This window comes from Triticum urartu, chromosome 5A, assembly GCF_056163025.1.
Source record: "Triticum urartu cultivar PI428250 chromosome 5A, HENAU_Tu73, whole genome shotgun sequence".
In the NCBI taxonomy this organism is placed as follows: domain Eukaryota; kingdom Viridiplantae; phylum Streptophyta; class Magnoliopsida; order Poales; family Poaceae; genus Triticum; species Triticum urartu.
In genome coordinates, this window is record NC_141877.1 from 112,614,303 (window position 1) to 112,686,391 (window position 72,089).

The following is a 72,089-nucleotide window of genomic DNA, read 5'->3' on the forward strand; positions in this document are numbered from 1 at the left end:
CCCGGACCAGATGACTGGCTTTAATCCAGGGCCATGGAACCCTCATCGCAGTCTCTCTGTATGGTGTGTGCTAGACAGGGTTGACAACTTACTGAACCGTACCCTACCTACAGCAGGGACAAGTGGCAGCACGAAACAAGTATGGGGGTTACTGGAACAAGATTCGATCTACGTCCGACTCAGGAGGCTTAAATATTTCCTGCATGATTAGCTCAGGGATAATATTTCACATCCATCAGACACAACCACCACTCATCATACCTCCCCCTGCTCCGCCGGTCATAACCGTCTCAACGAGGGGCAAGCTCGTGTCTACCCAAGACAGCGACTTTCCTGGATCCTTCCCGGTAGGCATGAGAGGCATATGAGGGTGATTGCTATCACAAGTATGTCCATTTCCAACAGCAAAAATTTCCATCTTTGCACTCAAAGCGTATGATCATATCGTCACAAACACATAACGGATACTCCATGTCATGGTGGTGTTGTAACTGTATCAAACAACACACGATAATATTATGCCTGAGTTCAGAAATGCTTGCCTTCAAGGTGTGGAGAGGTGAGGTGCCCTCCAAAACTTTTGAAAGTTATATCTCCCTTCCAAATTCCTATTTTCAAAAATATTCAAATAACACATACTTCAAAAACAGTACAAAAAGTTGTCCTAATTATTTTTGAAATAAATCTTAAAATAAACTAGGTGAATTTTGAGAGAGGTAGGAAAAAGAATCAATTCATTTGGAGTTTTATTTAAAAAGATATAGCCAGTCAAAGTTTTGGTCAAATTCTGTTTTTTAAAATAAAACAGAAAATAAAACGTTTCAAAAAGGAATACGCTTTCATAGCAGGGGAGACGTACTGGGGGGTTTGCACTTCCACTTAAAACACGTGGAGGCGGGGCTGGGTCACTGATAGTGGGTCCAGGGGGCCCACTGGTCAGGTTTGACCAGTCCTCTCTCCCTCCTCTTCCTCTGCCCATACGAAGGCGAGGCTCCGGCGATCAACACCGGCGAACGGCGGCTCCCCGCGTGTTCCAGAGGGTCGGGATGGATCCGCAAGACCGGGGCGGTCCTCCCAGTGGTCGTTGGGTCGGCGGGGGTGGAGGGAGTCGCCGGCAGTGAGCTTCGCGGCGGAGGAGGCTTCAGGAGCAATGGGGTTTTGGGGCTACGGTGGTTCCCGATCGCATATGAGAGGCTGGGCAGCTCCGCTAGGTTGAGGGGAGTCGAGTGGTGTCACTGGATGGGTGGGGGAGGGCCTACTCGCGACGAATTGGACCGGAGCATGGCGGCGGCCGAACCCGTCGGAGGTGAGGAAGATGACCTCCTTCCATCGTTCTCTGGCTATGGGGGGTACTTGGAGGATGGTATGAGGCTGCCTGAGGGCTTAGACGAGCTCGGGGGCCTCCTTTTATAGTGCAACGAGGACGGTTCCGACGGTGGCCGCGAATAAGATCGTCAGTGACCGCCGTTCTGTTGCTGCAGGCGACGTGGCGACGACGAGCGCTAGCGGACGGCCTTGCGGATGAGGTCGGGCTGTTCCACGAGCGAGCTGGCGCGCTGGTGTGGTTCGGGCGGCGCCGTCCATGGTAGAGCCCTGCTGCGGCCGTCGGCGGCTAGCGTCGGTGGCGCTGTGGGGCGCCAGGAGGAGGGGTCCAGGAGGCTCTGCGGTGAGGGAGAGGTCGGGGCGCTGGCTGCGAGTAGGGAGTGGCCAGAGCGGGCGCGGGGAGGCAGCCGTGCGACGCCGTGGCTCGATGCGCGCGCGTGCAAAACGTGCGCTCTGGGCGCGCCCAGAGCACGCACGCTACATGCTCGGCAATATGCCAAGGCATGCTAGGGGGCTCCAATCCACAAGAGGGTTAGCAGGGTGGGGATATAGGTTAGGGCAAATCCATGGGACATGCTGGTCTGGTCAGGGGATCAAGTTCACAAGGTAAACTTAAAATCATGCCAAATCTGGTCATGCATGCAAGGTACTTGACAGAATGCCAATGGCATCTAGGTAACTCTTGGGGTGGCTACAATCTCCAGATCAGTGTCTCTTTGGATGAATAAGAGGATCAAGTTCAAGTTTGTGAGAAAACTGATTCTGGACAGAAAGAAAAAGGCACTAATGCATGCACTAAAAATCCTCCAATGAGTCCACTCTCTTGGACTTAAGGGTTTTGCAAGATGGGCTATAAGTAGGAAAAAGCTCAAGGACACTAGGGCAACATATATTAGGGTTGCAGTACAAATTACCAAGCTGGACCAGAATGGAAATGAGGTTGATTCACTCAATTTTTTCAAAGAACACAGAAAGGTTTTTGCATAAAGTTGCATAATATACTCCTATGAACATTCCATAATTTCGGTGGAAGTTTTAAAGAAATATTTAAAGGGGTTGTAGTGCAAAAGTGTCCACTGGACCAGATTTGAAAACTTGGTGTGGAGCTCAAAAGATTAAAAGAATGAAATATATTTTTGCATATAAGTGATTTAAAAACATCACATGACAACTCCAAATTTTGGTGAAAATTTTAAATAAATTTATCAAGTGGTTGTAGTTTAAAAAAGAGCTCCAAAACTAATGAAATATCATTTTAGGAATAAAGCTCAGAGAGAAATGATTATGCAAATAAGTTCCACTAATAATAGACATGTTTTTTTTGAAAGGGCAAACAAGTCCAATAATATATTTGGAAAGTTTTTACTTGGGGTAAAGACTCCATAATAACAAAGAAAAGAATGGCTTTGAAATCAAGGGAAAAATTCAGAAAATGAAAGTTTAAATTTCCTGGCAAAATTTTAATCAATGAAACAAGGTCAAAATTTTGGGGTGTCAGAGCCTCTGTATTTCGCGAAAAAATGTTACCGCCGCTGACAGCTCGGACCCACCAGCTATATCTTCGCACGCAAGGAAGTGCCTCCTTATTACGCACAAAAAGTTGAATACTCCCCCTGTTAGCTGGGACCCAGTATAGTGGCAGGCTGACTTGTGGGCCTACTAAGTTGACGGGGACGGAGGGCTTTGTCAACTTAGTCAATATGCACGATTCTAGCTCCAGTGACCGTACGATGTCCATCCAATGGCCGTAGTGCTTCTTCAACCTCTGGTCTTCTTGCTCCAGCCGCCCAAACCAACGCCGGTCGTACCTTGTGCTCCTGCCTCCCGTGGCCGGCTGCGATGCGGCGGGGGCCTCACCGCCCCCTACTACTCCCACAGCTGGCCAGGCCATCCATCTAATCACCCACACCCCCTGTTATTCTGTGGCGACGGCAGCCTCACACCGCAGCGAACCAGTGAACCCTCGTACTCCTCTATGCATGGGCATCCACTGCCACGTCTTCCCCGGCTCCGCGTCGTCCCCTTCCTAGGCCTCGCCGTCGTCCACCGCCATGGTGCTCTCGGCGCGGCGTGGTCAACGTGGTCAAGGAACAGCTTCCATCAGACGTGAACTATACGTGGATAGGCTGACAGCTGGGTCCACGGCCGCAGCAAGGAAGTGCCTCCTTATTACATGCAAAATAATTATTCCTCCACCTGGCAGGGGGACCCACCGGACGGGCCACCGTATTTCGCGAAAAATTTGTTTCACCCTGACTGCCGGGACCCACCAACTACATCTTCGCACGCAAGGAAGTGCGTTCGGGCAAAAAAAACGACTCGCCCCCTGACTGCTGGGACGCACCAGCTACATCTTCGCAGGCAAGGAAGTGCCTGACAGTCAGGACCCACCTGGTCGAAGCGTACGTAGCGTTGTCATTCTGGTCGCGAACGTGTATGTACATACTGGTCGATGTAGAGGCGCGCACGTGTCGTAGTAGAGGCGCGCACGTAGCATTTACACGTACATACAGGGGCCAGGGTGCAAGAAAGAAAATACGGCCACGTATGTGTACATACGGGCGGGGTCTCAAACGCCTACTCGCGCATACGTACAGCCAGGGCTCGTGTACATGGCTGGGTCGGAATGGAGAAACAACGTCGTTGTCGTGTTCATGGGGATGCAACGGAATTCGTCATGTTCATGGGGAGGCAACGGAATGCGTCATTTTCATGGGGAGGTAATGGAACGCGTCGTGTTCATCGGGAGGGCTTGGACGGAACATGCGATGGAAACGAGGCCTGGCGTACCGCAGAATGGAGGAAACGGCCTTGTGTTAGACCGACCATGTTCGAAACGGGATCTTGTTCATCGGGAGGGGTCTGGCATACCGCAAAACGGAGGAAACAGACCTTCTACGGTCGAAACAGGGGTCCTGTTGATCGGGAGGGGTGTGGTGTACCGTAAAACGGATGAAACGGACTTGTGTTCGAGCGCTACGGTCGAAACGTGGGTCCTGTTCATCGGGAGGGGTGTGGCGTACCGCAAAATGGGACTCCACGAGATACTGTTCATCTCCACCGTCGACCTCCTCCAGCCTCCACGGGCTCCTGTTCATCCAGCCTCCACATGCTCTTGTTCATCCAGCCTCCACCGCGCGCTACTCCACCAGCTACTGTTCAACCACCCCTCCACCGTCTACTGTTCATCCAGCCCTCCACACCACGGGGTCCTGTTCAACCACCCCTCCACGGGCACCCCTCCACCGTCTACTGTTCAAACAGCCCTCCACATGACGGGGTCCTGTTCAACCACCCCTCCACCGTCTACTGTTCATCCAGTCCTCCACACCATGGGGTCCTGTTCATCCACCCCTCCACGGGCACCCCTCCACCGTCTACTGTTTATCCAGCCCTCCACCACACCACGGGGTCCTATTCATCCAGAGGCAACGCCACCGCTCACTGTTCATCCAAACCCCCCCGCAACGCTCACTGTTCATCCCATTGATCGGCTTTAGTTAGCAGCAGTAGCAAAGGAATCGCTCGATCGGGTTCAGTTAACAGCCATCGACCGATCGCTCGGGTTCAGTAATGCGTAGCCTGCAGTGCAATTGCTCGGGTTCAGTTAGAGCCCAACGCCTCGCTCGGGTTCAGTTAGAGCCAACGCCTCGCACACACACGCGTACGTGTACGAGAGAAACGCGCATCGCTCGGCCCCCGACCTCCCACCGTAATCGGGAACTCCCCGAAATTTTCCTCACCCTCGCTTCTACCACGGTTTCTTCCGTCATGGACGGCCCAAAGAATGTCATGCAGTTGCGTCTCCGGCCCGCCCAGGACGAAAAGCCCATTTTCTATCATGATTTTTTGTCATAGAAGTAGGAGCCCACCACATCTATGATGATACCGGGTTTTGTCACAATTATCATCATAGAAGTGTCATATGTATGACAGATTGTTTTTCGTTCGGCCCAAAATGTCACGGATGTGTCTTTTTTTTGTAGTGTGGCGTGTGATGAGACCCACAGGCGATGGTACGGGTGGCGACTTGGCGCATATCTGGTTGTTGCCTGCTAAAGAGCAGGTGGACGAGCAGCCAACGGACATGGTTGCTGCGAACAGAGCTTCTAATGCCACGCAGAGTAAGTAGAGAAGAGGAGAAGCGAACGTTGGATATGTCAGTTTCATTACTTGCAGAGTAGCATAGCACAATATATAGTCATAGTCTAGGTTTGGATTCGAACCAGCTACAGGAGCACGTCTCTTTTTTTCTAAAACTCGGCAGCGTCTCTTTACTGGTACACTAGCTTGTTCTATACGCCTTCTCAAGTCTTTGATTCCTCCAGCTGACATCTAGGACCCACCGGAAGGGCCTCTATATTTCACGAAAAAACGTGCCCCCCGCTGATAGATCAGACCCACCAGCGATCTTCGCACGCAAGGAAGTGCCTCCTTATTACGCACAAAAAAATGAATACTCCCCCTGCCAGCTGGAACCCAGCATAGTGGGAGCCTGACTTGTGGGCCTACCAAGTTGACGGGGACGGAGGGCTTTGTCAACTTAGTTAATATGAACGATTCTAGCTCCAGTTACCGTACGATGTTCATCCAACGGCCGTAGTGCTTCTTCAACCTCTAGTCTTCTTGCTCCAGCCGCCCACACTAGCGCTGGTCTTGCCTCGTGCTCCTACCTCCCGTGGTCGGCTATGATGCCGTGAAGGCCTCACCGCTCCCTACTACTCCCACTTCTGGCCAGGCCATCCCTCTACTCACCCACACCCCTTGTTAATTTGCAGCGACGGAAGCCTCACACCGCAGACAAACCAGTGAACCCTCGTACTCCTCTCCGTGTTGGCATCCACTGCCGCATCTTCCCTGGCTCCGTGCCGTCCCCTTCCTAGGCTTCGCCATCATCCACCGCCTTGGTGCTCTCGACGCGGCGTGGTCAATGTGGTCAACGACCGACTTCCATCAGAAGAGTACTGTACATGGAGAGGCTGACAGCTGGGTCCACGACCACAGCCTAGTTTTTGTGATTTGCCAAGTAAGTTGCTTTGTCAGGCCTTTTAGGCTACAAATTTTTCAAGACGAGGAGAGATTCATTCGGCTGGCCGAGAAAATGGCCTATCAGTAATGAGAAATGGGCTGTACATTTTTAGAACACATCAAACCGGCAATTAGTTTCAAATTTCTTTTTTTCATTTCGAGATTTTAAATTGCATTAATTCTTATGCATGGGCAATTTTTTGGATTTTATATTGATATACATTTATTTTTAAAATCAGTTTGAATGTGACTCGAAATTTCGGGATTAAAAACAGTTCGGACCGCCACGAAATATGCAAAATTTCGTATAATTTTTTAACCGTGGCCACAATATGGACTGTAATACTAAAAAAAGAGTATGCTCCAAAAAACCTTAAGAATTAGCAAATGGGTTGTATGCTGTTTTCCACAGATTTGAGGCTTTCCTAAAAAAAGGTTGATGCACAAGAAGTTTCTGTTGGATGTCCATCCAACGGCCGTCATGCTTCTTCAATCTCTGCTCTTCCTGCTCCAGCCGCTCAAACAAGCGCCGGCGGGACTGCCTGCTCCCTCCTCCCTACGGCTGGCTGTGCTGCCGCGCAAGCCTCACTGCCCCACCGTACTCCCATCGCTGTCCTAGCCATCCCTCTACTCACCCACACCTGCTGTTATTCTCCGGCTACGGCAGACGAACCAGTAAACCCTCGTACAGTCGTACTCCCCTCCGCATGGGAAACAACTGCCGAGTCTTCCGTGGCTCTGGGTCATTCCCTTCCTAGGCCTCGCCGTCGTCCACCGCCCTAGTGCTCTCGGCACGGCCTGGTCAATGTGGCCAGCGACCGACATGCATCTAAAGTGGACTGTAAGTGAAGAGGCTGACAACTGGGTCCACGGCTGCACGCAAGGAAATGCCTCCTTATTACGCGCAAAATAATGATTCCTCCACCTTACATCTGGGACCCACCGAAAGGGTGTAACACCCCGGATGTAATTTACCTTATATGTATCCAAACTCTTGCCATTTTCGGCGCTAAGTTATTTTATTTTCCTCGGGTTCGGGTTTTTGTCTCCGTATGTTGTTGCCTTGTCATGCATCTCATATCATGTCAGCATGTGCATTGCATTTGCATACGTGTTCGTCTCATGCATCCGAGCATTTTCCCCGTTGTCCGTTTTGCATTCCGGCGCTCCTATCTCCTCCGGTGGTCCTTTCTACCTCTTTTCGTGTGTGGGGGTTAAACATTTCCAGATTAGACCGAGACTTGACATGCGGCCTTGGTTTACTACCGGTAGACCGCCTGTCAAATTTCGTGCCATTTGGACTTCGTTTGATACTCCAACGGTTAACCGAGGGACCGAGAAGGCCTCGTTTGTGTTGCAGCCCAACACCCTTCCAATCTGGCGCAAAACCTACCAAAGATCTTTCCATCATCTAGAGCATTCGATCACGATCGCGTGGTCGAAAACCGCACCTCATTCTGAGCTCCCTAGCTCCCTCTATGCCAATAAATAGACCCCCTCACAAAAATCACGGGTCTTCTTCCCCGAAGCCCTAGTTTTCCACCTCGCGCGCCGCCGGACATGTCCGGAGCCGCGCCGGACAAATCCCCGCCGCCAACCACCGCCTGAGACCTGTCGCCGCTGCCCTCGCTGACCGCGTGGCCCGCTGAGCCCACGCCCGGCCCCCGCGGCCCATCGCCTCCCGCCGCCCGCCTTCGCCTCGCGCCGCCGACTGCTTCGTCTCAGGCCGCCGTGAGCCCGTGCCGGTGACCTCTCCGAGACGCCGAGCTTCGGCGACCATGCCGCCCCGTCGCGCCCGGCCGCCAGCCGCCTCGCCTCGCCGTCATCTGCCGCGGCCGAGCCCCGCCTCCGCCGTTCCACCTCTTTGCCGGTGGACATCCGACCACCTCCCCATCCGGCCACTTCTTCCTCGCCCACCGCCGCCGTCTACAGGGATCCCGGTGAATCTCCGGCGAGATCTGCCGCTGTCTCGGGAAACGCGCCTGATCCGATCAAGAGATTGATGGTTGACCTAATCTTGCCCTTTCACCACTATTTTTTTGCAATATTCATCATGTCGTAACTTTGCATCTATAGCTTCGATTTGTGCGTGTAGCATATCAAAATGTTCGTCTCAAAGAGTACATCATTTCATCTCATTTTATCATTTTCATTTGAGCTCATTTTGATGCCCGAAATGCTGTTGGAAGAGAGCTATGTGATAAACTTGGCAGATCTGTTTCATCAAATAGATATTTGTCATTTTTGCCATGATTAATGTGTGCATGATATGCTCCTGAGCTCTACATGAGTTTTGTTATATGCCATGCCACCTTTACATAGGTGCTTACCATGTATTTTTGTGACATGTGTGGTGACTAGCACAAGCTTGCAAAGTAGTGTACTCAGTCCTTGTCCTGATTTTGTCATTATGCCATATGTTCATGTTGTTTCCTAGTGATCGGTGCCTCTTTTGAGGATGATCAGTAAGGATGATTTGTTAACATTGTGTTGCTCTATCCATCCATGTCTTTGTTTGCATTTATGGAGCACCCTAGCTTGAGTCAATCGAGCTCTACTTTTGCTATTTCGTGATTCCTGGTAGATTGTTGACTTGTTAGCGATTTTGCCGAGGATGTTGTTTTTGATCCGTGCATGCTATGTTGTTGTTCTTGCCATGTCTAGCTTCTATGGTATTTATTCTTGATGGGTGTATTCTTAGTTTGTCATGCCATGCTTCGTAGTGAGTGCATCGAACTCGTGAACATGCCTACTCGTTAACGGATTTGCATGCTCCAGTTTTTTAATAAGTCTGTAATCTGATTATGTTTTTGCCATGTTCACATGGTTGCGATTGTATTTTCTGATCCCTTTTGGCTCAAGGTCACTAAGGGACTTTTGTTAAGTGCTTTTATTAGCTTTTTGCCATGCCTTGCTTTGCCATGTTAAGTTCTTGTAGAATGTAGTTTTTATGCTCTAAAGTGTTCTACCTGATGTTAAATTCCAGACCTGTTACCATTTGCATTTTGCCATGCTTGTTTGAACCTGTTAATGGATGAATTGGCCGTAGCTCAGTGTTCATCTTTTGTCAAGCATCATGAGTGGATCCCTAGCATGTATTTGTTTGTCATGTTTGAATGCTGTAGCATAATTATCTTGATGCTTTTAGATGGCTACTTGCTGATTATCGCAGACCGGTGCCATATTTGTTTTGCTTGCCATTTCCAAACTGTGCATCCGATTCCGGTGATCTTTATATCGATTTCAACCGAAATCACCTCACTTTTTCAGTGGAACTCTTGGATTTCCATGTTGAGTCCAGGTTCAATCATTCCTTGTCAAATCTTGCATATGCATCACATATTGCATCCCGCATAGCATACCATGTTTGCATCATGTTGTTCGAGCATTGCACGTGGTTGATTGTGTTCCTTTTGCTTGTATGTCTTGTTTGGGTAGAGCCGGGAGACGAGTTCGCTAACGAGGAGCCTGTTGAGTTTGCTTACGAGGATCAATTCAACTCTGACAACTTTGCAGGCAAGATGATCATACCCTCGAAATCACTTCTATCTTTGCTTGCTAGATGCTCGCTCTTTTGCTATGCCTATGCTCCGATGCCTACAACTTGCTTATCATGCCTCCCAAATTGCCATGTCAAACCTCTAACCCACCATGTCCTAGCAAACCGTTGATTGGCTATGTTACCGCTTTGCTCAGCCCCTCTTATAGCGTTGCTAGTTGTAGGTGAAGATTGGAGATCGTTCCTTGTTGGAACATTGTTTATTGTTGGGATATCACCATATTATCTTGTTATCTTAATGCACCTATATACTTGGTAAAGGGTGGAAGGCTCGGCCTTTTTCCTAGTGTTCTGTTACACTCTTGCCGCCCTAGTTTCCGTCATATCGGTGTTATGTTCCCGGATTTTGCATTCCTTACGCGGTTGGGTTATAATGGGAACCCCTTGACAGTTCGCCTTGAATAAAACTCCTCCAGCAATGCCCAACCTTGGTTTTACCATTTGCCACCTAGCCTCTTTTTCCCTTGGGTTTCCGGAGCCCAAGGGTCATCTTATTTAAACCCCCCCGTGCCAGTGCTCCTCTGAGTGTTGGTCCAAACAGAGCCACTTGCAGCGCCACCTCAGGGAAACTTGAGGGTTGGTTTCAGTTGTACGTAGTGTTCATCTAAGTGTGCCCTAAGAACGAGATATGTGCAGCTCCTATCGGGATTTGTCGGCACATTCGGACGGTGTTGCTGGACATGTTTTACCATTGTCGAGGATGTCTTGTAAAACCGGGATGCCGAGTCTGATCGGAATGTCTCGGGAGAAGGAATATCCTTCATTGACCGTGAGAGATTGTGATGGGCTAAGTTGGGACTCCCCTGCAGGGATTTGAACTTTCGAAAGCCGTGCCTGCGGTTATGGGCAGATGGGAATTTGTTAATGTCCGGTTGTAGATAACATGAAACTTAACTTAATCAAAATGAATTCAACCGCGTGTGTAACCGTGATGGTCTCTTCTCGGCGGAGTCCAGGAAGTGAACACGGTGTTGGAGTATTGCTTGACGTAGGTTGTTCTAGGATCACTTCTTGATCATAGTTCTTTGTTCGTGCTTTGCCTTCTCTTCTCACTCTCTTTTGCCAACAGGATAGCCACCATATATGCTAGTCGCTTGCTGCAGCTCCACATATTACCTTGCCTTACCTATAAGCTTAAATAGTCTTGATCGCGAGGGTGCGAGATTGCTGAGTCCCCGTGACTCATAGTTTACTTCCAAAACCAGATGCAGGGTCCGATGATACCGTTCCAGATGATGCGCGTGAGCTCACGTGGGAGTTCAATGAAGACTCTCGCCGTTACTATGTGTCTTTCCCAGATGATCAGTAGTGGTGCCCAGTTGGGGCGATTGGGGACCGTGTCGCATGTTGGGGTTGATCTTTTATTTTGGTATCGTAGTCGGACCATGAGTGTATTGGATGATTGTAATGTTATTCATGTATTTGTGTGACGTGGTGAGTGTAAGCCAACTTTGTATCCTTTCCCCTTTTATATATTTACATGGGTTGTTGTGAAGATTACCTTACTTGCGACATTGCTTTCAATGCGGTTATGCCTCTAAGTCGTGCTTCTACACGTAGGAGATATAGACGCATCGAGGGCGTTACAAGTTGTTAATCAGAGCCTTCCCCGACCTTAGGAGCCCCCCTGCTTGATCGAATCATTGGCGTTGTTGAGTCTAGAAAAATGTTTTGAGTCATTTAGGAATTATATATCGGAGAGTTTAGGAATTGTTTTTACTCCCCAGTCCCTTCATCGCTCTGGTAAGGCATCCTGACATAGAGTTTTGACTCTTCTCTTCTCAAATTTCACTAAAAAAATTTTTAGGATCACGCAGGTATCTTGGAATCGTTCCGATCGATTTGTGACGAGAACATTGTTCTTGGTGCCTCCTGTCATTTAGGGGATGTGGCAGTGTCCCGGGGAGTTGAGCTCCGAGGTGTTGTCGTCACAATTTTATCGTTGAGATTCTGGAATACCTGAGTTTCGCCGACATTGAAAATCTCTTTTATGCAGTTGTTGGTGAGATAACCTCGACGCCACCCAGTACTGGGGTGGGAGTTCGGGAGTATTGCCATAACTCGTATAACAGATGCTTTTCGAAGGTTGAGGTAGATGATTTCCGAAGTTTTTCTCGGTTATGTTTTGAAGGATGGATACAGCTAGATGTAGGAATTGCTAGATTTGGGTGAGATATTATGCTTCCCCTGTATTCCCAACACCTGATTGCATAACCGGAAAGGTTCGGGAGTTTCATAGGTGGGAATTCTTGTAGTTCTAGTTCTTCTTCCGCGGGAATTTGGTTTTGGATTGGGTAATCCTCACCAAGTATTCGTTCTTGTTCCGTACCTTGTTTTTATTCTTCTTCCTCAATTCTAAGTGGCTTCTCAATTTATGGATATGTGACCATTTCAATTGGAATGCATTCATTCATTTTGTTCGGATGTGAAGACTATATGTTGCAATTTCAACCCGTTTGATTCAGCTTCAATATTTGTCTGTCAATGTGCTAATGGATGTCGACCTCTTCAGGATGGCTCCTCCAACGCGCACGACTCCGAATCCTGATCCACCGCCACCACCTCCACCTCCGGAGGCATGGCAAGCTGTGATGGCCGCTACCAATGCAAGCACGCAGCTGATCATGCAACTTCTTCAAGAGAGCAACCAAGGGAGCCAGGGCCAGGGCAACAATCAGAATCACTTTGCTACACTCAACCAGTTCCTTGCTAACCAGCCAAAGACCTTCAGCAATTGTGTTGAGGTAACAGACACTGATGATTGGCTCGTGGACATATGCAAACATTTCGAGTGCAGTAACGTCAGGCCCGAGGACTTTTTCAAGTTCGCCTCCTTCCAACTCAAAGACCAAGCTGCAGAGTGGTTTCAGCAGTACAAAGATTCCAGAGGAGGTCGTGTGATTACCTGGGATGAATTCCGTCAAGACATCAAAGCTCATCATATTCCTCAGAGCGTGGTTGAAAGCAAGTGTGAGGAATTCCGCAACCTGAAGCAAGGCTCTATGTATGTTTACGAGTACAACAAGATGTTTCAGAATCTCGCCCGTTTTGCTAAGCAAGACGTCCCTGACGAGAAGAGCATGATATACCAGTTCAGGGGTGGTCTCAAAGAAGAAATCCTGCTAGCTCTCGTTCTCTTTGAGCCCAAGAGGTACGATGAGTTTTACAACATGGCAATGAAGCAAGATACTGCTCAACTGAAGTGCGATGCTTCCAAGAAGCGAGTCAGAGATGCTACTCCTTCTTCCTCAACTCAAGTGGCTAAGCAGCAGAAGTATTGGCTTCCTCCTCCTCCATTCCGTCAGCCTTATCAGCAGAAGAGCAAAGGTGGCAGTGGATCTTCCCACCCACCCAACCCTGGCTTTCAGAACAAGACTTTGTCTCAAGCTCCAAGATCGAGTGCTCCGTATCACCGTCCGCTTTCAGAGGTCACGTGCAACAAGTGCCAACAGAAGGGTCACTATGCCAACAAATGCTTCAATCAGAGGCGTCTCCCTCCTCCTCCTTCTCCTGTGAGATCGGCAAGTACAGCTGTGGTCAAGCATAACCCCAAGCACGCCAAGGTTAACTTGTTGAACGCAGCTCAGGGAGAGGACTCACCAGATGTCATCATGGGTAACCTTCCTGTTAACGATGTTCCTGCAAAAGTTCTTTTTGACACTGGTGCATCGCTTTCTTTCATTTCAAGACCATTTGTTGCAAAGCATGATTTTGTGACCGAAAGGATTCCTTTCCCATTGAAGATTGTGTCCTCGGGCAAGCAAATGACTTCTAACAATTGCGTCCCGGATGTCTCTATCACGTTGGGTGACTACAAGTTTCTGTCCTCTCCAGTGGTTCTTGGTAACTCGGATATTGATCTTATTCTCGGAATGGATTGGCTTTCTAAGCACAAGGCTCAGCTTGATTGTGCTGCCAGGAAGATTCAATTGACTCATTCGTCTGAAGATGTAATTGTCTTTGCCGCTCGTGATGATACCATCCGTCTATTTTCTCTCAATGAGAAGGGTGAACTGGATGCCATCTCTCAAATTCCAGTCGTTTGTGAATATCAAGACGTCTTTCCAGAAGAGCTTCCAGGAATGCCTCCGCACCGGCCAGTTGAATTCGTCATCAATCTTGAGACTGGCATGGAACCTTTTTGCAAACGTCCTTACAAGCTTGGACCTGAAGAGTTGAAGGAGCTGAAGAAGCAACTTGATATTCAAGAGCGAATGGGTCTCATCCGACCTAGTTCTTCTCCGTGGTGTTGTGGAGTTCTTTTTGTGAAGAAGAAGGATGGAACGGACCGACTTTGTGTTGACTACCGTCCATTGAACAAGAAGACTATAAAGAATAAGTACCCACTTCCCAACATCAATGAGCTGTTCGAACAACTCACTCAAGTATTCTCCAAGCTTGATCTACGTATGGGCTCTCACCAGATTCGAATTCGTGAGCAAGATATCCCCAAGACGGCGTTCAGAACAAGCTATGGTTAATATGAATACACTGTCATGTCTTTTGGCCTCGTCAACGCTCTCGCATGATGAACTTCATCTTCAGCCCCTACACAAATGTCTTTGTCTTGGTCTACCTCGATGACATTTTGGTCTTTTCGAAGAACAAGGAAGATCATGCCAAGCACTTGCGTTTGGTGCTCGATAAGCTCAGAGAACATCAGTTCTACGCCAAGTTCTCAAAGTGCGAGTTTTGGCTTGATGAGGTTCTCTACCTTGGGCATATCATCTCTGCCAAGGCATAGCGGTGAATCCTGAGAAGGTGTCTGCAATTGTGAATTGGGAACCACCTCAGAACATGAAGCAACTCCGCAGCTTCCTTGGTCTCGCAAGCTATTGTCAAAGGTTCGTTGGGAACTTTTCAAAGATCGTGAAGCCGCTTTCCAACCTTCTCCAGAAGCACGTCAAGTACGTTTGGTCTCCGGAATGTGACATCGCTTTCAACACTTTGAAAGAGAAATTAGTCACTGCTCCAATTCTGACTCCTCCTGATGAATCCAAACCATTCAAGGTCTTCTGTGATGCCTCTCTTCAAGGTCTTGGTGCAGTGTTGATGCAAGAGAAAAAAGTTGTGGCTTATACCTCTCGCCAGTTGAAGCCCAACGAGAAGAACTACCCCACTCATGACCTCGAGTTGGCGGCAGTTGTGCATGCTCTTTTGACTTGGAGACATCTCTTATTGGGAAGAAAAGTGGACATCTTCACTGACCACAAGAGTCTCAAGTACATCTTCACTCAGCCTAATCTCAACCTCAGGCAGACTCGTTGGGTCAAAATGATTCAAGAGTATAATCCGAGCATCGAATATACTCCAGGCAAGGCCAATGTGATTGCTGACGCATTGAGCAGGAAGGCTTACTGCAACAGTTTGATTCTCAAGCCCTACCAACCCGAGCTTTGTGAAGCTTTCCGTAAACTCAATTTGCAAGTTGTTCCTCAAGGTTTCCTCGCCAACCTTCAAGTCTCTCCTACTTTGGAAGATCAGATTCGCGAGGCTCAACTTCTTGATGCTATAGTGAAGAAGATGAAGATTTGGATTGCCAAGAGTCAACCCAAGTACAAGTGCTATCGCCTTGATGACAAGGATACTCTCTTCTTCGAGGATCGCATTGTTGTGCCTAAAGGTGACCTTCGTAAAGTCATTATGAACGAGGCTCACAATTCACTCCTCTCCATCCACCCTGGGAGTACGAAGATGTACCAGGACCTCAAGCGGGCTTATTGGTGGACTCGAATGAAGCGCGAGATTGCTCAGTTCGTGAATGAATGTGATGTCTGCAGAAGAGTGAAGGCAGAACACCAACGACCAGCTGGTCTCCTCCAACCTCTTGCCATTCCAGAATGGAAGTTTGACCACATTGAGATGGACTTCTTGATGGGATTTCCAAAGTCCAAGCGTGGCAATGATGCTATATTCATTGTCACCGACAAACTCACTAAAGTGGCTCATTTCCTGCCTATCAAAGAGTCTATCACTGCAGCTCAATTGGCAGAGCTTTATACCTCTCGGATTGTCTCTCTGCACGACATTCCATAGTTGATCTCTTCAGACCATGGCAGCATCTTTACCTCCAAGTTTTGGGATTCTTTTCAGAAGGCCATGGGCACCAACATCTGTTTTAGCACAACTTTTCATCCTCAAACTAGCGGTCAAGTCGAGCGTGTCAATCAGATTCTCGAAGATATGCTCAGGGCTTGCATTATCTCCTTCGGTATGAAGTGGGAAGATTGTCTTCCATATGCCGAGTTCTCCTACAACAACAGTTTTCAAGCAAGTTCGGGCAAAGCCCCATTTGAAATTCTCTATGGCAGGAAGTGTCGTACTCCTCTTAACTGGTCGGAGACCGGTGAACACCAACTTCTTGGAAATGACTTGATCACAGAGGCAGAGGAAATGTGCAAAGTCATTCGTGATAACCTCAAAGCAGCGCAATCACGCCAGAAGAGCTACTATGATAGTAAGCATCTTGATTTAGCTTTCGAGATCGGAGACCATGTTTACCTCCGCGTCTCTCCAATGGAAGGTACTCGTCGCTTCGGTATCAAAGGGAAGCTTGCCCCTAGATACGTGGGTCCTTTCAAGATCGTCAGCAAGAGAGGCGATCTCGCCTATCAACTCGAGCTTCCTTCAAACTTTTCAAATGTGCACGACGTGTTCCATGTCTCTCAGCTCCGCAAGTGCTTCAAGACCCCTGACCGCACCGTCAACTTCGAAGACATTGATCTCCAAGAAGACCTCTCTTATCGTGAGCACCCAGTTGCTATTCTTGAAGAGACTGAACGCAAGACTCGCAATAAGTCAATCAAATTCCTCAAAGTCAAGTGGTCACACCATTCGGACCGTGAAGCCACCTGGAAACGCGAGGATCACCTCCGTTATGAGTACCCGGCGTTTTTCCAGTCCTAGATCTCGGGACGAGATCCTTTCGTAGTGGTGGGGTGTTGTAACACCCCGGATGTAATTTACCTTATATGTATCCCAACTCTTGCCGTTTCCGACGCTAAGTTATTTTATTTTCCTCGGGTTCGGGTTTTTGTATCCGTGTGTTGTTGCCTTGTCATGCATCTCATATCATGTCAGCATGTGCATTGCATTTGCATATGTGTTTGTCTCATGCATCCGAGCATTTTCCCCGTTGTCCGTTTTGCATTCCGATGCTCCTATCTCCTCCGATGGTCCTTTCTACCTCTTTTCGTGTGTGGGGGTTAAACATTTCCTGATTGGACCGAGACTTGACATGCGGCCTTGGTTTACTACCGGTAGACTGCCTGTCAAGTTTCGTGCCATTTGGACTTCGTTTGATACTCCAACGGTTAACCGAGGGACCGAGAAGGCCTCGTTTGTGTTGCAGCCCAACACCCTTCCAATCTGGCCCAAAACCCACCAAAGACATTTCCATCATCTAGAGCGTTCGATACGATCGCATGGTCGAAAACCGCACCTCATTCTGAGCTCCCTAGCTCCCTCTATGCCTATAAATAGATCCCCTCCCAAAAATCACGGGTCTTCTTCCCCGAAACCCTAGTTTTCCACCTCGCGTGCCGCCGGACATGTCCGGAGCCACGCCGGACAAATCCCCGCCACCAACCGCCGCCTGACACCTGTCGCCGCCGTCCCCGCTGACCGCGCGGCCCGCTGAGCCCACGCCCGGCCCCCGTAGCCCATCGCCTCCCGCCGCCTGCCTTCGCCTCGCGCCGCCGCCTGCTTCGTCTCAGGCCGCCGCGAGCCCGCACCGGCGACCTCTCCGAGACGCCGAGCTCCGGCAACCTCGCCGCCCCATCGCGCCCGGCCGTCGGCTGCCTCGCCTCACCGTCATCCGCCGCGGCCGAGACCCGCCTCCGCCGTTCCTCCTCGTCGTCGGTGGACGTCCGGCCACCTCCCCGTCCAGCCACTTCTTCCTCGCCCGCCGCCGCCGTCTACAGGGATCTCGGCGAGATCCGCCGCCATCTCGGGAAACGCGCTCGATCCGATCTGGAGATTGACGGTTGACCTAATCTTGCCCTTTCACCACTATTTTTTTGCAATATTCATCATGTCGTAACTTTGCATCCATAGCTCCGATTTGCGCGTGTAGCATATCAAAATGTTCGTCTCAAAGAGTAAATCATTTCATCTCATTGCATAATTTTCATTTGAGCTAATCTTGATGCCCGAAATGATGTTGGAAGAGAGCTATGTGATAAACATGGCAGATCTGTTTCATCAAATCGATATTTGTCATTTTTGCCATGATTAATGTGTGCATGATATGCTGCTGCGCTCTACATGAGTTTTGTTATATGCAATGCCATCTTTACAGAGGTGCTTACCATGTATTTTTGTGATATATGTGGTGACTAGCACAAGCTTGCAAAGTAGCGTACTCGGTAATGCTGATTTCAGGGACTTAGAATTTCACCAAGTCCTTGTCCTGATTTTGTCATTATGCCATATGTTCATGTTGTTTCCTAGTGATCTGTGCCTCTTTTGGGGATGATCAGTAAGGATGATTTGTTAACATTGTGTTGCTCTATCCATCCATGTGTTTGTTTACATTTATGGGGCACCCTAGCTTGAGTCAATCGAGCTCTGCTTTTGCTATTTCGTGATTCCTGGTAGATTGTTGACTTGTTGGCGATTTTGCGAGGATGTTGTTTTTGATCCGTGCATGCTATGTTGTTGTTCTTGCCATGTCTAGATTCTATGATATTTATTCTTGATGGGTGTATGCTTAGTTTGTCATGCCATGCTCCGTAGTGAGTGCATCGAGCTCGTGAACATGCCTACTCGTTAACAGATTTGCATGCTCCAGTTTTTCAATAAGTCTGTAATCTGATTATGTTTTTGCCATGTTCACATGGTTGCAATTGTATTTTCTAATCCCTTTTGTCTCAAGGTCACTAAGGGACTTTTGTTAAGTGATTTGAGTAGCTTCTTTCCATGCCTTGCTTTGCCATGTTAAGTTCCTGTAGAATGTAGTTTTTATGCTCTAAAGTGTGCTACCTGATGTTAAATCCTAGACTTGTGTTAATTTCACTAAGTCTGAAACCTGTTACCATTTGCATTTTTGCCATGCTTGTTTGAACCTGTTAATGGATGAATTGGCCATATCTGAGTGTTCATCTTTTGTCAAGCATCATGAGTGGATCCGTGCCATGTATTTGTTTGTCATGTTTGAACGCTGTAGCATAATTATCTTGATGCTTTCAGATGGCTACTTGCTGATTATCGCAGACCGGTGCCATATTTGTTTTGCTTGCCATTTCCAAACCGTGCATCCGATTCCGGTGATCTTTATATCGATTTCAACCAAAATCACCTCATCTTTCCAGTGGAACTCCTGGATTTCCAAGTTGAGGCCAGGTTCAATCATTCCCTATCAAATCTTGCATATGCATCACATATCGCATCCCGCATAGCATACCATGTTTGCATCATGTTGTTCGAGCATTGCACATGGTTGATTGTGTTCCTTTTGCTTGTTTGTCTTGTTTGGGTAGAGCCGGGAGACGAGTTCGCTAACGAGGAGCCCGTTGAGTTTGCTTACGAGGATCAAGTCAACTCTGACAACTTTGCAGGCAAGATGATCATACCCTCGAAATCACTTCTATCTTTGCTTGCTAGATGCTCGCTCTTTTGCTATGCCTATGCTGCGATGCCTACCACTTGCTTATCATGCCTCCCAAATTGCCATGTCAAACCTCTAACCCACCATGTCCTAGCAAACTGTTGATTGGCTATGTTACCGCTTTGCTCAGCCCCTCTTATAGCGTTGCTAGTTGCAGGTGAAGATTGGAGATCGTTCCTTATTGGAACATTGTTTATTGTTGGGATATCACCATATTATCTTGTTATCTTAATGCACCTATATACTTGGTAAAGGGTGGAAGGCTCGGCTTTTTGCCTAGTGTTTTGTTCCACTCTTGCCGCCCTAGTTTCCGTCATATCGGTGTTATATTCCCGGATTTTGCGTTCCTCACGCGGTTGGGTTATAATGGGAACCCCTTGATAGTTCGCCTTGAATAAAACTCCTCCAGCAATGCCCAACCTTGGTTTTACCATTTTCCATGGCCTCTTTTTCTCTTGGGTTTCCGGAGCCCAAGGGTCATCTTATTTAAACCCCCCTGGGCCAGTGCTCCTCTGAGTGTTGGTCCAAATAGAGCCACTTGCAGCGCCACCTTGGGGAAACTTGAGGGTTGGTTTTAGTTGTACGTAGTGTTCATCTAAGTGTGCCCTAAGAACGAGATATCTGCAGCTCCTATCGGGATTTGTCGGCACATTCGGGTGGTGTTGTTGGACTTGTTTTACCATTGTCGAGGATGTCTTGTAAAACCGGGATGCCGAGTCTGATCGGAATGTCTCAGGATAAGGAACATCCTTCATTGACCATGAGAGATTGTGATGGGCTAAGTTGGGACTCCCCTGCAGGGATTTGAACTTTTGAAAGCCATGCCCGCGGTTATGGGCAGATGGGAATTTGTTAATGTCCGGTTGTAGATAACATGAAATTAACTTAATTAAAATGAATTCAACCGCATGTGTAACCGTGATGGTCTCTTCTCGGCGGAGTCCGGGAAGTGAACACGGTGTTGGAGTAATGGTTGACATAGGTTGTTCTAGGATCACTTCTTGATCATAGTTCTTCGTTCGTGCTTTGCCTTTTCTTCTCGCTCTCTTTTGCGAACAGGATAGCCACCATATATGCTAGTCGCTTGCTGCAGCTCCACATATTACCTTGCCTTACCTATAAGCTTAAATAGTCTTGATCGCGAGGGTGCGAGATTGCTGAGTCCCCGTGACTCACAGTTTACTTCCAAAACCAGATGCAGGGACCAATGATATCGTTCCAGATGATGCGCGTGAGCTCACGTGGGAGTTCGATGAAGACTCTCGCCGTTACTATGTGTCTTTCCCAGATGATCAGTAGTGGTGCCTAGTTGGGGCGATCGGGGACCGTGTCGCATGTTGGGGTTGATCTTTTATTTTGGTACCGTAGTCGGACCATGAGTGTATTGGATGATTGTAATGTTATTCATGTATTTGTGTGACGTGGCGAGTGTAAGCCAACTATGTATCCTTTCCCCTTTTATATATTTACGTGGGTTGTTGTGAAGATTACCTTATGCCTCTAAGTTGTGCTTCGACACGTAGGAGATATAGCCGCATCGAGTGCATTACAAAAGGCCTCTATATTTCATGAAAAAAATGTTACCGCCACTGACAGCTCGGACCCACCAGCTATATCTTAGCACGCAAGGAAGTGCCTCCTTATTATGCACAAAAAATGAATACCCCTGCTAGCTGGGACCTAGTATAGTGGGAGACTGACTTGTGGGCCTACTAAGTTGATGGGGATGGAGGGCTTTGTCAACTTAGTCAATATGCACGATTCTAGCTCCAGTGACCGTACGATGTCCATCCAACGGCCGTAGTGCTTCTTCAACCTCTGGTCTTCTTGTTCTAGCTGCCCAAACCAACGCCAGTCATGCCTCGTGCTCCTGCCTCCGTGGCCTGCTGCGATGCCGCGGAGGCCTCACCGCCTCCTACTACTCCCACCACTGGCCAGGCCATCCCTCTACTCACCCACACCCCTTGTTATTCTGCGGCGATGGCAGCCTCACACCGCAGCGAACCAGTGAACCCTCATACTCCTCCATGCGTGGGCATCCACTGCCGCATCTTCCTCGGCTCCGTGTCGTCCCCTTCCTAGGCTTCGCCATCGTCCACCGCCCTGGTGCTCTCGGTGGCGTGGTCAACATTGTCAAGGAACGACTTCCATCGGACATGGACTATATGTGGAGAGGCTGATAGTTGGGTCCACGGCCGCAGCAAGGAAGTGCCTCCTTATTACGCGGAAAATAATGATTCCTCCACTTGACAACCAGGACCCACCGGACGGGCAACCGTATTTTGCGTAAAAAATGTTTCCCCCTGACTGCTGGGACCTACCAGCAACATCTTCGCACGCAAGGAAGTGCGTCCAGGCAAAAAAAAAACGATTCGCCCCCCTGACTACTAGGACCCACCAGCTACAACTTCGCACGCAAGGAAGTGCCTGACAGTTGGGACCCACCTGGTTGAAGCGTACGTAGCATTGTCATTCTGGTCGCCAACATGTACGTACATACTGGTCGATGTAGAGGCGCGCACGCGTCGTAGTAGAGGCGCGCACGTAGCATGTACACGTACGTACAGTGGCCAGTGTGCAAGAAAGAAAATACGGCCACGTATGTACATACGGGCGGGGTCTCGAATGCCTACTCGCGCATACGTACGGCCAGGGCTCGTGTACATGGCTGGGTCAGAACGGAGAAACTGCGTCGTTGTTGTGTTCATGGGGAGCCAACCGGTTGGGGCGCAACGGAATGCGTCGTCATGTTCATCGGGAGGGCTTGGACGGAACAGCCGATGGAAACGAGGCCTGGCGTATCGCACAACAGAGGAAATGGCCTTGTGTTCGACCGGCCATGTTCGAAACGGGATCCTGTTCATCGGGAGGGGTCTGGCGTACCACAAAACGGAGGAAATGGACTTGTGTTGGACCTCATATGGTCGAAACAGGGTCCTTTTGATCGGGAGGGGTGTGGCATACCGCAAAATGGAGGAAACGGACTTTTGTTTGAGCGCTACGGTCGAAACGGGGGACCTGTTCATCAGGAGGGGTGTGGCGTACCGCAAAACGGGACTCCACGGGATACTGTTCATCTCCACCGTCGACCCCCTCCAGCCTCCACAGGCTCCTGTTCATCCATCGTCGACCTCCTCTAGCTTCCACCCCCGACTGTTCATCCATGGGCTGTGATGACCCACAAGTATAGGGGATCTATCGTAGTCCTTTCGATAAGTAAGAGTGTCGAACCCAACGAGGAGCAGAAGGAAATGATAAGCGGTTTTCAGCAAGATATTCTCTGCAAGCACTGAAATTATAGGTGACAAGTAGTTTTTTGATAAGATAATTTGTAACGAGCAACAATTAACAAAAGTAAATAAAGTGCCGCGAGGTGGCCCAATCATTTTTGTAGCAAAGGACAAGCCTGGACAAATTCCTATATAGAGCAAAGCGCTCCCGAGGACACATGGGAATTATCGTCAAGCTAGTTTTCATCACGTTCATATGATTCACGTTCGGTACTTTGATAATTTGGTATGTGGGTGGACCGGTGCTTAGGTACTGTCCTTTCTTGGAAAAGCATCCCACTTATGTTTAACCTCTATTGCAAGCATCCGCAACTACAACAAAAGTATTAAGGTAAACCTAACCATAGCATGAAACATATGGATCCAAATCAGCCCCTTACGAAGCAACGCATAAACTAGGGTTTAAGCTTCTGTCACTCTAGCAACCCATCATCTACCTATTACTTCCCAACGCCTTCCTCTAGGCCCAAATAATGGTGAAGTGTCATGTAGTCGACGTTCACATAACACCACTAGAGGAGAGACAACATACATCTCATCAAAATATCGAACGAATACCAAATTCACATGACTACTAATAGCAAGACTTCTCCCATATCCTCAGGAACAAATGTAACTACTCACAAAGCATATTCATGTTCATAATCAGAGGAGTATTAATATGCATATAGGATCTGAACATATGATCTTCCACCAAATAAACTAACTAGCATCAACTACAAGGAGTAATCAACACTACTAGCAACCTACAGGTACCAATCCCAGACATAGAGACAAGAATTGGATACAAGAGATGAACTAGGGTTTGAGAGGAGATGGTGCTGGTGAAGATGTTGATGGAGATTGACCCCCTCCCGATGAGAGGATTGTTGGTGATGACGATGGTGATGATTTCGCCCTCCCGGAGGGAAGTTTCCTCGGCAGAACAGCTCCGCTGGAGCCCTAGATTGATTCCGCCAAGTTTCCGCCTCGTGGCGGCGGAGTCTCGTCCCGAAAGCTGGCTTATGGTTTTTTTCCTCAACGAAGGACTCCATATAGCAGAAGATGGCAATCGGAGGGCCACCAGGGGGCCCACGAGGCAGGGGGCGCGCCCCCACCCTCGTGGTCTGGGTGTGGCCCACCTCCGGAACTTCTTGCGCTCAGTATTTTTTATATATTCTGAAAATGACTTCAATGAAGTTTCAGGACTTTTGGAGCTGTGCAGAATAGGTCGCTAATATTTGCTCCTTTTCCGGCCCAGAATCCTAGCTCCCGGCATTCTCCCTCTTTATGTAAACCTTGTAAAATAAGAGAGAATAGGCATAAGTATTGTGACATAATGTGTAATAGCAACCCATAATGCAATAAATATCGATATAAAAGCATGATGCAAAATGGACGTATCAACTCCCCAAGCTTAGACCTCGCTTGTCCTCAAGCGAAAGCCGAAATCAAAAAATATGTCCACATGTTTAAAGATAGAGGTGTCGATAAAAATAAAATACGGACATGAGGGCATCATGATCATTCTTAGAACAAGAACTTATATAATTCTTGTCATATGATCTCTTATGCTAGAGTAAGAATTCAATCAAAATTTCAAGTATAAATCATAAACTTCATTGAAAACTAACAAACTATAATCTTAGTCATTGGAGCAATTGCAATTTATCATAACATAGGAAAGAGTCAACTTTTCAGCAAGTCCACATACTCAACTATGATATAGTCTTTCACAATTGCTAACACTCACGCAATACATATGGGTATGAAGTTTTAATCAGACACAGAGAAAGATAGGGGCTTATAGTTTTGCCTCCAAACGTTTTACCTCAAGGGTAATGTCAACAATAATAGTTCATGAAAACTCACATCCAATTAGCCATATATACCACAATATTTCCAACATGTTGTGCTTGCCAAAAGATAAAATGTAAAAAGGAAGGGTGAGGAACACCAAGACTCGTATGTAAGGTAGGAGATAAAAGTAAAATATAGGCCCTTCGCAGAGGGAAGCAGAGGTTGTCATGCGCTTTTATGGTTGGATGCACAAAATCTTAATGCGAAAGAACGTCACTTTATATTGCCACTTGTGATATGGACCTTTATTATGCAGTCCACCGCTTTTATTTCTTCCATATCACACGATCGTATAAAGCTTATTTTCTCCCACACTAATAAGTCATACATATTTAGAGAGCAATTTTTATTTCTTGCACCAATGACAACTTACTTGGAGGATCTTACTCAATCCATAGGTAGGTATCGTGGACTCTCATGGCAAAACTGGTTTAAGGGTGTTTGGAAGCACAAGTAGTAACTCTACTTGGTGCAATGAATTTGGCTAGCATGAGGGGGAAAGGCAAGCTCAATCATGTTGTATGATCCATGACAATATAATTTATTTCAGATGTAAGAAAACATAACCCATTACGTTGTCTTCCTTGTCCAACGTCAACTATTTAGCATGTCATATTTTAATGAGTGCTCACAATTATAAAACATGTCCAAGATAGTTTATTTATATGTGAAGACCTCTCTTTCTTTGTTACTTCCTATTAATTGCAACGGTGACCAAAACTATGTTTGTCAACTCTCAACAACTTTTATTCATCATACTTTTTATATGTGAGCTCATTACTCTCCATAAGGTCTATATGATCTCTTTTATTTCCTTTTTATTCTTTCTCTTTTCTTTTATTCACTCAAGATCATGGCAAAATAATCAAGCCCTTGACTCAACACTAATCTTTATTATATATAGTTTACGGACTCGATTACATAGAAGGATCATAAAGCAAAACTCACAACTAGATCATACTAAAACTTTATTCTACTATATCAAGATATTACCAAAAGGATCGAACTAAGAGAAACGGTAAAGATAAAAGTGATGGTGATACGATACCGGGGCACTCCCCCAAGTTTGGCAGTTGCCAAGGGGAGTGCCCATACCCATGTGATTATGTCTCCTTATTTGTTGGTGAAGAGGGTGTTCGTTTTGTTGATGGCGTAGGTGAGGGGCTCCCGGATTAGGGGGTCTCCGGACAGCCGGATTATATCCTTTGACCGGACTGTTGGACTATGAAGATACAAGATTGAAGACTTCGTCCCGTGTCCGGATGGGACTCTCCTTGGCGTGGAAGGCAAGCTTGGCAATACGGATATGTAGATGTCCTCCCTTGTAACCGACTTTGTGTAACCCTAGCCCCCTCCGGTGTCTATATAAACCGGAGGGTTTAGTCCGTAGGACAACATACAATCATACCATAGGCTAGCTTCTAGGGTTTAGCCTCTACGATCTCGTGGTAGATCAACTCTTGGAATACTCATATCATCAAGATCAATCAAGCAGGACGTAGGGTATTACCTCCATCGAGAGGGCCCGTACCTGGGTAAACATCGTGTCCCCTGCCTCCTGTTACCATCCGCCTTAGACGCACAGTTCAGGACCCCCTACCCGAGATCCGCCGGTTTTGACACCGACATTGGTGCTTTCATTGAGAGTTCCACTGTGTCGTCATCATAAGGAGGGATGGCTCGTCTCATTGTCAACGACAACATCACCTCTGGGGGAGCCCTGTCTGTAGGCCAAACTCTCCGACTAGGCGGCTTCGTCATGACCTCCCGCTCGACCGCTGGGCCAACGATGACTTCTCGGTTCATCGAAAATAGCCTCCACATTGGCTCGAAATTCACCGAGCAGATGGATCCAATGGAGCTCTCCTCTTTGAACGAGCTCTTGGATCGCATCGCCGCTCTGGGAGTCGCTACGTACTATGATCGGATTGGCCTTATACCCGACCAAAGGGAGATTAACTCTCCGCCTGTCACCCATCAGATAGCGGTGGTGGAGGAGCAATGCGGCGATTCTCCCTCTATACTGAGGACGAACTATGTCCGGATTCGCGAGCTCTCCAAGCCGGATACCCGCCCACGGGAGGACATTGCCCTAACATTGAACCTAGAATCAGGCTGCATGCCGTACTTGCGGGGCAACATCCCAGAGCCCGAACTTCTAAGATCGAAAACTCCCCCGCCCCGGGGTCTCAGATTGGGTCAAGGTCTGGACTTAAATCCACCCACCCATCCAGATACAAACGATCTTTCCCACATTAGGAAAGAGCCCGAAGAGACAGTAAATCACTATTGGGCCAGATTCCTCCTTGTAATGAACAAGGTCAAGGACTGTCGCGAGGAAGACACAATTTCATTCTTTTGCAACAATTGCACGGACAAGGGAATCCTCAACGCCATAAGTCGCCGTGACATAGCACACTTCACTGACTTGGCGGCCATAGTACGGAAGTACTGTGCGATGAAAAGCGCCTGGAAAACCCAAACAAAATTTTGGGATAATCCGGCTCTGACAAAACCCCCAGTCCGAACTAAAAGTGTGCACTCTCATAAGTCGCCCGACTCAATTACAAAGAAGCAAAAGCCCACTATAGGGCGTGGAACCGTATTGGAGGGATGGCTTAATAGGCCCTGCAAAATTCATAGAACAACGGATACCATACCAACACACAGCCTTAGAGCATGTTGGGTACTCCGGCAGGTGGCCAAGAGCGGTGACGATCTCCTCATCCAAAACACCTCAGAGCACCATCCCATGGATAACAATACAGTATTGACAGTCTTCGAGACCTTCGCCTCAAATAATAGGCGTAAGCGAGCACTCTGCAGCCTTGCTGAAGTCTGCCACATGGCAACAATAAATCCATGGAGCGACATGGCTATCACCTTCAATGCCAGTGACGAACCTAAATTCCGAACAGCCAGAGCACCAGCTGCCTTGGTCCTCAGTCCAATTGTGGATGGCTTTCGGCTCACTAAAGTGCTCACGGACGGCGGCAACAGATTAAACCTCATTTATGAGGAGACTCTTCAAAAAATGGAAATAGACAGAAACCGCATTGAGCAAAGCAGCACGACCTTCCGAGGAATCATCCCTAGTCGGGAGGCACGTTGCGCTGGGAAAATCACACTAGATGTGGTATTCGGCACTCTGGAGAATTACAGGTCCAAAGAAATTACATTCCAAGTGGCCCCATTTAGTAGCGGATACCACGCCCTTCTAGGGCGGGAGGCATTCATGATCTTCCAAGCCATACCCCATTACGGGTACATGAAGCTCAAAATGCCCGGGCCCAATGGAATCATCACTCTAGCTAGTGATCCGGACATAGCACTCCATGCCAAGAACAAAATAGCCGCACCGGCCCTCGAGGCATTATCTGAAGCCCTTGTGGCGGAGGAATTAACTGCGCTGCGCTCTACAGTGGACAGGGATGATAATACTAGACAAAAGATCTAAGTCCACTTTTTTTAAACCAGCGGATGAAATAGTCAAATTCCAAGTCCATCCAACGGACCCCACAAAAACAACATCCATCGGGGCACAGTTAAACCCCGCTATAGATGCTGCACTACGGGAGTTCTTGCGCAAGAATTGGGACATATTCGCCTGGCATCCTTCAGACATGCCAGGAATCCCACGCAGGCTGGCCAAGCATAGCCTTAACACTCTAAAGGGATTCAATTCGGTCAAGCAGACTCTTCGGTGTCGCTCCGAAACTAAGCGACCAACCATGGGAGAGGAGCTAACCAAGTTACTAGAGGCCGGATTCATTAGAGAAATAAAGCATCCGGACTGGCTAGCAAACCTGGTGATGGTACCGAAGAAGGACAAATCCTGGCGCCTATGCGTCGACTTCAAGGACCTTAATAAGGCTTGCCCAAAGGATCCCTTCCCCCTCCCTCGCATCGATCAAATTATCGACGCTACCGCAGGACACGACTCATTGTGCTTCCTCGACGCATACTCCGGTTACCACCAAATTACGATGGCAGAGTCCGATCAAGCCGCAATGGCATTTATCACTCCATACGGCCCCTTCTGTTTTAACACAATGCCCTTCGGGCTCAAAAACGCCGGGGCAACGTATCAGCGCATGATTTAGACATGTCTGGAAAAGCAGATCAGCAAAACAGTGGAGGCATACGTTGACGATGTGGTTGTTAAAACCACACACGTCGACTCCTTAATAGATGACTTGAGGCTCACGTTCGACAATCTCCAAACATACGACGTTAAGCTCAATCCGGAAAAATGCGTTTTTGGCGTACCCGCCGGAAAGCTCCTGGGCTTTATCGTCTCCAGTAGAGGAATTGAAGGAAATCCAGCTAAGATCCGGGCTCTGTCACAGTTGGCTATCCCAACTGACCTCAAGCAAATCCAAAAGTTAACTGGATGTGTGGCGGCCTTAAGCCGCTTTATCTCCCGATTAGGAGAAACTTCCCCTCTATCGCCTTCTTCGGCGCACCGAACACTTCGGGTGGACGGATGCAGGCACGACCGGTTTGGAAGAAATAAAAGCCATCTTGGCGACCAACCCAATCTTGGCCGCACCAAATGTCAGCGAACCGATGATGTTATGTATAGCGGCAACTCACCAAGTTGTAAGCGCAGTGCTCGTCGTGAAACGAGAGACGGACGGACATAAATTTCCACTTCAAAAGGCGGTATATTATGTATCCACTGTCCTCACTCCATGCAAATCACGGTACCCACATTACCAAAAGATAGCATACGCAGTATTCATGGCATCCCGGAAATTACGACACTACTTTCAAGAGTGTTCAATTATGGTGGACTCAGAAGTACCACTCAACGACATAATAAACAACCGCGATGCCACGGGCCGGATTACCAAATGGGCTATCGAGCTCCTCCCGTTCGACATAACATATAGATCATGGCGAGCCATTAAGTCGCAAGTACTGGATGATTTCATCGCCGAATGGACCGAAGCCGAACTCCCTAAAGAGTACTGCACATACTCCAATTGGATCATGCGCTTCGACAGCTCTAAAATGCTGGCTGGTCTGGGGGCTGGCGTCGTCCTGACGTCCCCCACCGGAGATACAGTGCAATACATACTCCAAATACTATACACAGACTCCAATAACACAGCCAAATACGAGGCCCTATTACACGGTCTTCGGATGGCAGTTTCCATGGGCATTCAATGCCTGGAGGTGCGTGAGGACTCGAACCTCACAATATCTCAAATAAATGGAGACTTCGATGCCAAGGATCCGAAAATGGTGGCATATCGCAATGCCATCCTCAAAATGTCAGCTCGGTTAGAGGGGCTTGAGTTCCACCATGTGGCTTGGGAAAACAACCAGGCGGCGGATATCCTCGCCCGTATCAGCGCTAAGCGCGACCCTGTCCCACCTAACATCTTCCTGGAAAAACTGTTTAAGCCATCCGTGGTATGGGAAGGGGACACCGGTAATAATAGTCAGGACCCGGCCACAACACCAGATACCGAACACTCTGACACAATCGGAGGCTCTACCATCGAAATAACACCTTCATCCCATGTGATAATGCCCGTCATCGCCCCGTGGACAGAACCATTCCTGGCCTACCTAACCAGGAAGGAACTATCCAAGGACCAAAATGACGCACGGTGCATAGTGCGGCGATCTAAAGCCTACAAGGTCCATGAGGCAGAGCTTTTATAAGAAGAGCACTACTGGAGTCCTTCAAAGGTACATCTCTGAAGAGGAAGGGCGGAAGATTTTGGCAGAAATCCATGCTGGACTCGGCGGCCATCACGCTGCAGCCCGGACCCTTGTAAGCAAGGCCTTCCATACAGGTTTCTATTGGCTGACGGCCCGAGCAGATGCACAACATCTGGTCCAACATTGTGTCGGTTGCCATCTTTTGCAAACCAAAGCCATATGCCTCCTACCGCTCTCCAAACAATCCCCATTACTTGGCACTTTGAGGTCTGGGGGCTTGATATCGTCGGACCCCTTAAAGGGGGAACCCATAAGAAAAAATACCTACTGGTAATGGTGGATAAATTCACCAAATGGATAGAAGCCAAACCTGTCAAAACGGCTGAATCCGGACTGGTGATAGACTTCATATCTGGGGTTGTACACCATTATGGCATCCCCACAGCATCATCACTGACAACGGCATGAACTTTACAGCCGAGGAGGTAAAACTTTGGTGCGGCAACATGGGCATCAAGCTCGATTATGCTTCTGTCTATCACCCGCAAACTAACGGTTAAGTTGAGCGAGCAAATGGTCTTATCATGAGCGGCATCAAACCTAGATTAGTGCGGTCCTTAAAGGAATCAAACACGCACTGGGTAGAGGAGCTCGACTCCGTACTATGGGGGCTGCGGACCATGCCAAATCGCACTACCGGATACACACCATTTTTTATGGTGTATGGCGCAGAGGCGGTTCTGCCTTGCGACATAATTCATGACTCACCTCGAGTGCGCATGTACAAAGAAAAAGAGGCCGAGCTCGATCGGCAGGACAGTTTGGACGCCCTGGAGGAGGAGCGCGACGCGGAAAAATCCCGTTCCGCATTCTATCAGCAACAGGCTCAAAGGTATCATAGCAGAGAAGTACGGGCCAAAACCTATAACGTTGGCGAACTAGTTCTACGCCTGCCAGAGAAGAAAAGGAACAAGCTCAAGCCCAAATAGGAAGGTCCCTTCATTATTGACCAGGTTCTGACCGGTGGAGCGTACCGTGTGAGGGATGCATCAGACAATCGACTCGAGCCAAACCCATGGAACACAGCCAGACTCCGAAGATTCTACGCCTAGTGCCGGACTCTATGTTCATCTCCTTACCTCCGTCAATTTTTTTCATATCAATTATCTATCTTTTCTCTCTTTCTCTCTTTTTATTCTCCTCAAGGCCTTAAAAGGCTAAACTTGTGTCTTGGTTACACAATCTTGACGTGCTAACCTCGCTCATTATACCTGGGGGCTTCTTATACAGAAGCTTAATATAACTATTTTTCTAGGCTTCATGCCCCGCACATGTGTTATTCTTCCACATGTACCTTTTTTCGCCATTATATGCATCGATATGACTTCAATTTTGGCCCAGCTGGGTTGCGTGGCTCTTGTATTTATGCCCTACGTTCCCGTTAATTTGGTAGGGCATCAGGGCGGCACTTCTGCGATTGTTACTGCCGGGTCAGCCGGATGTGTACCTCACACTGGGTGAAGCCGAAAGCCAATGTTCTTATGGGAATATTCGGTCGGTGAACAAAAGATGACTTTTATTTAATTTTACACATGCCCCCAGATGTTTATAGCCCGCATCTCTTTTCGCAGTTCGGACATGCACATTAGGGCATGCGTACCCAGGGAAAGGAACCCTTAACGGAACTATTCTCCATGGAAGATGTTTCTTACTATCCATGTAATATAACATAGCTAGTTGGGTACTTGTCTGTTCAAGCACTTATGGCCCCTACGCCTGGTTTCCGTGCATACCCCGGCTTTTACATAACCGAGCGGGTATTCCGACACACTCTGGACTATCGGGTCCAGAGGATGAAGAGAAAAGGTCCACCATGACAAATGATTTACAATCTGGCTAGGGACATTATATATGTCACTTGAAGTACACAGTCACTAAGACTGATTAAATTCTTCTTCTATACCATCCAATAGGCTGTCTAGCCTACAATCCTGTTGGGAATACTTTGTGGCTAATTCTACTTGGTCACACACTAAACTGACGGGGATCTCTTTCCCATCGGGCCCCACAGGTCTGACCTTGGCCATGTGGTTTGGGTCAGCTTTGCTATATCGCGTCTTCACCATAGCCCAGGCTTCCCTTGCACCTTGTTGGAAGGCCGATATCTTCCATAATCGGAAGCATCGCCGCGCTCCCTTGAGCTTCTCTATAAGCTCCCCATGCCTCCTGGCGGGGACGCGGATGGCCACAAGGCTTGGGCAATACCCTGCATCACCTACCGAACTTGTTCGTGTAGTTGTGAGAGCTCCGGTAGAAGATCACCTGTAGACCCGGGAATCTCCTCCACGGGACAACCCGTCAGCATACCTACAGACATAACTCTGTTAGTCGGCTTCTTCACCGAACTCCTTCCAAAGTTCATTTAAGCACTTACTGAAAATGCCGCATCGAAGCCGCTTACTCCCCTTCACGGAGTCCGCAAGCTGGGCTCGGACATCTTTCAGTTCCACGCCCAGCTGGATATTGGCGTCCTGGAGATTATTTTCTCCTGCCCGACTCGTGTAAGCATGTGCTCGCCAGCATTTAGCTATCGATCAGCACGTTCCGCATTCACCGGCACGGCCTCTGGATTCACTCCGGGGTCATCTACAACATCTATTATTAGATTTGCATGCATGCCGCATACTATATGGTACCTGTCATTCATTGCAATGGAATCAAGTGTTACCAGAGGGGCCCTTCTCGGACTCCTTCAACGCAGCAACAGCGGCCCGTAGCTGGGCTTTGCACTCTTCCAACTCTTGGGACAATTGGAAATTCTTCTCTGTAAGAACCTGCACAAATAATGATCATTAAATCAGTTGTGTCAACTGTTTCAAGTCTCAGGGGCTACTGATATATATATAATAATTAGATTTTCTTACCCGTATATCCCTTACATACTGGTCCATGGCTCTGGCTAGGCCATTTTGAGCAGCACGGATGTACGTGTCTCTTGAGTTGAAGGCATCGAACACCTCTTGGGAGAAACAAGCGTCACGGAGTACGGCCCGGCGACGCCTGTGATTCATGGCACTCTCCACTTCGGAATTTGTAGCGGATAGTCTGTCTGCATCCTCTGTAGGAGGAGCATCCGGCGTTCGCCCCGTGTTAGCTTCCTCCTCTATGTCCGACCCTGGAGCCCAACTGGTGGAGGCGTGATCGGCAACCTCTCTGGATATAGTCCGGCGAGCGTTTTTTCTACTAGGAAACATGGACGTCATTATATTTTAAGAAAGACGACAACCACGGAGCGAGGTTTTGTATCATACCTCTGCACTGGCGTCTTATTCCTGACCGCCTTCCTTTTTGGCCGACCCGGCTTCGGTGCCCCTTGTTGGCGAGTCACTGCGGGTTCGGCGTGGCGTCCCGAAGGCCTTCCCTGTAAAACACCATATGTGTACGGTAGGTGAAGTGCATAAAAGGGGATCCTTCTCGGAAGTTGGGACTCCAGTTTTTTCTTACATGCGATGCAGGGAGTAGCCCAGGATAGTCGGCCATGATGGCCACCATGGCGTCATCGCAGCTCAATTGATAGAATGTCCTGTCTATCAGCACCACAAATATGTCCGGATCCTCTTCGAGTCCGGGATCAAGGACGCGGTCAGGGTCCTCCGGTTGTGGAGGTGGGCTGTTGCCCTCCCTTACAGCTTTTCGTAGTTCCCGCCGTGAAATGGCAAGGCGGGTATTTACGACGAAGAATGCGGGAAGGTTGGGAGTAAAGAGTGACAGCTCACCCAGCTTGGAGGGTTGTACATGGAGAATCCATCCTGTGGCTTAATACGAATGAACTCCTCTTCCTCTCCCTTGAACAACTCGAACAAAATTTTTGCTAGAGCAGCAGCGGAGTCCGGTCCCTTGCGCCCGCAGCGGGTGGCATCATCTTTCCCGTTAAAGCACCACAGGGGGTTCCCTCGATATTGAAGTAGCTGCACCCCCCGCATTATGCATATTGACATAACCTCGATTATTGTCAATCCTGATTGAGCCAGCACTTTAATCCGATCCATCAGGTAAAGGACTTCTCCGTTGTCTTCTTCCTGGGGGCTCCGTGGGCGCCAGCTTCGGCGTTTCTTCAGAGGAGCATTGTTGAACTCGGGAAGACCCCTCCAAATAGGATCTGGAAGGGGGACGTCCTCCTTGTAAAACCACTTTGAAGGCCAGTCTTCGAACGTCTTCTTCGGGGTACCGGACGGGTATCCGGTCCCGGCGATCTACCATATTTCGGCTCCGCCCACTTGATATAGCGACCCCTCCTGTGTGCGGGGCACAAGGCAGAATAGCCTCTTCCACAGCTCGAAATGAGCCTCGCAACCCAGAAACAGCTCACTAAGGGCAACATAACCAGCGATGTGTAATATGGAAGCCGGGGTGAAATTATGCAACTGGAGGCCATAAAACTCCAGGAGCCCGCAGAGGAATGGATGGATTGGAAATCCAAGTCCCCTTAGTAAATAAGGGACAAGGCATACCCGATCCCCCTTGGAGGGATTGGGGAAGCTCTCCGCTTGCTCCCCGCCATTATAGGTGGCGAGCCCGGCTCGAACAGGGACCATATATGCTGGAGGGAGATATCCCTGGGTCTACAACTCTACTAATTTGCTGTGCGGGACGGAACACTTCTTCCAATCAACGGGCTTAGGGCTACGGGAGCGGGATGAGGAGCTGCGATGGGGGCCATGTTGGAATGGATTTTTCCGAGCGCGCTCCGATGGATACTCGCCGCGGGAGGATGGTGTGGTTTGGATCTAAGAATCCCCGTCCCTTTAATAGACAATTTATTTACATGGCTAGGGGGAGAATGTAAAAACGCCCAGGCTCCTCGCATTCTCTCGATGCGTGGAAGATAGCCCTTATTGGGCGCAGAAGCCAAGAAGTGCAACATTTATGGGGAGCCGGACACTACTCAGCAGATATTCCGAATTTGGAGAAGAACCCACCTTGCAATGCCGAAGACAATCTGCGCGGCGGACTCATCGTCATTGAAGCCTGGTTCTGGGGCTACTGAAGGAGTCCCGGATTAGGGGGTCTCCGGACAGCCGGACTATATCCTTTGACCGGACCGTTGGACTATGAAGATACAAGATTGAAGACTTCGTCCCGTGTCCGAATGGGACTCTCCTTCGCGTGGAAGGAAAGCTTGGCAATACAAATATGTAGATCTCCTCCCTTGTAACCGACTTTGTGTAACCCTAGCCCCCTCCGGTGTCTATATAAACCAGAGGGTTTAGTCCATAGGACAACATACAATCATACCATAGGCTAGCTTCTAGGGTTTAGCCTCTACGATCCCGTGGTAGATCAACTCTTGTAATACTCATATCATCAAGATCAATCAAGAAGGACGTAGGGTATTACCTCCATCGAGAGGGCCCGAACCTGGGTAAACATAGTGTCCCCTGCCTCCTGTTACCATCCACCTTAGACGCACAGTTCGGGACCCCCTACCCGATATCCGCCGGTTTTGACACCGATGGTAGGCTTCTTCCTTAATTTGCGCTTGAGGACAGAATTTTGATCCCTTAGGTCATCGATCTCCTGCTCAAGGTTTAATATCTTCTTGCATAATTCCTGTTTGTTTTCCTGCAAGAGGCGAAAAGGGATAAACTCGATCTTAGGTTTCTTTGCTCTATCAGGGAGGCTTGACTTTTTGAACTCCACATGCATGTCCCCAGGTTGGGGTAATGGGACTTCATCTTCATCTGAGCTCGTCTCCTCCCTTCCCTTGGGTTCATAGTCCTCTTCTTCTTCCGTAGTCCAACCACAATGCTCCACGTCCCCATAGACCTTAGGATCTACAAGATAATCAGCCACATAGCTTTCTCCTTCCGAATCCTGGGACAACATATTACTCTAATCTACAGCAGGGACAGCTCGAAACAAGGACAGAGGATATTTGCATGATACGGTGGTCAAAACCTTCGGAAGGTTATATAATGAATTTTTACTGACCAAAATACATAACGTGCAAGAAAACGGAGTCCGGAGAGCACATGAGGTGCCCACGAGGTAGGGGGCGCACCCAGGGGGTAGGGCGTGCCCTCCACCCTCGTGGAGCTCTCGTGTCCTTCCCGGACAGCTTCTTGTTTTTCTATTTTTCTAAATATTCCAATACGGAGAAAAATTTCCATTAGAACTGTTTTGGAGTCGGTTTACTTACCCAACCACATACCTATTCCTTTCCGAGTCTGAAATGTTCCGGAAAGTGTCCCTTATGTATTCCTCCGGGGTTATGGTTTCAATAACATTGGTTTCAACATTATAGGATTACCTGAGATATAATGTTTGATTCTTTGACCGTTCACCACCTTCGGATTTCTACCTTCGAAGTTGTTGATTTTTATGGCACCAGAACGATAGACCTCCTCGATAACGTAAGGACCTTCCCATTTAGAGAGAAGTTTTCCTGCAAAAAATCTTAAATGAGAGTTGTATAGCAATACATAATCACCTACATTAAACTCACGCTTTTGTATCCTTTTGTCATGCCATCTTTTAACCTTTTCTTTAAATAATTTGGCATTCTCATAGGCTTGGGTTCTCCATTCATCAAGTGAGCTAATGTCAAATAACCTCTTCACACCGGCAAGTTTGAAATCATAATCGAGTTCTTTAATAGCCCAATAAGCCTTATGTTCTAGTTCGAGAGGTAAGTGACATGCTTTTTCATAAACCATTTTATACGGAGACATACCCATAGGATTTTTATATGCAGTTCTATAGGCCCATAATGCATCATCAAGTTTCTTGGACCAATTCTTTCTAGATCTATTAACAGTCTTTTGCAAAATTAACTTAAGCTCTCTGTTGCTCAATTCTACTTGACCACTAGACTGTGGGTGATAAGGAGATGCAATTCTATGATTAACATCATACTTAGCAAGCATTTTACGGAAAGCACCATGAATAAAATGTGAACCACCATCAGTCATTAAATATCTAGGGACTCAAAACCTTGGAAAAATAACTTCTTTAAGCATCTTAATAGAGGTTTTATGATCAGCACTACTAGTTGGAATAGCTTCTACCCACTTGGTAACATAATCAACAGCAACTAAAATATGTGTATATCCATTAGAGGTAGGAAAAGGTTCCATATAATCAAAGCCCCAAACATCAAATGGTTCAATAACAAGTGAATAATTCATAGGAATTTCTTGGAGTCTACTCATATTACCAATTCTTTGACATTCATCACAAGATACAACAAACTTACAGGCATCCTTGAAGAGAGTAGACCAATAAAAACCGGATTGCAATACCTTATGTGCAGTTCTATCTCCAGCGTGGTGTCCTCCATAAGCTTCGGAGTGACACTTGCGTAGGATCTGTTCCTGTTCATGCTCAGGTACACAACGTCTAATAACACCATCTACTCCTTCTTTATAGAGATGTGGGTCATCCCAAAAGTAATGTCTCAAATCATAGAAGAACTTTTTCTTTTGCTGGTATGTAAAGCTAGGTGGTATAAATTTAGCAACAATGTAATTAGCATAATCAGCATACCGTGGAGCAATATGAGAAGCATTTATGACATTTAATTGTTCATCAGGAAAGCTATCATCAATAGCTACTAGGTCATCAAGAACATTTTCCAACCTAGACAAGTTATCTGCAACGGGGTTCTCAGCTCCCTTTCTATCAATAATATGCAAATCAAATTCTTGTAGCAAGAGAACCCATCTAATGAGTCTAGGTTTAGCATCTTTCTTTTCCATAAGATATTTAATAGCAGCATGATCCGTGTGAATAGTTACTTTAGAATCAACAATATAAGGTCTGAACTTATCACAAGCAAATACAACGGCTAAGAATTATTTTTCAGTAGTGGCATAATTTCTCTGGGCATTGTATAGAGTTTTACTAGCATATTGAATAACATTTAATTTCTTATCAAGTCTTTGTCTTAGAACAACACCTACAGCATAATGACTAGTATCACACATAATTTCAAAGGGTAAATTCCAATCAGGTGGCTGAACAATAGGTGCAGAGATCAATGCTTTCTTAAGTATTTCAAATGCTTCTACGCAATCATCATAAAAAACAAATGGTATATCTTTTTGTAATAAATTAGTCAGAGGCCGAGAAATTTTTGAGAACTCCTTAATCAACCTCCTATAAAAACCGGTGTGACCAAGGAAACTTCTTATACCTTTGATGTCCTTGGGACATGGCATCTTTTCACTAGCATCAACCATAGCTTTATCAACTTCAATACCTCTTTCAGAAACTTTATGCCCCAAGACAATACCTTCATTATCCATAAAGTGGCACTTCTCCCAATTCATGACAAGGTTAGTTTCTTCACATCTCTGCAAAACTCGATCAAGGTTGCTTAAGCAATCATCAAAAGAGGATCCATAGACGGAGAAATCGTCCATGAAAACCTCACAAATCTTTTCACAAAAGTGAGAGAATATAGCCATCATGCATCTTTGGAAGGTAGTAGGTGCATTACATAAACCAAAAGGCATACGTCTATAAGCAAAACTACCGAACGGGAAAGTAAAAGTGGTCTTAGATTGATCATCAGCTGACACAGGTATTTGAGAGAAACCAGAATAACCATCTAGAAAGCAAAAATGTGTATGTTTGTATAATCTTTCTAGCATTTGATTAATAAAAGGGAAGGGGTAATGATCCTTTTTAGTAGCCTTATTTAATTTGTAGAAATCAATTACCATCCTATAACCTATAATAATTCTTTGCGGAATCAATTCATCTTTATCATTAGGAATGACAGTAATACCTCCCTTTTTAGGGACACAATGGACATGACTTACCCACTGACTATCAGCAATGGGATAAATTATACCTGCCTCAAGGAGCTTTAGTATTTCCTTTCTTACCACTTCTTTCATCTTAGGATTCAGCCATCATTGGTGATCACGAACTGGTTTGGCATCTTTCTCCAATTTTTTTGTGTTGATATAGTGTGGTACTAATGCCTTAAGATCACCGAGAGTATATCCAATAGCAGCATGGTGCTTCTTCAGAGTTTTCAATAATCTCTCTTCTTCATGCTCTGAAAGGTTAGCACTAATAATAACATGATATATCTTTTTCTCATCAAGATAAGCATATTTAAGAGTATCAAGTGACGGTTTGAGCTCAAACACGGGATCACCCTTGGGTGGAGGAGGATCCCCTAGGATTTAGACAGGCAAATTGTGTTTCAGGATGGGTTCCTGTTTAAAGAATACTTCATCTATTTCCCTTCTTCCATTCATAAACATATCATTTTCATGGTCTAGCAAATATTGTTCTAAAGGATCACTAGGAGGCATGACAATAGAAGCAAGACCAATAATTTCATCATTACTAGGCAATTCCTCTTCATGGTGTTGTCTACGAAATTTATAGAACTTAAATTCATGAGACATATCACCTAAACCAATAGTAACAACATCCTTTTTGCAATCTATCTTAGCATTGACTGTGTTCAAGAAGGGTCTACCAAATATAATGGGACAAAAGCTATCTTGTGGGGAACCAAGAACAAGAAAATCAACAGGATATTGAGTTTTCCCACACAAGACTTCAACATCTCTAACAATTCCAATGGGTGATATGGTATCTCTATTGGCAAGCTTAATGGTAACATCAATATCTTCTATCTCAGCAAGTGCAATATCATGCATAATTTCTTTGTATAAGTCATGAGGTATAGCACTAGCACCGGCGCCCATATCACATAAGCCATGATAACAATGATCTCCTATTTTAACAGAAATAACAGGCATGCCTACCACGGGTCTATGTTTATCTTTAGCACAAGGTTTAGCAATTCTAGCAGTCTCATCACAGAAATGAATAACATGCCCATCAATATTATCAGACAAGAGATCTTTAACAATAGAAATATTAGGTTCAACTTTAATTTGCTTAGGACGTGTATAGGTTCTAATATAGCTTTTACGAACCACAGTTGAAGCTTTAGCATGATCTTTTATCCTGACAGGAAAAACTGGTTTCTCAACATAAGGAGTAGGAACAATAGGATCATTATAAGTGACAGTCTTTTCTTCAACTTTAATAGGTGCAGCTCCTTTTACTTCTATGGGAGGATGATATTTAAACCACTTCTCCCTAGGGAGATCAACATGAGTAGCAAAAGATTCACAGAAAGAAGCTACTATTTCAGAGTCAAGTCCATATTTAGTGCTAAATTTACGGAAACATCGGTATCCATAAAAGTTTTAACACAATCAAACTTAGGTGTCAAACCTGACTTCTTACCTTCGTCGAGGTCCCAATCTTCAGAGTTGCGTTTAATTCTTTCCAACAAATCCCATTTGCATTCAATAGTCTTCATCATAAAAGAGCCAACACAAGAAGTATCGAGCATGGTGCGATTGTTATCAGAAAGCCGAGCATATAAATTTTGAATAATTATTTCTCTTGGAAGCTCATGATTGGGGCATGAATATAACATTGATTTAAGCCTCCCCCAATCTTGAGAGATTCTTTCTCCTTCGTGAGGCCAATATATATATATATATATATATATATATATATATATAATTGCGATCACAATGAACAAGATGCATAAGATAAAACTTCTGATGAAATTCCAATTTCAATCGTTTGTAGTTCCATGATCCCATATCATCAGATAGCCTATACCATGTCAATGCATCTCCCTTAAAAGATAAAGGGAAGACCTTCTTCTTAATAACATCATCGGGCACACCTGCAAGCTTAAATAATCCACAAACTTCATCCACATATATTAGGTGCTCATCAGGATGCATTGTTCCGTCTCCTACAAAAGGATTGGCTAGCAGTTTTTCTATCATACCCGAAGGAATCTCAAAGTAGACATTTTCATTTTCAGTAGGTTCAATAGGTTGAGGAGCAACTCTTTGCTCTACTGGTCGGGGTGAAGATACCCCGAACAAGCCCCTCAGAGGATTACTTTCCATAGTAACAAGTGACAGTAAATTTCAGCACACTATATAAATTTTTCCTTACAAAATTCCACCTACCAAAGGCGCTTCACTCCCTGGCAACGGCGCCAGAAAAGAGTCTTGATGACCTACAAGTATAGGGGATCTATCGTAGTCCTTTCTATAAGTAAGAGTGTCGAACCCAACGAGGAGCAGAAGGAAATGGTAAGCGGTTTTCAGCAAGGTATTCTCTGCAAGCACTGAAATTATAGGTGACAGATAGTTTTGTGATAAGATAATTTGTAACGAGCAACAAGTAACAAAAGTAAATAAAGTGCAGGAAGGTGGCCCAATCCTTTTTGTAGCAAAGGACAAGCCTGGACAAATTCTTATATAGAGAAAAGCGCTCCCGAGGACACATGGGAATTATCGTCAAGCTAGTTTTCATCACGTTCATATGATTCGCGTTCGGTACTTTCATAATTTGGTATGTGGGTGGACCGGTACTTGGGTACTGTCCTTACTTGGACCAGCATCCCACTTATGATTAACCTCTATTTCAAGCATCCGCAACTACAACAAAAGTATTAAGGTAAACCTAACCATAGCATGAAATGTATGGATCCAAATCAGCCCCTTATGAAGCAACGCATAAACTAGGGTTTAAGCTTCTGTCACTCTAGCAACCCATCATCTACTTATTACTTCCCAATGCCTTCCTCTAGGCCCAAATAATGGTGAAGTGTCATGTAGTCGATGTTTGTTAAGCTTCATGCACTAGCCAACGCAACCAAAAGTCCGAACTGATGGAAAGAGCTAGTGAAATCCACATATACTGTAACACCCCCTCTCACGTGTGATGGGGAAGACAAGTCAACACGTGCAACCGGAAGAGAGCGACGGCGCGCGAAACTCACGTATGACTCAAGAGGCCAATACATGGACACAAAGGGGGGCAACGGCAGTTTTTAGATAAATTGCGCAAACTAGGACTTGAACACAAGACCTTAGCTCTGATACCATGTTAAGCTTCATGCACTAGCCAACGCAACCAAAAGTCCGAACTGATGGAAAGAGCTAGTGAAATCCACATATACTGTAACAACGTTCACATAACACCACTAGAGGAGAGACAACATACATCTCATCAAAATATCGAACGAATACCAAATTCACATGACTACTAATAGCAAGACTTCTCCCATGTCCTCAGGAACAAACCTAACTACTCACAAAGCATATTCATGTGCATAATCAGAGGAGTATTAATATGCATATAGGATCTGAACATATGATCTTCCACCAAATAAACCAACTAGCATCAACTACAAGGAGTAATCAACACTACTAGCAACCTACAGGTACCAATCCTGGACTTAGAGACAAGAATTGGATACAAGATATGAACTAGGGTTTGAGAGGAGATGGTGCTGGTGAAGTTGTTGATGGAGATTGACCCCCTCATGATGATAGGATCGTTGGTGATGACGATGGAGATGATTTCCCCCTCCCAGAGGGAAGTTTCCCCGGCAGAACAGCTCCGCCGGAGCCCTAGATTGATTCCGCCAAGGTTCCGCCTCGTGGCGGCGGAGTCTCGTCCCGAAAGCTGGCTTATGATTTTTTCCTCAACGAAGGACTCCATATAGCAGAAGATGGGCATTGGAGGGCCACCAGGGGGCCCACGAGGCAGGGGCGTGCCCCCACCCTCGTGGGCAGGGTGTGGCCCCCCACCGGAAGTTCTTGCACTCAGTATTTTTTATATATTTTGAAAATGACTTTCGTGAAGTTTTAGGACTTTTGGAGCTGTGCAGAATAGGTCTCTAATATTTGCTCCTTTTCCAGCCCTGAATCCCAGCTACCGGCATTCTCCCTCTTTATGTAAACCTTGTAAAATAAGAGAGAATAGGCATAAAGTATTGTGACATAATGTGTAATAACAGCCCATAATGCAATAAATATCAATATAAAAGCATGATGCAAAATGGAAGTATCAGGCTCCTGTTCATCCAGCCTCCACCGCCCCTATTACTCCCACCGCTGGCCAGGCCATCCCTCTACTCACCCACACCCCCTGTTATTCTGTGGCGAAGGCAGCCTCACACCGCAGTGAACCAGTGAACCCTCATACTCCTCTACGCGTGGGCATCCACTTCAGCGTCTTCCCCGGCTCCGCGTCGTCCCCTTCCTAGGCCTCGCCATCGTCGACCGCCCTGGTGCTCTTGGTGGCGTGGTCAACGTGGTCAAGGAACATCTTCCATCGGACCTGGACTATACGTGGAGAGGCTGACAGCTGGGTCCATGGCCGTAGTAAGGAAGTGCCTCCTTATTACACGGAAAATAATGATTCCTCCACCTGACAGCAGGGACCCACAGGACAAGCAACCGTATTTCGCGTAAAAAACGTTCCCCCCTGACTACTGGGACCTACCAGCTACATCTTCGCACGCAAGGACGTGCGTCCGAGCAAAAAAAATACGATTCGCCCCCCTGACTGCTGGGACCCACCAGCTACATCTTCGCACGCAAGGAAGTGCCTGACACTTGGGACCCACCTGGTCGAAGCGTACGTAGCATTGTCATTCTGGTCGCGAACGTGTACGTACATACAGGTCGATGTAGAGGCGCGCACGTAGCATGTACATGTACGTACAGCGGCCAGTGTGCAAGAAATAAAATACGGCCACGTACGTACATACGGGCGGGGTCTCGAACGCCTACTCGCGCATACGTACGGCAAAGGCTCGTGTACATGGCTGGGTTGGAATGGAGAAACTTCGTCATCGTCGTGTTCATGGGGAGCCAACCGGCTGGGTCGGAATGAAATGCGTCGTCGTGTTCATCGGGAGGGCTTGGACGGAACAACCGATGGAAATGAGGCCTGGCGTACCGCACAACGGAGGACGGCCTTGTGTTTGACCGACCACGTTCAAAACGGGATCCTGTTCATCGCGAGGGGGTCTGGCGTACCGCAAAACAGAGGAAACGGACTTGCGTTGGACCTCCTACGGTCGAAACAGGGACTTGTTGATCGGGAGGGGTGTGGCTGTAACGCCCTCGATGCGGCTATATCTCCCACATGTCGAAGCACGACTTAGAGGCATAACCGCATTGAAAGCAATGTCGCAAGTGAGGTAATCTTCACACAACCCATGTAACACATAAGGGAAAGAGATACATAGTTGGCTTATAATCGCCACTTCACACAATTACATGAATAAAGCATTACATCATCCAAATACACTCAAGGTCCGACTACGGAACCAAAATAAAAGAAGAACTCCAAATGCGACAAAGGTCCCCGATCGACCCCAACTGGGCTCCACTACTGATCAACTAGAACGAAACAACACAAAGGGCAAGATCTTCATCGAGCTCCTCCTGAGCTTGGTTGCGTCATCTGCACGGACTCATCGGTACCTGCAAGCTGGTTTTGGAAGTATCATGTGAGCCACGGGGACTCAGCAATCTCGCACCCTCGCGATCAAGACTATTTAAGCTTATGGGTAAGGTAAACGGTATGAGGTGGAGCTGCAACAAGCGACTAGCATATCTGGTGGCTAACCTGTTCGCAAAAGAGAGCGAGAAGACGAGGCAAAGCATGATCGTGAAACTATGATCAAGAAATGATCCTAGAACAACCTACGTCAAGCATAACTCCAACACCGTGTTCACTTCCCGGACTCCGCCAGAAAGAGACCATCACGGTTACACATGCGGTTGATGCATTTTAATTAAGGCCAACTTCAGGTTTTCTACAACCAGACATTAACAAATTCCCATCTGCCCATAACCGCGGGCACGGCTTTCGAAAGTTCAAAACCTTGCAGGGGTGTCCCAACTTAGCCCATGACAAGCTCTCACGGTCAACGAAGGAATAGACCTCCTCCCGAGACATTCCGATCAGACTAGGTATCTCGGTACAACAAGACATCTTCGACAATGGAAAAACAAGACCAGCAAGACCGCGCGATGCGCCGACATCCTGATAGGAGCTGCACATATCTCATTCTTAGGGCAACACTAGATGAACACTACGTACAGCTAAAACCAGCCCTCAAGTTTCACCGAGGTGGCGCCGCAAGTGGCTCTATTTTGGACCAACACTTAGACAAGCACTGGCCCGGGGGGGTTAAAATAAATATGACCCTCGGGATGCGCGACTCCCAAGGGAAAAAGGCTAGGTGGCGAATGGTAAAACCAAGGTTGGGCCTTGCTGGAGGAGTTTTATTCAAAGCGAACTGTCAAGGGGTTCCCATTATAATCCAACCGCATGAGGAACGCAAAATCCGGGAACATAACACCGATATGACGGAAACTAGGGCAGCAAGAGTGGAACAAAACACCAGGCATAAGGCCGAGCCTTCCACCCTTTACCAACTATATAGATGCATTAATTAAAATAAGATATATAGTGATATCCCAACAAGTAAACATGTTCCAACAAGGAACAACATCTCCATGTTCCAACAAGTAACAAACTTCAATCTTCACCTGCAACTAACAACGCTATAAGAGGGGCTGAGCAAAGCGGTAACATAGCCAAACAACGGTTTGCTAGGACAAGGTGGGTTAGAGGCTTGGTTCAACAATATAGGAGGCATGATAAGCAAGTGGTAGGTATCGCAGCATAGTCATAGCAAAAGAGCGAGCAACTAGCAAGCAAATATAGAAGTGATTTCGAGGGTATGGTCATCTTGCCTGAAATCCCGCAAGGAAGAAGAACGAGTCCATGAAGAAGACAAACGGACGTAGACAAACGGGTCCTCACAAACGCGACGTTATTGGAACTAACCCGAAGAAGCAACACCGGAAAGAAGAAAACAACGAAGTAAACAACCATCACATAATCATGGCATGATGCACAATCAAGTATGATGCATGTCCGGTTTAAATATGCATGGCATGGCAAAGTGCACAAACAATCCTACAAATTAAGTGGGGCTCAATATGCAACTCCGTTGCATATTGACGAAACACCACATTCAAGTTATTTAGTTCGATCTCGTTTATGTATCCAACAATATTAAATGTTGTTAAACATGGCAAGAGATGAAACATGAGTAAACTAAACATTTAGGCAAGTTTAAATGAGGCCGAAAATAACAAACAACAATTCCGGTAAATCCCCATATGCATTTAGCAATTTGGTGCAACAACAATTTAAACATTTTAATTGTTGTTATCATGATGCGGATGCCATGAACAAGTTTATGCAATATTTATTAAGACTTGATAAGAGCATTATGAAGCATTTGTCAACGTGGTGGAAAGGAAAGGGGTGCCACGACAACGATAACGAAAACGGTGCCACGGCAACGTTCCGGTTCCGGTGCCTCGATTGAGATAGCGATGCAAAGGAGAAGTGTGCGGATGCGTTCAAAAGATGGCGGGGCGCTCCCGGATACCGGGTGTCCCATGAGTCGATGACAAGGAAACGAGTGACAAATTGGACACGGTGCAACCACGAGCATCTCAAACATCGCAAGCATTCGTCCACGGACGTCGTCTCAGGGTTATACCTTTCGAAGCGTGCCTTATCGGAACGGATCAAGTTCGTAGAGTGAAGTAGGCGTTCTCGCGACGGCGGTAGTTGTTCTTGACGTCGAGCGTCGGAGTACTTGGCGTTCTTCGGTCATAGGTACTTGACATTTTGCTATCCGGGTCTTCGGCGACGGTCGTTGTTCACGTTCTTAGTCGCACAAGTTTTCTGTAGATGTTCGGGATCACGGCGAGGAACTTGACATCCGCGGGGTCTTGGAGGGTCGACGGTAGTGATACACACGTCGTCGTGGGAGTAGTGGTTCACGCCACGGTAGTCGAACTTGACGAACCCGAACTCTTCGAGGGTCGTCGTGGTACTTGACGATATCCAGGACGATTTTGTGATCTGCCGGTCTCGATGAACTATAGGGGTACTTCATCTCGGGTTTTGTGACGGTAGTGGAACTTGATGCATCCAATGCCTTCGGGCGTAGAGGTACTTGCGAAAACCGAGATGGTCTTGATGATCTGGCGAGACGACGTGGTTCGGGGCGGTCTCGGACTTGCGGCATTGGACAGAAACATGACGAGGTTCTGCCGCTTGTACAGGGGGAAGGGCACAACCCACGCGTCGGGCAAGCGATCCATGGAGGCGCTTCAGGTGCGCCAGGCTCGCTCGCTCGTTCCCGAGCAGAACGGCAAAAGCAGGCGGTGCTAGGTACTCACGGCGGCAGCGCTGGGACTTCGGCGGCATGGAGAGATGGCGGGGAAGGGCGGATCCAGCCCGTGGGCGTCGGGGCTGGCCGGAGATGGATGAGGATGGCGACGAACTTGGGGCGGAGGAGGCAAGAAGGCGCGGCAGCGGCCTGGACTCGGGCAGGAGGCCGAGCGTTGCAGGCGCGTGACGAACAGGCAAGAATGGTGGAAACGAGGTCAGGCTCGGGAGGAGGGAGGCCATGGCCGAGGGTGGCGGTGCGGAGCAGAGGTATGGTGTGGAGGAGGAAGGGCCGGCGTGGTCCTGGTGGAGCTCGGCGGCGGCGGCACAGGCTTGCCGGCGCCGGGAACGAGGTGCAGGAGAGGAGAGGCCAGCGAGGAAGACTGAGAGCAGGGGCATGGCGATGCGTGAGCTCCTCTCTGGTGCGTGAGGTGGGAGACGAGGGAGAAAAACGAGCGGAGGAGATGGGGAGAGAGATCGAGGGGATCGGGCTCCTGGCACTGGTTGCGTGCGCGAGCGGCGGCCTGGAGGGAGACGAGGGCTATGGACGAGGGAGATCCCAGGGGTCTGAGAGAGGCTAGGGTTAGAGGAGTGCGGGCCAAGGAGGGGCAAAAGAGGCCGGCTGGCCTAGGTGGGCCGCGGGGGAGGGCCTATTGGCCGACTTGGCTGGGGAAGGTTGGGCCGATGAGAGGCCCAGTTGGGCTGGACTCTCTTCTCCCTCTCCCTAATTAATTTCTTTAACCGAAAAAAATTAGAGAGAAAGGAAAAAGAAGGGGTTTTAGGGAAAAGAATTTGAGCATGAGGACAATTTTCCTGGACTCATAAAAATAAGCATGATCACAGAAAAATAGAAGTGGCAAGATGGGAGGAATTAAATTCAAATGCATTTGGATTTAATTCAAATGGTTTGGATAGGAAGTGAGGGTTGGGAAAGTCCAAAAATGTTGAGATTTTTGATGGGGCTCCGATAAACAAAGAAAGAAATATTGACAAGGTTTGGAGGTCAACTCGAAGCAGAAAAGGCATGGGATTTGTTTGCGCGTGTGTTATGTTTAAAACCAAATTAATGAAATATTTAACATAGCTCCCTAATGTATTGGGAGGATATGTTATATAGAGAAATCACCAGGTGAGTTCCCTCAATTTAAATAGATCAAAGATCTATGCATTTTATTTAGTTGAGTTTTTTTTAAAATGAAATGGCATGATGACATGATGCAATGCTCAAGATGCAAAGATGAATGCAACAGACAAAAGAAATCACCCGACGGAACTCGAAAAACATGGAAGGCATCTGAAGCTCTGGTCTTGGGGCGTCACAGTGGCATACTGCAAAACGGAGGAAACATACTTGTGTTGGAGCGCTACAGTCGAATCGGGGTCCTATTCATCGGGAGGGGTGTGGCGTACCGCAAAATGGGACACACCGGGATATTGTTCATCTCCACCGTCGACCCCCTCTAACCTCCACGGGCTCCTGTTCATCCACCGTCAACCTCCTCCAACCTCCACCTGTGACTGTTCATCCACGGGCTCCTGTTCATTGATACTTCCATTTTGCATCATGCATTTATATCAATATTTATTGCATTATGGGATGTTATTACACATTATGTCACAATACTTATGCCTATTCTCTCTTATTTTATAAGGTTTACATGTAGAGGGAGAATGCCGGCAGCTGGGATTCAGAGCTGGAAAAGGAGGAAATATTAGAGACCTATTTTGCACATCTCCAAAAGTCATGAAACTTCACGGGCGCACCCCCTGCCTCGTGGGCCCCCTGGTGGACCTCCGATGCCCATCTTCTACTATATGGAGTCCTTCATTGAGGAAAAAAATCATAAGCAAGCTTTTGGGACGAGATTCCGCCGCCACGAGGCGGAACCTTGGCAGAACCAATCTAGGGCTCTGGCGGAGCTGTTCTGCCGGGGAAACTTCCCTTCGGGACGGGGAAATCATCGCCATCGTCATCACCAACGATCATCTCATCGCGAGGGGGGTCAATCTCCATCAACATCTTCACCATCACCATCTCCTCTCAAACCCTAGTTCATCTCATGTATCCAATTCTTGTCTCTAAGTCTGGGATTGGTACCTGTGGGTTGCTAGTATTGTTGATTACTCCTTGTAGTTGATGCTAGTTGGTTTACTTGGTGGAAGATCATATGTTCAGATCCTATATGCACATTAATACGCCTCTGATTATGAACATGAATATGCTTTGTGAGTAGTTAAGTTTGTTCCTGAGGACATGGGAGAAGTCTTGCTATTAGTAGTCATGTGATTTTGGTATTCGTTTGATATTTTGATGAGATGTATGTTGTCTCTCCTCTAGTGGTGTTATGTGAACGTCGACTACATCACACTTCACCATTATTTGGGCCTAGAGGAAGACATCGGGCCTAGAGGAAGGCTAGAGTGATAGAAGCTTAAACCCTAGTTTATGCGTTGCTTCGTAAGGGGCTGATTTGGATCCATATGTTTCGTGCTATGGTTAGGTTTACCTTAATACTTTTGTTGTAGTTGTGGATGCTTGCAATAGAGGTTAATCATAAGTGGGATGTTTGTCCAAGTAAGGGCAGCACCCAAGCACCGGTCCACCCACATATCAGATTATCAAAGTACCGAACGCGAATCATATGAACGTGATGCAAACTAGCCTGACGATAATTCCCATGTGTCCTCGGGAGCGCTTTCTTCTATATAAGAGTTTGACCAGGCTTGTCCTTTGCTACAAAAAGGATTGGGCCACCTTGCTACACTTTATTTACTTTTGTTACTTGTTGCTCATTACAAATTATCTTATCACAGAACTATCTATTACCTACAATTTCAGTGCACGTAGAGAATACCTTGCTGAAAACCGCTTATCATTTCCTTCTGCTCCTCGTTGGGTTCGACACTCTTACTTATCAAAAGGATACGATATATCCCCTATACTTGTTGGTCATCAAGACTCTTTTCTGGCGCCATTGCCGAGGAGTGAAGCACCTTTAGCAGATGGGATTTGGTAAGGAAAAATTTATATAGTGTGCTGAAATTTACTGTCACTTATTACTATGGAAAGTAATCCTCTGAGGGGCTTGTTCGGGGTATCTTCACCTCGACCAGTAGAGCAAAGAGTTGCTCCTCAACCTACTTGACTTACTGAAAATGAAAATGTCTACATTGAAATTCCTCCGTCTATTATAGAAAAACTGCTAGCTAATCCTTTTGCAGGAGATGGAACATTACATCCTGATGAGCACCTAATATATGTGGATGAAGTTTGTGGATTATTTAAGCTTGCAGGTATGCCTGATGATGTTATCAAGAAGAAGGTCTTCCCTTTATCTTTGGAGGGAGACGCATTGACATGGTATAGGCTATGTGATGATATGGGATCATGGAACTACAAACGATTGAAATTGGAATTTCATCAGAAGTTTTATCCTATGCATCTTGTTCATCGGGATCGTAATTATATATATAATTTTTGGCCTCGCAAAGGAGAAAGCATCGCTCAAGCTTGGGGGGGGGGGCTTAAATCAATGTTATATTCATGCCCCAATCATGAGCTCTCAAGATAAATGATTATCCAAAAAATTTATGCTCGGCTTTCTGATAACAATCGCACCATGCTCGATACTTCTTGTGCTGGCTCTTTTATGATGAAGACTGTTGAATTCAAATGGTATTTATTAGAGAGAAGTAAACGCAACTATGAAGATTGGGATGTCGACGAAGGTAAGAAGTCAGGTATCACACCTGAGTTTGATTGTGTTAAATCTTTTGTGGATACCGATGTTTTCCGTAAATTTAGCACTAAATATGGACTTGACTCTGAGATAGTAGCTTCTTTCTATGAATCTTTTGCTACTCATGTTGATCTCCCTAAGGAGAAGTGGTTTAAATATCATCCTCCCATAGAAGTAAAAGTATCTGCACCTATTAAAGTTGAAGAAAAGACTATCACTTATAATGATCCTATTGTTCCTACTGCTTATGTTGAGAAACCACCTTTTCCTGTTAGGATAAAGGATCATGCTAAAGCTTCAACTGTGGTTCGTAAAAGCAATATTAGAACCTATACACCTCCTGAGCAAGTTAAAGTTGAACCTAATATTGCTATTTTTAAGGATCTCTTGGCTGATAATATTGATGGGCATGTTGTTTATTTCTGTGATGAAACTGCTATTATTGCTAAACCTTGTGCTAAAGATAAACATAGACCTATGGTAGGCATGCCTGTTATTTCTGTTAAAATAGGAGATCATTGTTATGATCGCTTGTGTGATATGGGTGCCAGTGCTAGTGCAATACTTATTGACTTGTACAACAAAATTATGCATGATATTTGCACCTGCTGAGTTAGGTATTGATGTCACAATTAAACTTGCCAATAGAGATACTATTTCACCAATTGGGATTGTTAGATATGTTGAAGTCTTGTGTGGGAAAACTAAATATCCTGCTGATTTTCTTGTTCTTGGTTCCCCACAAGATAGCTTTTGTCCCATTATATTTGGTAGACCCTTCTAAAACACCGTTAATGCTAGGATAGACTGCAAAAATGATGTTGTTACTATTGGTTTAGGTGATATGTCTCAGGAGTTCAACTTTTCTAAATTTCGTAGACAACACCGTGAAGAGGAATTGCCTAGTAACGATGAAATTATTGGTCTTGCTTCTATTGCCGTACCTCCTAGTGATCCTTTAGAACAATATTTGCTAAACCATGAAAATGATATGTTTATTAATGAAAGAAGGGAAATAGATGAAATGTTCTTTAAACAGGGACCTATTCTGAAACACAACTTGCCTGTTGAAATCTTAGGGGATACTCCTCCACCCAAAGGTGATCCCGTGTTTGAGCTTAAACCATTGCCTGATACTCTTAAATATGCTTATCTTGATGAAAAGAAGATATATCCTGTTATTATTAGTGCTAACCTTACAGAGAAGGAGGAAGAAAAATTATTGAAAACTCTGAAGAAGCACCGTGCTGCTATTGGATATACTCTTGATGATCTTAAGGGCATTAGTCCCACTCTATGTCAACACAAAATAAATTTGGAGAAAGATGCCAAACCGGTTATTGATCACCAATGACGACTGAATCCTAAGATGAAAGAAGTGGTAAGAAAAGAAATACTGAAGCTCCTTGAGGCAGGTATAATTTATCCCGTTGCTGATAGTCAGTGGGTAAGTCCTGTCCATTGTGTTCCCAAGAAGGGAGGTATTACTGTCATTCCTAATGATAAAGATGAATTGATTCTGCAAAGAATTATTACAGGTTATAGGATGGTAATTTATTTCCGCAAATTAAATAAGGCTACTAAAAAAGATCATTACCCCTTACCTTTCATTGATCAAATGCTAGAAAGATTATCCAAACATACACATTTTTGCTTTCTAGATGGTTATTCTGGTTTCTCTCAAATACCTGTATCAGCTGATGATCAATCTAAGACCACTTTTACTTGCCCTTTCGGTACTTTTGCTTATAGACGTATGCCTTTTGGTTTATGTAATGCACCTGCTACCTTTCAAAGAGGCATGATGGCTATATTCTCTGATTTTTGTGAAAAGATTTGTGAGGTATTCATGGATGATTTCTCCGTTTATGGATCCTCTTTTGATGATTGTTTAAGCAACCTTGATCGAGTTTTGCAGAGATGTGAAGAAACTAACCTTGTCTTGAATTGGGAGAAATGCCACTTTATGGTTAATGAAGGTATTGTCTTGGGGCACAAAATTTCTGAAAGAGGCATTGATGTTGATAAAGCTAAAGTTGATGCTATTGACAAGATGTTGTGTCCCAAGGACATCAAAGGTACAAGAAAAGTTTCCTTGGTCATGCGGGCTTTTATAGGAGGTTCATTAAGGACTTCTCAAAATTTTCTCGGCCTCTGACTAATTTATTACAAAAAGATATACCGTTCGTCTTTGATAATGATTGTGTGGAAGCATTTGAAATACTTAAGAAAGCATTGATGTCTGCACCTATTGTTCAGCCACCTGATTGGAATTTACCTTTTGAAATTATGTGTGATGCTAGTGATTATGATGTGGGTGCTGTTCTAGGGCAAAGAGTTGATAAGAAATTAAATGTTATTCGATATGCTAGTAAAACTCTAGACAATGCCCAGAGAAATTATGCTACTACTGAAAAAGAATTCTTAGCAGTTGTATTTGCTTGTGATAAGTTTAGACATTATATTGTTGATTCTAAAGTAACTATTCATACTGATCATGCTGCTATTACATATCTTATGGAAAAGAAAGATGCTAAACCTAGACTTATTAGATGGGTTCTCTTGCTACAAGAATTTGATTTGCAAATTATTGATAGAAAGGGAGCTGAGAACCCCGTTGCAGACATGTAACATCCCAAATTTTCAATTTGGAATGTTATACATTAGATCATCATGCATATCATATTTTATTTTGCATTTTGGTTGATCCTAGAAATTCTACGCAACTCAATGACCCACGGAGAGAGTTGGGGATTTCGTTATTTTCATATTTGAGTTCTCTCAAAATTTGAGAATAGGATAATTTGATTTTATTTATTTTATCATCAATTATTTCTATTACAAAAATATGAGAGAGGGAATAAAATGACTTTCCAAAAATAAAGAAATATTGAGGATTTAATAAAAAAATCAAATAATATTTTATTTCGGAGTTTTTCGGTGTTTTATTTGAATTTAGGAAAAATGTGTGTTTTTCAAAATTGCATTTAGGGCCCAAATAAATGTTCACCTTGTGCGGCTTGATTTTAGAAGCCCGTGAAAATTTATTTCGGAATTTTTGGAGTCCGTTTAGTATTTCTTTTTATTTTTCTTCCGAGCAGAATAAAAAAAAACGAATCGACTTCGGGCCGAACCCGAGCGGGACACCGCCCGGGGGCAGCCTTTATATAGCGTCGCCCCGAGCCGCCCCAGCCCATCAGCCCTGCCTCGATCCGCGCACGCCGCCCAAGCCGCGCCGCCGACGATCCCGCCGCCCGAGGTTCGTCGCACCTCGTTTTCCGTGCCGAAAAAAATTCGGCGTTCGTCGTTTTTCGTTTTCTCGGATTAAATCCGCGATTTTTCTGATCGCGATTCCTGATCCGATTTTCGTTTTAGTTTAACTTTTCGCTCGTTTATCGGAATCAGGAGATTCAAGCGCCTAGAGTTTCATCTTGAAACCTTCTATCCGTTTAACCAACTTAAACCAGATTTTGCTACTGTAAAATTTGCCCTAGATCCAGATTAGTAGAACGAAGTTGTTTTCTTTCGCCATTTGACTTTCGTTGCTTCGTTCGATTTGATTCTTTTTGCAAACCGGAGTTCTTAAGTTGAACCTTCTAGTTAGATCTCTTATTTGAGTTTTACCTATGCATTAGATGAGTACTTATTGTATGCTTGTTTGTTTGTCTATGATAGAATATCCGGAGTGCGCCTCCTGTTACTTTAAATCGTTAGGTTTCGCAGATCATCAGCAAGGCAAGTAACACTTTGATCATACCTTTTCTACTACCCAGTTTTATTGCATTAGATCAATCCTCACACATTGCATGATTAGGATCTAATTAAATTGTGGGATGGGAAGTAGATGAGGTAGTACCTATTACCTGTTATTATCAAACCTTTGGGAGTTACTTCTACGTTTGCTTATTATGCCATGCTATGCTAGTAGATGTGGATTGGGTGAGTGAAATCCATGATAGATGTGAGATTGTTAATTAATGGTTTATCTAAGGTGGCAACTTAAACACACATCTGGGTGGATTGAGGCACCTGGGTATTCCAGGACTTGCCTTTATTCTTTTGGACCGCCACCCAGGCTCAAAGGGATCATGAGACTATTCATACTAGAAACTTCCGTGTGCAGCCACAAGCTATTATGGGCTCTAGCATAGTTGACTAAGTTGTGCGAACTCTTACAGTGGTAGACTAGCAGATGTAGGGGATGTAGGTGGTACGGTCTACCCATCGTAAGGTGCTAGCGCTTCTGAAAGACTATGTCTCGGTCATCTGTCTTCTCAAACACCATGTAGTGCGAGAAACCAAACGGAGGCGATCGAGTCTTGTGGGGAAAAGTGCGCAAACCTCTGCAGAGTGTAATAAACTAATCATGGTTAGCCGTGTCCCGGTTATGGACATCTTGAGTATCTAGTACCTGGATTTTCATGTGAATCTCAACATGTTACTCTAAATTAAATTTTGTTGGGTTATGTTTAATGATGATGCTTAATTGGGATTGAGAATGCTGTCAACCATTCTCAATGTTTAACAACCACCATGATAGTAATTAAATTTTATTCCTTTGAAGTAGGGAAAAATTGGCTTTACGCAAAACTGTAACCATAGAGCTTTCCACCAGCCAAATATGCATATAGTATAGCTGTTTCATTCCATTACTCTGTATGTGTTACCTTGCCAGCATATTCCATGTGCTGACCCGTTTTCGAGCTACAACGTTAATGTTGCAGACTTTTCAGACAATGATTAAGGAGTTTTTAGGTCGTGGTTCTATACTCAGTGATGCCGTTGGAGTTGATTGACTCACTTATCTTCCAAGCCTTCCGCTGTTATCGTTATTAGATGGCCTTAAGCCATACTTATTGTAATAAGCTCTCTTTTGAGACACTCGATGTAATAAGTGTGTGGTTGCTACCCTGCTATAAATCCTCTGAGTACGTGTGGTGTCAGCATTACTGATCCAGGGATGACACCGGAGCATAGAGATCAGACTCTTTGAGGTCTGGTCGCTACAGAGATGATATCAGAGCACACGCTGACTGTAGGACACGACCACTAAGTTAGAGACCTAGAACACTATTCACTCTCTTCTCTTCTGACCTCTCATCTTCTCTACTCTTTAGGATGGTGGATGCAAGGAATAAGTTCAGGCAACCGGATGAAGATACACCCTTTGGATGTCACTTGAAGGAAGTCACTAGATACCTGAATATAGGAGTACATAGCTTCACGGGAACCTACAACACCACTTTACCTGAAGAAGAGCGCTGGATGATTCAAGTTCAAGTTCCAGGAAGGACGTTCATGCCAGTCACTGAGCCATAGAATTTTCTTTTGATGCACCAACTTGGAATCTAGGAAAGAGCATGGCAGCTCACATCGCCATGGGACGCGCTGCAGAAGTCTACCGCAAGGATCTCAAGGATACTATCTACCAAATTTGTGGGCGCCGAGATGAACACTGGGAGATGATCAGCACCAGGAAGGATAGATCAATCGCAGCTTTTATCCACGAGCTAAACCAGCACATTCGACGATAGGAGAACCAGATGTGCGCCGACATGATAGACCTGAAGAAGGCAAAGACTAGAATCAAGGAATTGGAGGAAGAACTCAAGGCTCCACGTGAAGATTATGAAGAGGAAATTGAAGTATTGGTGGAGAAGAATGACGACCTGATCAAGAAGATTGGAATATTTATGGGAGACCCTACGCCAGTAGATGAAGACGAAGAACCCTAGAAGATTAGCCCGGAAGACTACATCATCATTGACGGCACCGACTCGGAAGCAGATAGTAGCGATGATGACTATGTTGATGAAGCTGGAGCAGATATCATGGAGTCAATGACCGTAGAATATTTCTAATAGACCACCTCATCAGTAGTAGTAGTCCACCATGTAAATATAGTAGTCCGAGCACTTTCGCGATAGATAGATCGATTGTATGCCCTTGTTTGATTGATTGAAGTGAATTGTTTGTTTTGCCTCATGTGCATATGGGTAGTGTTTTCTCTTTAGACCCCCTCTATTCTTATATCTCATCTTTTCTAAACCCTCAGATGCCTCCGAGACGTGACCCCGGATTTGCCTTTCCACCGGAGCTCACCCAGTTGATCCAGCAGCAGAACACATTCATGCAGTTGCTAGTCCAGAATCAGAATCAGGGGAACCACAACAACAACCCACCACCACCACCACCACCTGTTGACCACTTAGCCCATTTTCTTAGGCTGAATCCGCCGGTGTTTTCCAGTAGCACCGAGCCGATAGTAGCAGATGATTGGCTCCGGAAGACAGCTTGGGTGTTGACCACAGTAGGATGCACAGATGCGGAGAAGGTGAAGTTTGCTGCACATCACTTAGAAGGACCCGCATCATCATGGTGGGAGAATTTCACAGCCACTTTCCTAGTTGACACTGTCACATGGGACCAGTTTCAGCAGGCTTTTCGTACTGCACATGTTTCAGCAGGAGCTATGGCCATGAAGAAGCGTGAGTTTCGCAACTTGCGCCAAGGAGGAAGGACAGTTGGCCAGTATGTGGAGGAATTTAGTAACTTAGCACGTTATGCCCCAGATTACGTCGCTATAGATGCAGTGAAGCAGGAGAAGTTTCTGGAAGGACTGAATGATGAGTTGAGCATGCAGTTGATGGTAGCAACCTTCAACAACTACCAGGAGTTGGTAGATCGTGCTCTTATGATTGAAGGGAAGCAGCAGAAAATTGAGAATCGCAAGAGTAAGTATGTACAAGGAAAGTACAATTCAGGAGCTCAGCAGAAGCCACGTTTTACCCCTAGACCGGGAGGACAATTTTAGCATACCCATGGAGGAGGTAGCTCGCACAATCACAATGGCACCAAGAATGGTAATGGCAACGGAGGAAGCAACGGCCAGAACCGCACCAACCCCTCAACCCCAGCCAAGAAGGACCTAAGCCAAGTCACTTGCTTTAAGTGTTCGAAGACAGGACATTATGCCAATGAATGTCCTGAAGGCCAAAATGGCAATGGAAGTTCAGGGAAGAAGCCGAACCCTTTTAACAGGGGACAGGTGTGTCGGATTTCGGGTTCCGGCAGACCCTTGAGGTTCGAACACTGGGGTGCGCGTGGAGATTTCGCCTCCTACCTACCTGCACCCCTCCGCCATGCTAGGATCAAAGCAATGAAAAGAACAACACAAGGGACATAGGGTTTATACTGGTTCGGGCCACCGTTGTGGTGTAATACCCTACTCCAGTGTGTGGTGTGTGGATTGCCTCTTGGGCTGATGATGATGAACAATACAAGGAAGAACAGCCTCGCGAGGGTCTGTTCTTGGCTGGGGCGATGAACTGTTGGGAGGAGTTCAGCCACCTTTCTCTCTCTCTTTCTCTCTGCTTCTGGCCTCTCTAAGGGGCCTCTTTCTTCCTACCACCCAAAAAAACCTCCCTTTGCTCTCTGGGTGGCTGGTCCTATTTATAGAGGCCCTGGTCCTCCTCCCAAATATTGAGTGGGAAGGGAACCAACAATGGCGGGCTAATTTGAAAGGGGCCAACAAGTATCAGCTATCCTGACAAAGGTAGTCTTCGCCTGCGCAAAGCTCTGGTGATGACGCCGTCTTGGGCTCCATGGTGACCTCCGTCCCGTAGTCCTCCTGGTCTTGGTCTCGTTGCACCGAAATGGCAACTTTTGCCTGATGCCTCGGTACTCCGTGGCTGCGCTTGCCCTCTTTGCACCAAAGAGGAAAGGAGGATGCTGCGCGGGCTGGCACCTGCCTGGCACCCTGAGTCATCATGGCTTGCGTCACGGACACCTCGCGAGGTACCCCGCCTTGATCTCTCCGCCTCCTCGTGAGCCAGCCTGACGAGGCCGTGCCTGAGGAAGCTCCATGTCGTCCGCCCTGCGAGGCTTGGCCCCTCGCGAGGGTCTTGAGTTTGTGTTGGTGAAGATTGGCCATGCTGGGCCCCCCTTTGAGCCACGCCGCAGGCCACAGGCAGGCAAGTCTGGGGACCCCCGTTCCCAGAACGCCGACAAGGTGAACCACGTTAGCGTGGAGGAGATTGAAGCTCAGCCCGATGCAGTAATAGGTAAGTTTTTGGTTAAGTCATTTACTGCACTCATTCTTTTTGATACTGGTGCATCGCATTCATATATCACAAGGGGATTTGTGGATAAGTATAACCTACCAACCCAAGCCCTTAGGTCACCCATGTTAGTAACCTCGCCCGGAGCAGAGTATGAGGCTAGTCTATGGTGTGATCGGTTACCATTAAGGATGGGTAACTATGTTTCTCCCACAGACCTAATAGTATTGGAATATCAAGGATTGGATGTGATATTAGGCATGGATTGGTTATCAAAGTATGAAGGGAATATTGAGTGTGCTAGTAAGTCAATTTTGCTTACCACCCCAGAAGGGAGAAGGATCAAGTATGTATCCCGGCATGTGCCAAAGAGGACTCAATTAAATTGCTCTTACTGACCCTTGCCCCGAAGTCCCCTTCCAGCCGAGCTTGCTGAGACGGCTGAGGAGCCGTCCCCTTTGGCTTTGCCCCCTCCACCGTCCTCGAGCGCCCCGAGTAGCGGAGCCCTTGTGGTGAGGGCGATCGAAGAGGCGAACCATCCCGAGGTGTATCGTGGCCCCGCGCACCTTGCGATCCTCCTTCGCGAGCCTTCTCGTGGCATAGCCAACCTGCCATGGGCTTCTCGCCTGGTCGTGGACTCCGATTGGTTGAGGCGCTTCCTGCGCTCTTCTCCTGAGGTCGGGCTGGCCCCAGGCCGGGCTTCTGACGCGGCGTGCCCGACCGTCGCGAGGGCGCCAGCCCCCAGCCCCCAGCCCAGAGGGGGAGCGCTGACCTGCAGCCCGCGGCGCTTGCTTGGGGCAGATGATGGTGTGGAAGACTTGCTTGAGCGCGCTCGGGAGCGTCGCGCTCTCCGCCAAGGATTCCTTCGAAGGGCGACTGACATAGTGAGCCTTCTTGGTGAGGAGCTTGCTGATGAAGACGTGCGCCTTGAGGCCGAGGGCCTGCGCCTGGCTACAGAGAGGCGCGAGCTGGAGGGCGCCATCGCCCTTGCGCGCCGTCAGCGCGACCTTGATGAAGCAGAGGCCAAGGCATCGTTGGTGGCCTCTCAGGAGGCCCAGTCTCAGGCTACCGAGGAAGCTCGGGAGGCCGACCGGCGGCGAACGACTGCAGAGGAGCGGGCTCGGGAGCTCCTGGCCTGGTGCCACTCGCTGGAGGAGCAGGTGGAGCTGCGCGAGGCAGCCCTCGCGTTGATGAAGGTGGCCTTCGGTGACTCGGCGGAGCTCTAGAAGCGTGAGGAGGCGCTGACGCTGGAAGCCGCCGAACGTACCCGCGAGTACGAGCGTCCGGAGACGAGGGAGCGCTTGGTGACGCAGGCGGAGGACGATGTCGCTGCACAGGAAGCCCATGTCCTGGAGGAGGTCGGACGTCGGGTGGCGATGGCGCATTTGAACCTCGAGCACGAGTTCGAGGAGAAGCTGGGGTTGATCCGGGACGAAGCCGAAGGCAGGACTGCTGCCCTGAGGGCCAAGCTGGAGGAGGTGACGCAGCGGGCCGATACTTCCCGGGCCGCCCTTGAGGTGGCGCAAGGTGAGCTAACCACCTCCCAGGCTGAGGTGCTCCTTCTTCGCCAGCGGGTGAAGGAGGCTGAGGCCGTTGCGCGCCAGAACGCGGACGAGATACGTCAGCGGCGGCTCCTGGAGCATGAGCACGACCCCATGCTCACCACGCTCCGGGAGAGGGCCAACGCGGCCTTGGGCAACATCTGCGAGGAGACCGTCGGCGAGCCGCACGCGGTTAACTACGCGGGCAATCTTCAATTCTTCACTGATGTGGTGACGCAGCTGGAGGCGCGGTCGATCAGGGCTGACAGGTTGGTGGAGGAGAGGAGCCACGCCCTGCTCAGGCGCGCCTTTTCTCGTGTCTTCAGCCATCTCCGGAGCATGGATCCCCACTTCGATTTCAATGCCGCCATCGCCCCAGTCCCCTAGGCCGTCCGAGGTGAGCTGGCGCACTGGGTGGAAGACCATGTGGAGGCTCTTATCAGGGCCTTTGCCTCGGACAACGACGACGTGATCGTGGCAGCCGACGAGGGCGACGTGATGGGCGGCCCTGACGCCGCTGGTGGCAACGCAGGCAGCGATGGCGAATTCAGCGACGCCAGCAACGGCCCCGATGGCGCTCCTGAGGACACATTCGGAGATTCATCCGACTGATTGTGCATCGTTCCTGCTTACCCTCTATGAATAGAACTCAGGTTTTGGCCTGATAGCTGTGAGAGCATTTTGGAGGGGGAGCCCCTCATGTAAAACTTGTGTTTATCGTATCAGTAGGAGCTACATTGCCCATGCGCCCGCGCCAAGTGGTTGGCTTAAGCGACGCGCTGGTCGGTTAATTTACCTTTGTCCCGTGCTGGCCCTGGGGCAGCCCGTAGGAGGCTGTGGTGCCTTGAGTGTTTCCTGATTGAATCCGCTGGACCTGCAGTAAGACGCCCTCCTGAGAGGACGCGACGGCGGCAGTCTGGGCCGCGCGCAAGCTAGGCCTGACCCGGCTCGCGAGGGGCTCACGAGGGGAGGCATGTAAGGCGAAGTGGTAACCGAAACGCGAGAAATTGCTCGAACGAGACTAAGCACCCCTTCCCCGAACACACGCAAATCTCAAATTCAAATCCAACTTGAATCCAGCAGGGGAAAACGACAACCAAAGGGAAGAGCAACGAAAGCAAACAAAAGGCCGCGTCCGGCACCTAGTCTAGTCTTGGACGTCTTCTCACTAGCATAGAGCTAAGTGCTACCACTGGGCGTGGGAGGGAGCCCCAGGGCCTGAGGTCGGCACTGGGCCTTCTTCACAAGTACTGGCCTTGCTTCATATCACCAGATGAGGGCCCCGCCTTGCGCCACACTCTAGTGCCATCAGCAATGACCGGAAACCAGGACGCTGCCCGATGGGGTAGAGCGGTCGCCAGCGGTTCCCCCGACGACCACGGGTCCTCCGCCAGGGGCAGGCCCTGAGGCACCTCCCCACCAGAGGGCCTACCTCCTGAGAACACCTTGCTCCGAACGCCGCGGTGGTGATGTTGGATCTTGGCCCCTCTCCTGCAGCCCCCTGCGCCCTCCTCCCGAGGGGTAGGAGACTGTGGGAGCGGGGCAGCTGCTTGTTGCGGCGACCTGCACCTCCTGCGATCCATGGTTAGCGTATACCTGCTCCTGAAGAATTAGCGGTACCTGATAATCGTTGCCTCCAGCGTGGCCAGTGGGACCGTTCTGGGGCTCCTGGAAAGGCTCAGCTTCTAGTGCCTCGTCCCCCCAGCTTGGGCTAAGGAGCGAGCCTTGTCCGTTCTCGTGAGGGTGTCCTTGGTCCATCATGAGGGGCACATATTCCTCCGGCGCCGTCATCCCGAATGCCACACCGTAATGCCCCGCATGCCACGCGGTCCTGCCTGACACGCCCACCACGGGGTGGCAGCGCGGCCGCCCACTGGGGCCGCGGGTCGCGTTGGGTCCTTCTTCTTCGCGGACCAGGGGCGGGGGCAGCGCTGCCGCCGGTCCGGTGCTGACAGCTTCGCTGGCGTCGGAGTAGCCTTGGAGCCCGCGGGCGCGCGCGGAGCCCCCACGCGGGTCGCCCTGGGCTTGAGATGGGAACTGGGTGGAGAAGGGGTGAGCCCCCGAGGCGGCGAAGCCCAGGAGCTCTGCCACTCGCTCCAGCAGCACGTCGTGGCCGCCCTCCAGCAGTCTGCACTGCAACAGCTCTCGGGCCACCATGAGCGCGGCCCTCGAGTTCGCCTGCTCCCGGTGGGTGTACGGTGTCGTGGTTGCGGCGTGATTGGAGGCCCTTGCTGCCGACCGTGCCTGCCGCGGTGTAAGAGTTGTCGAAGCCTGTCCGCGTCACCCGCGGCCCGCAGCGCCCTGCGGACCGCGAGCTTCCTGGGGCACGGGGTCGCCCGAGGCGAGCGGTTCTGCGCGGGGGGGGGGGGGGGGGGGCACGCAACCCATGGGTCTGGGTTGCCCTCCTGGTCGCCGGGCATGGTGATGACGACGCGACGGGGCATGGAGCGGTGGAAGACGAATTCTGGCGCACCCCTACCCGGCGCGCCAAATGTCGGATTTCGGGTTCCGGCAGACCCTTGAGGTTCGAACACTGGGGTGCGCACGGAGATTTCTCCTCCTACCTACCTACACCCCTCCGCCACGCTAGGATCAAAGCTATGAAAAGAACAACACAAGGGACACAGGGTTTATACTGGTTCGGGCCACCGTTGTGGTGTAATACCCTACTCCAGTGTGTGGTATGTGGATTGCCTCTTGGGTTGATGATGACGAACAATACAAGGAAGAACAGCCTCACGAGGGTCTGTTCTTGGCTGGGGCGATGAACTGTTGGGAGGAGTTCAGCCACCTTTCTCTCTCTCTTTCTCTCTGCTTCTGGCCTCTCTAAGGGGCCTCTTTCTTCCTACCACCCAAAAAAACCTCCCTTTGCTCTCTGGGTGGCTGGTCCTATTTATAGAGGCCCTGTTCCTCCTCCCAAATATTGAGCGGGAAGGGAGCCAACAATGGAGGGCTAATTTGAAAGGGGACAGCAAGTATCAGCTATCCTGACAAAGGTAGTCTTCGCCTGCGCAAAGCTCTGGTGATGACGCCGTCTTGGGCTCCATGGTGACCTCCGTCTCGTAGTCCTCCTGGTCTTGGTCTCGTTGCACCGAAATGGCAACCTTTGCCTGATGCCTCGGTACTCCGCGGCCGCGGTTTCCCCCTTTGCACCAAAGAGGAAAGGAGGACGCTGCGCGGGCTGGCACCCGCCTGGCACCCTGAGTCGTCATGGCTTGCGTCATGGACACCTCGCGAGGTACCCCGCCTTGATCTCTCCGCCTCCTTGTGAGCCAGCCTGACGAGGCCGTGCCTGAGGAAGCTCCGTGTCGTCCGCCCCGCGAGGGTCTTGAGTTTGTGTTGGTGAAGATGGGCCATGCTGGGCCCCCCTTTGAGCCACGCCGCAGGCCGCAGGCAGGCAAGTCTCGGGACCCCCGTTCCCAGAACGCCGACAAGGTGAACCACGTTAGCATGGAGGAGGTTGAAGCTCAGCCCGATGCAGTAATAGGTAAGTTTTTGGTAAAGTCCTTTACTGCACTCGTTCTTTTTGATACTGGTGCATCGCATTCATATATCACAAGGGGATTTGTGGATAAGTATAACCTACCAACCCAAGCCCTTAGGTCACCCATGTTAGTAACCTCGCCCGGAGCAGAGTATGAAGGGCATATTGAGTGTGCTAGTAAGTCAATTTTGCTTACCACCCCAGAAGGGAGAAGGATCAAGTATGTATCCTGGCATGTGCCAAAGAGGACTCAAGTAAATTGCCTAACATGAGTTGTGCAGGAGGAAGTACCAGTGGTAAAGAATTTCCTGATGTATTTCCAGAAGAGTTGCCAGGCATGCCACCGGATAGAGATATTGAGTTTTTGATTGAGCTATTGCCAGGCACAGGTCCAATATCAAAGAGACCATATAGGATGCCAGCAAAGGATTTGGTGGAAATTAAGAAGAAGATTAAGGAGTTACTGGATAAAGGATATATTCACCCAAGTTCTTCGCCTGGGGATCGCCAGTACTACTAGTGGAGAAGAAGGATGGATCGGTAAGGATGGTTGTTGATTATCGAGGATTAAATGAAGTAACGATCAAGAACAAGTACCCACTACCAATGATCAATGATCTGTTTGATCAATTTCAAGGAGCTAAGGTATTTTCCATGATCGATCTGCGATCAGGATACCACCAGTTGAAGATTCGAGAACAGGATATTCCGAAGACAGCTTTTACCACCAGGTATGGGTTGTATGAGTATACCATTATGTCATTTGGTCTGACTAACACACCTGCCTATTTTATGAACATGATGAACAAAGTGTTTATGGAGTTCTTGGATAAGTTCGTCGTAGTGTTCATTGATGATATCCTGGTTTATTCGAAGAATGAAGAGGAGCATCTGCGTTTGGTACATGGAAAGCTCAGAGAACATCAATTATATGCCAAGTTCAGCAAATGTGAGTTTTGGTTGAAGGAAGTAGGATTCCTCGGACATGTTATATCTAGAGAAGGTATAGCAGTAGATCCCACTAAAGTTGAAACCGTGACCAAGTGGGAAGCCCCAACAACAGTTGGAGAGATCCGGAGTTTTCTTGGACTCGCAGGATACTACCGGAGATTTATTGAGAATTTCTCAAAGATTGCGAAGCCTATGACTGAGTTGTTGAAGAAGGATACCAAGTTCATATGGATAGAGGACTGTGAGGCTAGTTTCCAGGAGTTGAAGAAACGCTTAGTTACCTCACCAGTGTTGATTTTGCCAGACCAGACCAAGGATTATGAGGTGTACAGCGACGCTTCACGTTGAGGACTTGGAGCAGTGCTTATGCAGGAAGGGAGAGTTGTTTCATATGACTCAAGACAACTGAAGCCTCATGAGTTGAATTATGCTACACATGATTTGGAGTTAGCAGCCGTAGTGCATGCATTGAAGACGTGGAGACATTTTCTCATTGGAAATCATTGTGAGGTGTACACGGATCATAAGAGTTTGAAGTACATTTTAACACAGAAGGATTTAAATCTCAGACAAAGGAGATGGTTGGAGCTCATCAAGGATTATGATATGAGATTGCATTACCAGCCCGTAAAGGTTAATGTAGTAGCTGACGCATTAAGCCGTAAGAGCCATGTTAATACGTTAATGACGGGAGAAATACCAAGGGAGTTAGCCGAAAATCTTTGTGAACTGTGTTTGGAAATAGTTCCGAGAGGTTATGTAGAAGCAATGGAGATTCAGTCAACCTTGATGGATAAAATCAGGGAAGCTCAGAAAGCTGACAAAGAGATTGCCGCTATAAAGGAGAAACTGAGCAAAGGAAAAGCTAAAGGATTTCGTGAGGATGAGCACGACACCTTATGGTTTAAAGACCGCGTTTATGTGCCCAATGACCCGGAAATCAGGAAGTTGATTTTGCAAGAGGCACACGACCCACCGTATTCAATTCACCCAGAAATACCAAGATGTATCTAGATTTGAAGGATATTTTCTGGTGGACCGGAATGAAGAAGGATATAGCGGAGTATGTAGCAGTTTGTGATGTATGTCAGAGAGTAAAGGCAGAGCATCAGAAGCCAGCAGGATTGTTACAACCATTGCCGATACCCAAATGGAAGTGGGATAATCTAGGCATGGATTTTATCACGGGATTGCCCAGGACTCGTTCAGGCTATGACTCGATTTGGGTTGTAGTTGATCGATTGACGAAAGTAGCTCATTTCATCCCAGTAAAGACCACTTACACCAGTGCTAAGTTGGCAAAGATATACATGACCAGAATAGTATGTCTGCATGGAGTTCCAAGGAGTATCGTATCAGATAGAGGAACCCAGTTTACCTCAAAGTTCTGGAAGCAGTTGCACGAAACTTTGGGTACCAGGCTAGAATTCAGTACAGCTTTTGATCCACAGACAGATGGACAGACCGAGAGAGTCAATCAGATTTTGGAGGATATGCTGAGAGCTTGTGCGCTAGATTATGGATCTAGTTGGGACGATAATTTGCCATATGCAGAGTTCTCTTACAACAACAGTTACCAAACCAGTTTGAAGATGGCCCCTTTCGAAGCTTTGTACGGAAGGAGGTGCAGGACACCGTTGTCATGGGACGAAGTTGGAGACCGCCAGTTGTTTGGACCTGACTTGATTAAAGAGTCTGAACAGAAGGTGAAGTTGATTCGCGATAGGCTCAAGGTAGCCCAGTCTAGAAAGAAGAGTTATACAGATTCTAAACGGAAGGAGACAGTTTACGAAGTTGGAGATAGAGCTTATCTTCGAGTATCTCCACTTCGAGGAACAAAGCGTTTTGGAGTTAAAGGGAAGTTAGCGCCACGATTTGTAGGACCATATCGAGTTTTGGAACGTATGGGAGAAGTAGCCTACAAGTTGGAATTGCCCGAAGGATTGTCAGGAGTTCATGATGTGTTCCACGTTTCTCAGTTAAAGAAGTGTCATGCGGAGATGGCTGATATACCGTTGAGAGACACAGTGACTTTGGAAACTATTCAGTTGGATAACAATTTGACCTACGAGGAGAAACCAGTCAAGATCCTCGAGTTTGCCAGCCGAGTTACTCGCAACAAGGTTATTAAGTTTTGCAAAGTTCAGTGGAGCCACCACACGGAGGATGAAGCCACCTGGGAGCGAGAGGAAGATTTGCTCAAAGACCACCCTCACCTATTTTCTAGCCAACCCGAATCTTGAGGGCGAGATTCATCTTAAGGGGGGTAGGTTTGTAACATCCCAAATTTTCAATTTGGAATGTTATACATTAGATCATCATGCATATCATATTTTATTTTGCATTTTGGTTGATCCTAGAAATTCTACGCAAGTCAATGACCCACGGAGAGAGTTGGGGATTTCGTTATTTTCATATTTGAGTTCTCTCAAATTTTGAGAATAGGATCATTTGATTTTATTTATTTTATCATCAATTATTTCTATTAGAAAAATACGAGAGAGGGAATAAAATGACTTTCCCAAAATAAAGAAATATTGAGGATTTAATAAAAAAATCAAATAAGATTTTATTTCAGAGTTTTTCGGTGTTTTATTTGAATTTAGGAAAAATGTGTGTTTTTCAAAATAGCATTTAGGGCCCAAATAAATGTTCACCTTGTGCAGCTTGATTTTAGAAGCCCGTGAAAATTTATTTCGGAATTTTTGGAGTCCGTTTAGTATTTATTTTTCTTTTTCTTCCGAGCGGAATAAAAAAATGAACCGACTTCGGGCCGTACCCGAGCGGGACACCGCCCGGGGGCAGCCTTTAAATAGCGCCGCCCCGAGCCGCCCCAGCCCATCAGCCCCGCCTCGATCCGCGCGCTCCACCGCCGCCGCCGACGATCCCGCCGCCCGAGGTTCGTCGCGCCTCGTTTTTCATGCCGAAAAAAATCGGCGTTCGTCGTTTTCCTTTTTCTCGGATTAAATCCGCGATTTTTCTGATCACGATTCCTGATCCAATTTTCGTTTTAGTTTAACTTTTCGCTCATTTATCAGAATCAGGCGATTCAAGCGCCTAGAGTTTCGTCTCGAAACCTTCTATCCGTTTAACCAACTTAAACTAGATTTTGCTACTGTAAAATTTGCCCTAGATCCAGATTAGTAGAACAAAGTTGTTTTCTTTTGTCGTTTGACTTTCGTTGCTTCGTTCGATTTGATTCTTTTTGCAAACCGGAGTTCTTAAGTTGAACCTTCTAGTTAGATCTCTTATTTGAGTTTTACCTGTGCATTAGATGAGTACTTATTGTATGCTTGTTTGTTTGTCTGTGATAGAATACCCGGAGTGCGCCGCCTGTTACTTCGAATCGTTAGGTTTCGCTGATCATCGGCAAGGCAAGTAACACTTTGATCATACCTTTTCTACTACCCAGTTTTATTGCATTAGATCAATCCTCACACATTGCATGATTAGGATCTAATTAAATTGTGGGATGGGAAGTAGATGAGGTAGTACCTATTACCTATTATTATCAAACCTTTGGGAGTTACTTCTACGTTTTCTTATTATTCCATGCTATGCTAGTAGACGTGGATTGGGTGAGTGAAATCCATGACAGATGTGAGATTGTTAATTAATGGTTTATGTAAGGTGGCAACTTAAACACACATCTGGGTGGATTGAGGCACCTGGGTATTCCAGGACTTGCGTGTTTTCTTTTGGACCGCCACCTAGGCTCAAAGGGATCATGAGACTATTCATACTAGAAACTTCCGTGTGCAGCCACAAGCTATTATGGGCTCTAGCATAGTTGACTAAGTCATGCGAACTCTTACAGTGGAAGACTAGCAGATGTAGGGGATGTAGGTGGTACGGTCTACCCATCGTAAGGTGCTAGCGCTTCTGAAAGACTATGTCTCGGTCATCCGTCTTCTCAAACACCATGTAGTGCGAGAAACCAAACGGAGGCGATCGAGTCTTGTGGGGAAAAGTGCGCAAACCTCTGCAGAGTGTAATAAACTAATCATGGTTAGCCGTTTCCCGGTTATGGACATCTTGAGTATCTAGTACCTGGATTTTCATGTGAATCTCAACATGTTACTCTAAATTAAATTTTGTTGGGTTATGTTTAATGATGATGCTTAATTGGGATTGAGAATGCTGTCAACCATTCTCAATGTTTAACAACCACCATGATAGTAATTAAATTTTATTCCTTTGAAGTAGGGAAAAATTGGCTTTACGCAAAACTGTAACCATAGAGCTTTCCACCAGCCAAATATGCATATAGTATAGCTGTTTCATTCCATTACTCTCTATGTGTTACCTTGCCAGCATATTCCATGTGCTGACCCGTTTTCGGGATGCAACGTTAATGTTGCAGACTTTTCAGACAACGATTAAGGAGTTTTTAGGTCGTGGTTCTATACTCAGTGATGCCGTTGGAGTTGATGGACTCACTTATCTTCCAAGCCTTCCGCTGTTATCGTTATTAGATGGCCTTAATCCATACTTATTGTAATAAGCTCTCTTTTGAGACACTCGATGTAATAAGTGTGTGATTGCTACCCTGTTATAAATCCTCCGAGTACTGTGTGGTGTCAGCATTACTGATCCATGGATGACACCGGAGCACAGAGATCAGACTGTTTGAGGTCTGGTCGCTACAAGACAACTTGTCTAGGTTAGAGAATGTTCTTGATGACCCACTACCTATTGATGATAGATTTCCTGATGAATAATTAAATGTCATAAATGCTTCTCATACTGCTCCATGGTATGCTGATTATGCTAATTACATTGTTGCTAAATTTATACCACCTAGTTTCACATACAGCAAAAGAAAAAGTTTTTCTATGATTTACGACATTACTTCTGGGATGACCCACACCTTTAAAAAGAAGGACTAGATGGTGTTATTAGACGTTGTGTACCTGAGCATGAACAGGAACAGATCCTACGCAAGTGTCACTCCGAAGCTTATGGAGGACACCACGCTGGAGATAGAACTGCACATAAGGTATTGCAATCCGGTTTTTATTGGCCTACTCTCTTCAAGGATGCCCGTAAGTTTGTCTTATCTTGTGATGAATGCCAGAGAATTGGTAATGTTAGTAGACGTCAAGAAATGCCTATGAATTATTCACTTGCTATTGAACCATTTGATGTTTGGGTCTTTGATTATATGGGACCGTTTCCTGCCTCTAATGGATATACACATATTTTAGTTGCTGTGGATTACGTTACCAAGTGGGTAGAAGCTATTCCAACTAGTAGTGCTGATCATAACACCTCTATTAAGATGCTTAAAGAAGTTATTTTTCCGAGGTTTTGAGTCCCTAGATATTTAATGACTGATGGTGGTTCACATTTTATTCAAGGAGCTTTTCGTAAAATGCTTGCTAAGTATTATGTTAATCATAGAATTGCATCTCCTTATCACCCACAGTCTAGGGGTCAAGTAGAATTGAGCAACAGAGAGCTTAAATTAATTTTGCAAAAGACTATTAATAGATCTAGAAAGAATTGGTCCAAGAAACTCGATGATGCATTATGGGCTTATAGAACTGCATATAAAAATCCTATGGGTATGTCTCCGTATAAAATTGTTTATGGAAAAGCATGTCACTTACCTCTCTAACTAGAACATAAGGCTTATTGGGCTATTAAAGAGCTCAATTGTGATTTCAAACTTGCCGGTGAGAAGAGGTTATTTGATATTAGCTCACTTGATGAATGGAGAACCCAAGCCTATGAGAATACCAAATTGTTTAAAGAAAAAAATTAAAAGATGGCATGACAAAAGGATACAAAAGCGTGAGTTTAATGTAGGTGACTATGTATTGCTATACAACTCTCGTTTGAGATTTTTTGCAGGAAAACTTCTCTCTAAATGGGACGGTCCTTATGTTATCGAGGAGGTCTATCATTCCGGCGCCATAAAAATCAACAACTTCGAAGGCACAAATTCGAAGGTGGTGAACAGTCAAGGAATCAAACATTATATCTCCGGTAATCCTATAAATGTTGAAACCAATGTTATTGAAACCGTAACCCCGGAGGAATACATAAGGAACACTTTCCGGAACGTTTCAAACTCCGAAAAGGAATAGGTATGTGGTATGGTAAGTAAACCGAGTCCAAAACAGTTCTAATGACAATTTTTCTCTGTTTTGGAATATTTAGAAAAATAGAAAAATAAGAAGCAGTCCGGGAAGGACACGAGGGCTCCACGAGGGTGGAGGGGGCGCCCTACCCCCTGGGCGCGCCCCTACCTCGTGGGCACCTCATGCGCTCTCCGGACTCCGTTTTCTTGCACGTTACATATTTTGGTCGGTAAAAATTCATTATATAATCTCCCGAAGGTTTTGACCATCGTATCACGCAAAAATCTCCTGTTCTTGTTTCGAACTGTTTTCTGCCAGGGTTGTCAACGCCAAGCATCATGTCGTCTCCCTCCTCCTCCAACAATGAGGTCAATGATGCTTGGCTAATGAAGATAGAGCTGAAGAGAGAAGAACCCATGGAGAGCAACAAGGATGAAGGGATCAAGAAGGCCACGGAGGACCAAGCTCCAGCAATAGAATACATCCTTCAACTTGATCACAATCTTCTTACCCCAACTGAGATCGAAGCTTTGAAGATGATTGAGTTAGCTCGTATACAAAACAAGTATCTCACACGTGAAAATATTTTGTTGAAGGAGCATATCATCGCACTCAAGGGCATTATCCGCAAGTTGGAAGATCTCCTATGCTCAATGTGCGACTATCCATCATCAACAACTCCAACTCCTTCACCGGCAAAAGAGATATAATCACATGGGTATGGGCACTCCCCTTCGAAACTGCCAAGCTTGGGGGAGTGCACCGGTATCGTATCACC